Below are 72,089 nucleotides of genomic sequence, written 5' to 3' on the forward strand. Positions count from 1 at the left end.
TTTTTATCATGATGTTGGACTTGTCAGTACCACTGTGTTTTGAACCAACTAAATATTTCTCCAAATCTTTATCCATTACAGAATTTGTTTAAATAAAAAGATGCAATTTCAGTCATTACTAGGATATTTTCATTATGCTGCAGTGGTGCAGTGGTTGGCATTGTCACCTCACAGCAAAAGGCTCTCCCATTTGATTCTCAGCTGGAGCGTCTTCTGTGTGGAGTCTGCATGTCCTCCCTGCAGTCAAGTGATGCTAAAGACATGCAGGTAGGTGCGAGCGTGAATAAGTCTGCCTTTGTTGAAGGTTGGGCGTCGGTTTGGCAACTCAGCACCATAAAAATCCACTGCCAATCATGAGCGGACCAGGGTTCTGCTGCAGTGACCCCTAACCAGGAAAAGCTGAAAGACTTTATGTATTGAAAGGGTACTTAGAACTGTCAACAGATGACCTTTTAATGGCATAACCTTTTTCAGACTTTGTTTTACATTAAGCTGTCAGTCATAAATTAATAAACATAATAAGGCTATAGGCTAATGGTGTAATAGAAATGCTTATATGTTGAGCAATTCAGTAAGAGTAGTAAATGAAGATAGAAGTCATTGTCAGCAGCATAACCAGACTTTCCTGAGAGAGTACACAACACTACCACATCCCAATAAATGACAGTCACCAGTACAGACACTGCTGAATTCTGTTTTACATCTTATGAGTCCATCCTCTGAAAATAATAAAGTTTTACAATAAATCTTTTGGAAGACACAGTAATATGAAAGAAATCAGGATGACAAATTATGTGGAAAATAAAAGACATTCCACTCAACACAATTTATAGCAGGATATATGTTCTTGTAAAAATGATTGAGATCTACTTTAAGTACCGCTTCCTTTTCAAATTGTCCTAGCAGAATTAATATAAACAGATTTCTGATTACAGTGAACAAAGTTAGCATATAATAACTAGACATAGCTATGCAAATTCTTTACAAATTATAACAATGTTCAAACCATTAAATTTTGAAACGTAGTAAAATTATGAAATGTAAGTCACTGACAGCAACAGTAGAGTTAAAATAAAGTTTGTAAATTTAAAGAATGTATCTGGTACAAATTGGCATAAATATTAAATTCTTAACAGTCAAAGAATTGGAGTTTAAAAAAAGTGATTCTTCTTGATAATCCAGACGATGATAGCTATTTGAAATGTATAGAGTACTACATAACAAGTTTTTGCTGATTTAAAAGTTTGTAATGGACTTTATGAATGCATAAGTGAAAGTTGAAAGGGCCACATCAGAGACTCTGATAATCAGCAAGTTTAAGGCATGAAAATGTTTTCTTCTGAAAAAAAAAAATAGAGTAAATGTGGTGTTTGAACCACTGTCAAAATAATGAACCCTCCAGCAAAAGGTCACCAGAAGATAATGCTAAAATGTAGTAGGTCTGAAGAGACCAGCTTCAGCAGAGACAAATGCTGATTGGTTGACAGTCTAGTGACTTCTACTCTCATTTATCCTAGCAAAATTATATAATAATGAATTGAAAATCCCTTTAATAGTGAGTGAGTCCTACATTTTATCCTTGGTTAAGTGAGTAGTGACTGGCTACAGGCTTCAGTGTTGTGTTATAAAAATAATTTGGAAATAGTTTGAAAATCTTCTCCTTGTTGACATTTGCATCTGAAAGTGCTGTTAACATACATAGATGCTAGCAGTTACAGTCTGTTTTGACAATTTAAGATCTGCCGCTAAAAGTACAACCAAATGATATTTAGTTTCAAAGTTGTAGTCATTTTAACACAGTGTCCTATCTTACTTTGTCACCTTCTTGTATCTCATCTCAGCTTGCCTTAGTATTTTAAGTAAGATATATCAAGCTGAGAACAGGTTGTTGCAATATGGTAAATATAAAATAAAAGATAATATAATTTAAAGAAAGTGGGTTGTGTCAGTGGAATTACATTCTATGAAACGTTTAATTAGTAAACAAACCTCTGAGTGAGTGAATATTTTAATACTGGATTAGAATCAATATGGGTGTGATCTGAGGAAATAAAAACCTCTGACAAAGTTTATATTTATGTGCCAAACAGTATATAGACTTCTTGGAAAAAAAAGTGGGTGAATGTTACTTTAAAAGACTTGTGCCTACTAACTCTATCATCTATAGGTAGATAAACAGGCAAATATATAGACAGACAGATAGGGAGACAGGTAGATTTATAGATAAATAGAGAGATATAAAAACATGATTATATGACTGCATTAATATGTTAGATCATCATCCATTAACAATGCAAATCTGTAATCATGCTTTTTATAACACGCCATCCACCTAGAGACAATCGCTTGCCAAACAAGATAGTTACAAAAACATTGAAAATAAATATTAAAACAAGCAATTCAGATGTAAAGCATCATTAAATACATACAAGGATAATTTATCAAATCTTAGAATAAACTAAGGTTCTATCTAATGAATCAACCGAGTTATTGATTTCCTCTCTTCTGAGTGTCAATTTCCATGAACTAGAGCATGTTTGTTCTCTGGTCACTTATTTATTTATTTTTTTTTAAATGGCAGCCAATTGGATACATTTTAATGACTGTACAGGATCAAATGGTAAAATCATACGGCCAGCTCTGAAATTTAAAATAATAATTCCTCAAAGTATATATCAGTTACCATCTGTCTAAAAGGAATTACCACTGGCAAGCAATTAGAAATCCCACATGCCATTATTTCATTTAGAAAACATCAATCATCATTTTCTTTCTCAGCATCTCTTGTCTCATGCAAATGATACTTGAGCAACTAGCTGTTGTCCACCTGTAATTATACCACAGATTAGATATTATTAGCATTTGCAGGAGCCCTAATTTGAACAAGGATGACCCCAGTATATTTCTGTCTTAATGAGTTATTTATTAAAAGTGCTTCCATTTTAGTTTGTGGCTTAAACAATCTAAATATATGTTGGAAAGCATTGTTTTCCTAACCACACTATCACTATTCAGTTTGCCAATGCACTAAAGGCAGACTACTATTAAGTCTTAGATGAATCAACCATGCAATCGAGAGACAAAGTCAATTACACTTTAATTAACATTAAACTTTTTGAATGTAACTTGCAAATCTTATTAGCAGGATTAGATACCCTACAGACTTTGGATCTTTTAATCATCAAACTAAATGACGCTAATGAGAATATGTACACATCTACAAAATGCTGCTATGTAAAAACTGACCCAAGTCTGGTTGGTAGAACCTTTCCATTTGTAAACTTGACTCATGTCAAAAGTAAGAAAATGAGTATAGAATGGAGCCGAGGCCTTATGTTATACACAACAGTTTTTCCTGTTGTATGCAACACTGGAATTGATTTTCCATCAGTGAATATTATTGGTTCAACAGTATGCTCAATCAGAATCTTATTTTTAGTTCAGGATGTAGAAGGGTTAGATGATTTAAATAGATATTTTTTAGTAAAATGAGGGCTGCACTAGGGCATACCGAGCATATTTGTTTCAGTCCCACCTAACAAATGCTTTTTTTTTTTGTAGAAATTTGGGCAGAAACTGTTGTGACTCTAATCTCTAAAGAATGGAACAGTGCTGATATTAATAATCATGAGGTAATCAGCCGAACTTGTAATATAGACACATGCTTAGAAAGAGTTATTTTGTCATTACTGACCATTTGCATTATTGTAAATCTGGATATTAATAAGCAAAGATTAAGCCCTACATGCGTGTTTATGACAAATCTTGTTCATTTTTACAATAATGCAGTTCTGGCTTTAGATAACAGCAAACTGATTGGCTAAAAAAACATTCAATTCCATTCTATAACATCAGTGATCCTATTTTATGGTTCTCAAAAATGAAAATGCTTTCCTTTTTAGATGAAATCCAGAAATTATGCATTTGGTTTTAAATGTAATTGTTGGTCAATACTATGATTTGATTATAATCTAGTAGTGCATCTATACATATGCAAAAGTATAACAGATTCTATGTACCTAAAATCAATATGAAAAGAAATACAGGTTGTGGAGAATGAATACTCTGGCCTACAATAAGATACCAGATTCTGAGAAATTCCTGTTTTCTATAATATTGAGATAGTCCAAATTTATGATTTATTGTTACGTAATCATAGGTAAATACTAGGCAATCAGTCCTCAGACCATTATATGCCTAGCCAATAATCAGACAGTGACCAAAGTTAAGACTCAAACTCTGTGCCTTGTGTCTATGAGGTAAACTTCTCAAACATAACGGCAACCCTCAAACTCTGCTGGCATTTTTCCCAGAAAAATATGGAGAACCATTGTTTAGCACATCAACCAGTTGTACACATTGAACATCTGTTGTAATAGCTATGCATATATTTGAATGAAGAGATGAAACATAATGAAATGATTCCAAGTTATGATAAGGATTTTTTCTAGGCAAAAAAAAAAAAAAAAAGAAAACTGTGTGTGTTGGGAGAAGGGGTCATCCCACATGGTTCTGTACTGCACCCAATTCTTTATTATGTTTGTAAGTCTACTCTGCCATCCTCAAAGTGTTTAGACAACCAAATCCAACATAAAAGTTGAAGGCGGAGACTAATTTGTCTCATGAGCTGAATTTATACCAATATATGGACTCATTGTATACTTGGACAATGTCAATGACAATGTTCTTTAGATATTCACAGAAACACTAAATTTTCTCTGTTAACAACCAAATTCTGCCACATATATTAGGGAGAACAGGAATAATGATGGATAGTCATTTGACCTTTGATATCAATATGTACACCATCATTAGACTTAGTTATTTGGCATTATTTGGACATACTGCAGTTAAATAATACTCGGCTCCCTTATGTTCTAATTACTTTGTGTAAAACCGTAGTTATTCCCTTTATGGATTACTATCCCTACTTTCATCTGTACAGTACTAAACAAATCTGGAAACTTGAAAGTGTGCAAAAATTCTTCACAGAAAGAAAACAATATCTGGTACTAAAAAGTGTAGATTACCTTCAAATATTATACTACCTTTAAATGTGTATGGTAAAGAAAAAATCCTTGGGGGTGATGTGCTGCCATTATGTGAATAATGAACTGACAAACGCCCTGGGTATTTTCTTTTTTAACAGTACTTACCCCTTAAGGAATAGTAACTTGCTGGCTGAGACTGTAGTATAAAATCAGCCTCAAAATATATACTTTTACTATTCAGGTTGCAAGACTAGAAAGTACAGTTGTGTACACTTACCATAAATATAGATGTTTGAGTGTATTCACTAAATGTAGATGTTCGAGTGTATTCACTGTTGCAGTCCTGACTTATGGGATTTCCTGTTTCAGGAGCCTTTGGAAGGCCCGACTACCAGAGTAAAAAAATTTCTCCTCCCTCAACTTGCAGATGCCCTACCCTGACATCAGGATGGTTGGGTATAAAGAGAGATAGCCAATGTCACATCAGTTTTTTCTTGCCCTAGAAGGTAGGAGCCCCATAGATGAATCTTAAGCAAGGGACCTGATAAGAGGAAGGGGACCAGTAGGGCATCCCTGTAGAGGGTCTTCTGGAAGAGTATGACAGAAGAAAAGTTGTTATTGTAAGGAGAATAAGGGGTATGGAGGGAGGGAAATAAGACTGCAACAGTGAATATGCACAAACATCTACATTTATGGTAAGTGTATACAACTGTACAATGTTCTTTGTCCTTCACTGTTACAGTCCTGACTTATGGGATGATTCCCAAAGCTGAGATGAGGGTGGAAGGTGCCTTAATGCAAAGAGAGGATGCCCTGCAAGATGGAGGAGGCAAACCTTGCCATGGACTTGGAGAAGGCTGACAGGTGGTAGTGCTTGGTAAACATATGCACCAATGACCATGTAGCTGCTTCCAGAATGTCTTTGTAGGCACTCCCCCAGGAAAGCAGTGGAGGCAGATGTTGCCCTAGTTGAATGGATCCTAACAGAGTCAGGGGGATTTTTGTTATGGTAGGCATAACAAAATGAAATAAAGTGGCAGATCTACTTGGAGATGTTTTTCCTTCAGATCCCAAAGCAAAGGAAACAAAAAGTTGTTCAGATTTTCTGAAAGTTTTAGTCCTGTCACGGTACTAGCGAAGTTGCCTGTATATATCCAAGGAGTGAAGAATCCCTTCCATTGGATCTATGACTTAGGGATAAAGGTAGGCAAGTGTATGACTTGGTTCAGGGAAGTGTCCTTTACCACCTTGAGCATAAAAGAAGAACTACTTCTGACTAAAACTCTGTCTAGGTGGAAGATGAGAAAGGGTTCCCACTGCCATGAGGGCTTGCAACTCAGAGACCCTTCTAGCTGAGGCGATAGCCAGTAAAAGGACAGCCTTTCAGATCAATAATTTTAAATCAGCTGACACAACTGGTTCAAAGTGGGGGTAACGTAAATTTTTCTAGAATAAAGTTGATCTCCCAAGGAGATGTGGGCTGCCTCCTAGGAAGTCTGACATGCAGCACTCCCCTAAATAACTGTTTCATTAGGGGGTGGGAAAAGATAGGAGGAATAGTAGGGATGTGGGCTAAAATGGCAGAAGTGTGAATCTTAATAGATGAGAAGGCTAGGCCTTTGTCCACCAAGATAGCCAGGCAATCCATAATGGCTGAAATGTTGGTAGAGACAGGGTTGAGGCCTTGCTGATGACACCAAACAGAGAATATTTTCCACTTGGGAGAGTATGTTTTCTGAGTACTGGGGTCTTCTAGATTATTTTAGGATAATAAGCACCTGACTACTCAGGAATTGTTCAGGGTAGAATTTTGATGAATCGTCCAAGCACAGAGTTTGAGAGTCTGCAGGTTGGGATTCACAAACTTTCCATTTGCCTGAGTCAGCAGATCCATTCGCTGGGGTAACTGCCAAGGTTTTTCTTTGGCCAAACTCAGTAGCAAGGTATACCAGTGCTACCTGAGCCAGTTTGGAGCTATCAGGATGACCCTTGGTCCTTCTTCCCTGATTTTTAGGAAGAACCTTGGAAGGATAGGCAGGGGAAGAAATGCATAAAGAAACAGATGGCTCCAGAGGAGGTAGAAGACATCTGTTCTACAGGTTGTGTGAAGTTTGTTGCTGGAACAGAATATTTTTAACTGAATGTTTTCATCATTGGCAAAAAGGTCTATTTGAGGGGATCCTGATTTCTGGACTGTGCTGAGAAATGTTTCCTGATATAGCTGCCACTTGTAGTGATCCAGTAAATGTCTGTTGAAGTGGCCAACTAGAGTATTCTGAGCCCCAGGAAGGTACTGAGCCATCAGGTGCAACCCCATAGCATTGACTGTCTCCCAGATCTGCATTGCCAGCTGGCAAACAGGGTATGAGTGGGTGCTCCATTGTTTGTTGATGTACCACATGACTCTTGTGTTGTCTGTTTTGATAAGTGGAACCCCTGGTTTCCAGTGATCCTTGAAGGCCACCATGCCCTTCTTTACTGCAATCAATTCCTTTCAATTTATATGTATATGCTTGAACTGCTCTTCCCATTTGTGTTGGGACAGGTGACTGCTTAGACAAGATTTCAGCACTATGCCAGATAGTGCTAGTATTGAAAAGGGCTCACAGATGGCAATTTGGGACGTTGTGGTTTGGGCCTAAACAAGTGACACACAAAGTATGAAAGTATCTGTGTGGGATTTGTTTACTACAACAGAGAAATTTGTTAACTTTATCTGACATGAGTCACAAGTAAGAAAGAGAGTTCCCCAATGAGTACTTAGCTTTGGAAGAATTTCTCACTCTGTTGTGGACCAACCAATGCATTCACAACTGCTTTGGACTCCAACATAAAAAAAGACTGGTGTCATGGCATCTTCTGGCTCCCTTTATACCCTGCCATCCTGATGTCAGGGTAGGGTGTCCACCAACTCAGGGAAGAGGGAGTTTTTTATTCTGGTAGTCAGTCCAACAAACAGGTTCCAAAGCAGGAAATCCCATAAGTCAGGACTGCAACAGTGAAGCATGATGAACATCCTATTTTCTTTGACTGTCATACATATAAGTCTCATCTTCTTCACCCAAGAATGAGGGGCAAAACCAAAACTAATGGGGGGAGGCAAAGGCCCAAAACTGGGGACTTGTTTATATATTATTCTAATTCACTTGACAGATTAATAGACCAACAGCTTTTTGTAATAATATGTATTTTATCAAGAATAAGACATATGAAACTCTGATATCTAGCCTTAAAGACTGGATGTAGACCTTTTTGATTAACCAGAAAATGAAAATTTGTATGAAGTTCAGGGCAAAAATATGAGACAAAATCAAGGACAGTTGAGAGGTATGGTTAGACAGGCTAAGTTTGCATTAAAATTTAAAAGCCTTCTCCATCTATGATCTGCAGATATATACCTGGTGTATTATCATGCTATTGGCTGGATACAGTCTCCTTCATAACCCAAATCAAGCCCTTAGATTGCTAACCCCATTACATTTTAGCACTTGAAACCTATACATACTTCAAGTACCACTGCACTAAAAGTATATAGATTGTCATCGGTTATATGTTATTTGGGAAACATTATGGGTTACTGGACAGTATGGAGGAATATACAAAGAAATAATTAAGTAAAGCCTGATGTATCAATGATGCTCCCAAACAGATTGTTGCTGAAATGATTGCCAATAGTTTGACCCCTTTCACCAGACATATGCAGTCAGTTGGTTCTGCCTCCTCAAAATTTAATGACTAGTTTAGCTGCATTCTGACCCCTCACACCACCAAGTAGTGGCTAATATTCCATTTTAGTAGGGATCCTCTATTTATGACTGATACCTGTGGCCTCTCTTCCAGTAAGCACAGAATGTCTGATTAAAAATTGTGCCTCTCCAGTGCTCTGATAATACCTAGAGCCTTTTGCCTCACCTTCTGTTTGCCCTATCAGTAATTTGAGCCCTCAGCTTGCCATGACCCAGTGTCTGTCCTCAGCCTCCTTATCAATGATCAGCATAGCCTAATACCCTTCCACTCCTCATACTGGAGACTGGTGAAAGTCACTGCCGCTAAATTCCTGTGGCTTAGAATCAGAAAAGCATGCTACCTTCAATGTGCCTAAATTTTGTGTTAGTGACCTCTCCAGACCCTATGCTATCTCTCCACAGGCAACAGTAACTCACACTAGAAATGTAATGCCCAAGATACTGTATTACCCTGTCAATGAAAGTGAGGTATACAATGACTGTGTTCATGAATCTTGACATTTACACAGCACAGGACTCCCAGTTTGATCTATGATGCTACATATTCTCCGCACTACTGCTACTCATTAGATACCTTATAAATTACTTCAGCTCCATCTTCTTCCTCCTCAAGTCTTGTTACAAATCAGAACCAGGCTTTGTCATGCAGCAAGCAAAGCTTTGTGAATATCACACACACAATCTACCACCCAGTGCAACAGAAAGAATTATGAGGGTGAAATCTGCCAAATCTGTACCTACATTGCCCTCATTCAGAGCAAAAACACTTACCTAGCTAATTAGACAGGACTGAAATTCCTCTAACATTCATTTTTATTTTTTGCATCTCACAATCCACACTTTGTTTATTATTTAGTCTTCTGCTCTTTTGTCAACACCACCGCCATGTAGAGCCTTCTGAACCCTGTATCATTATGTATATTTCCAGTATACTAAATGCTTAGCACTTGCCTGTTATGTCTACTAATACTAAATTAAAACATAACATTCACATTTTAGTATGTTTCTAAAAGTACAGCATAACTGAGCTTTCATTTATAACATTTACTAGGATTAATGCCTAGCTTTGTCCACTCTAATGGAATTGCCACAGACCTATAATTACCAATGTTATTTTTTTTGTGTTCAGTAATAAAACTGATTACTGGCAGTTTTTCATGGGTATCAAATTATATGTTAAATATGTGAATTATGCAATTACAAAACAACCTCTACAGATAACTATAAAACATTTAAAGAGAAAAACGAAAAACTGCAGGCAAGGTCTGCTTCAAAAGCATACAGTTAATAAAATGTCAACAGCTGGGTGAACAGTGTTGAAAAAACGAGTTAAGTACAAGAAAACATGCTTTATAGGGCAAGTAATGCAGTTCTTCTCTGTGATGTGAATGCTAAATTTTGATTAAGGATTCTGAGTGACTGAGCCAGGTGTGTGAAGTTCAAGTGTGCCAACATGTCCAGCACTTAATGAGCAATTTATAATGAATTCATCTGTAACGCTGCAACTTTTAAACATCAAACATGTTTACATGCAGCATTATTAAAATGTAGGAAGATATGCTTTATGTATATGCATTTAAATACCTATATATCCCGGTGCATGTTTGTCATCTAAACTAACAGTAGTAATGGATTACTTGTAGAACAAAAATGAATAATTGACATATGAGCAGCTAATTGAATATGAGTATGTCTTACCAATACTGTTTTATTTATATCTATTGTGTGTGTGTGTGTGTGTGTGTGTGTGTGTGTGTGTGTGTGTGTGTGTGTGTGTGTGTGTGTGTACCTATTATTATAAGAGTGTGTGTGTGTGTATACCTGTATACCTACTGGTATGAGTGTGTGTGATGATGAAAATGTCTGTATGTCTGAGCTAATGTTAAATCTACGTCTACTGGCATTCAATACCTTATTTTCTTACTTCACAATCTTCTGTATTGTAGCTGTTGGCATTTATGATTTAGAAAAAAAAATTAAAATGAAAATGCAAGTGAATTGGAAACAAGCTGGCAGATGATCAAAGTGAACTGAGAACTATCAGTGGCAGTACTAATACAGATTTCCATACGTTACAGTTGCTGGAGACACATTTTGAAACTTCACATATTATTGGGTTATGGATTTTGACATTTATGGGATAAAGAGAATGGAAAATATACAGTATCGGACTACAATGCCGCAAAACAAAATCATCACTTGCATTATGTATGGATGCATATGCACATAACAATATACAGTTATCAACTGTATTCCAAGGCACATGGAACTTAACACATCAGTTCTCATCTACATTTCTCCTATGCTAATACTCCAAGCAATCTCATTAACACTGCTAGAAGGGTAAGTTCCTGTACCAGACACTCCCCATACTCTGGAATAGACTGCCCATACATGTCAAGCAGAGTGCCTCTTTGGCCCTCTTCAAAAGGAACCTTGATGATTGGATGGGAGATAGGAAATTCTCCCCGGGGATCACATCAGTCGCCCTGCTAGACAGGGGACCAGGGAAGTAAATATTCTGGGAAGAAATAGCCAGGGAACTGTTATGGCTAGGCTTGTATAGGCCCTAGGGCCGATAGCCTAGTACCAACCTATGGACCTATGGACATTATTTATTTATTTATTTTATTTTTTTATTTTATTTTACATTTGTTGACCGGGCTAGTCTAGCTGGATATATGCCCATTTTCAGTAGAGGCCTGGGGAGAAAAGCTCCACACATAACATAAGCAAGACAGATTGACAAATTGTTAATATAGACTTACACATACAAATATACATTTAAATCAACTATGTAGTCAAAATCAGCATACATTTAAGGAACTAAAAAATTTAAATTCATACACAATGTACTGTAGAATTAAAGGCAAGTTTACCTAAAACAAATGGTTATGCAGTAAGGCAACAGCCAAGAAGATGACAGTAAAAGCTAGAAGGGAAGGGAAGTGGAAGGAGTATGAAGGAAGAAGAGATAGGCACAACAAGGCCAGAATCATAAGTAAGAGAGGAGAAGAAAAAGACAGTCAAGATGAGGTGGGAGAGATAGTAGATGTAGGTCAGAGCATAAGAGGACAGGGGAAGGAAGCAGGGTAGATGTTTGGTTTCAGGCAGAAGGAAGGGTAAAGGTAAGGAGAGTAAGGAGAGGGAAGTTAGCCTGGAGTACTACAAGAACAGAGCCAGTGGTTATGGTAATGTTGTTTGATTTGTTGTTTGAAGAGAGGTAGGGATGAGATTAGTGTTAACTCTGTAGGGCAAATTCCATACTCTGCCTACAGTATTGGTGAAAAGAGAGTCACCAGCTAAGTTGTGGGCCTTTATGGGTTTGGTCATAAGTTTACAGGAGGGAGATTGTTATAATGGAGTAGTAGTTGTGAAAGTATAGGGGTGTTACTAGGTTGGTACAGTAGTTTGTGGGCAATTGTAAGTTGTGAAATATTAAGATAGTTTTAGTTCCAGCCAGCCTAACTGTTTCAAATTGAGGCAGTGGTGTGTTCTAAAAGGGTTACTAGTGGCGGAAGCCACGCAATATTATAGCAAGTTGCTAGTTTGTTTAGGTTAGTTTTTAAGGTTGGTGAAGATAGGAGGCATAGAAGAGAGTTGATATAAGATGTGAGCAATAGTAGCTCTAGTTGATTGGGTAAGAAAAGGTTTTATACGGTATAATGATCAATTTTTCTGTTAACAGTTTTGATAGTGTTGTTGATGTGTTGGTCAAAAAGAGATTGTTATCAATGGTAATACCAAGTAGTTTTGTTATAGAGTCAGGAGAGATGATAGTTTTGTTGTTTGAGTAGAGTTTGGTTTTGGCATTGAGAAGTAGATACCTTCTAGTAAACCATGTTTCTACAGTGTTGAATGTATTTTGAGTTAGAGTGGTTAGATCAGAGGAGGTGGATGCTGAACAAATGATAGTAGAGTCGTCTGCATATTGAATGCAGGTAGCTTGAGGAATTACAGAGTGGAGATCATTAATATAGAGGGAGAACAGGAGAGGACCAAGGATAGAGCCTTGAGGGACACCAATTGCAATGGGAAGTACGGAGGAGATATGGTTTTCCCAAAGAACGGCTTGTTGTCTGTTACTGAGGTAAGATGTAAACCAGTTAATGGCAAGGCTGTCAAATGAGAGGGAGTTGAGAATGCTAATTAGAGAAGAGTGGTTGACCATGTCAAAAGCTTTAGAGAGGTCAATGAATAGGGCAGAAGAGAGTAGGTTCTTGTTGCGATTGCTGTTAATGGTATCTGCAAAGGAAAGGAGGGCAGTGGTAGTACTATGGTGGGGTCTAAAGCCATGCTGACAGTGAGCTAAAATATTGTGAATAGATAGGTACTGTACCAGTTGCAGATGTATACATTTCTCCATAATTTTTGCTAATGGAGAGAGAAGAGCAATAGGTCTAAAGTTGGAATAATCAATAGAGTTACCACCTTTATGTAGTGGGATAATATGAGAAATTTTCCAGATATGAGGGATGGTTCCTTCTTGGATGGTTCTATTTATGAGTAAAGAAATTGGGTAAGCAATTTCTTTGGCTGCTTCTGTAAGAATAGGGAGGAGCTTGTCAGCAGAGGAGTACACGGTTTGAGTTTGAGAAGTAGTTTGAAGATGGTAGAAGTAGAGATGGGTTGTAAAGAGAAGCTACAGTTAGAGTTTAAGTGATTGTTAGGAGGATAAAAGTTATTAGTATTTAATTGTCTAGCGAGAGACTGAATAGTATCAGAGAAGAATGAGTTAAAAGTATTTGCAGTTTGAAGAGGGGTGTCAGGGTTGGCATTTAGTGGGGAGGGTTTAGCAGTACCAGGAGTAAGGAGTCTATTAATAGAAGACCAGAATTGTCTGGGTTTATTTAGGTTAGTTTCTTGTAGGTTGCAGTAGAACTTTCTTTTATCTGTGAGGATGGCTTTTGGTAAGATTTCTAAGTTGGCGAAAGTGATGAAAAAAGGCTGATTCTATGGGACCTCCATTTGTTCCAGAGCTTGTTTTTGGAGAGTATTAGTTTTCTAGTTTCATTTGAGAGCCAAGGGGCTGTACTAGATTTCATTCTAATCTTGTCTAGAATAGAAAGGAAAGTAGAATTAAAGAATAATACTGCTTCATTAAGTGGAAGAGTTTTTAAAGGGTTCCAGTTGCAAGTTCTGAGTTCGTCTGAAAAGGTCGGTTTTGAATTTTCTTATATTAAGGGGAAGATAATCAGACTTTTCTCTTGCAATGTATGTTAAACAGTGATCACTGAGGTCATCAGGCAGGGTCCCAACATTATAAGTGATATTAAGTTTGTTTATAAGAATCCAGTCTAATATAGTCTGTTTTTGTTTAACTTATTTACTCTTGTTGTGGATGTAATGGTTTGGGTGGTTAATGTGGGAGATGGGATTATCGTTATTAATAGCATTCCAGTCAATATTTAAGTCACCAAGAATGATGGTTTCTTGGGGTAGGAAACCCAATTGAGAAAGTCTTCTGCAACTGGTATGTTGTTTCCTGGAGGTATGTAAATGCAGATGATGTAAAGGGCTTTTGGCATTAAGTTGAAGTTTTGATATGATGGCTTCCACTTTACTATCTTGGGTTGATAGGCTGGTAGGGTAGAGATATTAAGATGGTTCTTAAACAGTATTGCTACACCACCACCCTTTTGTTTCGGTCAAGCCTGAGTATATTATAGCCTTGTGGTATAATTTCAGTATCTTTAGTGGCTGGCTTTAGTCAGGTTTCAGAGAGACAGAGAATGTCAAAGCTGTGTATATCTAGGAGGGTGTGAAGGTAGGGTACTTTGTTATTTACACTGTATGTTAAGGTGTCCTATGAGGAGTGTAGTATTGGGGCCATGTTTGGGTGTTTGTGTAGAAGGATGTATGGGGCCAGGGTTAGGATGAATGTCACCGTCTTGTAAGGTAGTATTGATAGGTTTAGATGTGATTTTGATACTAAGAAGGGTTAGAGGTCTTACTTTTTGTTAGAGAGTGTAGGAGATGGGAGTACCTGTGGTATTTGGGTAGGAGGTATCTTGGGGTAGTATTGGTATTGGAGAAAGAATTCAGAGAAGTATAGAAGGAAGAAGTGTGTGGCTGTGAGTTTGTTTGCTGAAGGAGAATTGGATACCGGAAAAGGTCGAAAAGGTAAGGAGGTAGGAGTAGTAGTAGAGAGAGTAAGAGTAGAGTAAAATAGTGTGGATATATTAATACTCATGTTAGAGAGTAGTGAGAGTAGGTTGTAGGAAAAAGTTGCAGATTAGGTGTGTGGGATATAAAGAAGTGAGACAGGAGGTATGGTAGTGGTATGAAATGTGAGGTAGGGAGAGGGGAAATGAGTGTGGAAATATAGAAAGAGAGGTAATAGTGGTAGAAGAGAGTAGGTGAGAGTAGTGTAAGGAAGGCTAGTATGTAAAAGAGAAAATGAGGGAGGAGGATATGGAGAGTGTGTTGACAAAAGGATTGGTTGGCAAGTCTAGGGGAGGGACTAGAGAAGTATAAGGTTAGGACCCCTGTCTTTTCAAAATCTTTAAAAGCTATTAAAAATAGAAATTAAGTATCTAGACACATTCTTAATAATCCTTATAAATTATCTAAACAGATGATGTTTTTAAGGTGTTAGGTTTTGATATCAGATGTATCCCACATCACCAAACCATCAAAAACATCATCATAAAGAAATCTGAAGTTGCTCTGCTTCTGCCAAAACGTCATGTGGAAATGCTCTCCAGGAGGGAAAACATAGCACCTCTTTTGTTCCACAAGTTGGCAGAGTGCTTCACTTTCCAAACAACATCTCCTGACAGATTATCTGTCTAAGTTACTAAGATAATGCTATACTTTCTCTAATACCATAATCATATCTGTACCAAAACTGAATGAAGAGCTGACTGAAAAATCCAGTAGTTATTAGAAGTGGCCATTGTTTAGGAGAGTTTGGACTGGAACTTGTCCTTCCTTTATCAAGGTTTTTACTTTAGATTATTTGTTCACATCTTTCATTTATGAATGCAAAAAATGTAGTAATATGCTGCTGCAACATCTAGTCTTTCTAATTCCTTGTCCTCACCCATAAAATGAAAGATTTAAACAATGTTAAAGAACGCTATGTCATCTGATGTGAAGATTTTCCTCTCTGCCATATGCTGGGTAATGTGGTAATCTAAATTCTCTCACAACCTGACAAGTCATCTAGCACCAGTCATATGCATTATTTAATCCTCTCAACTTTTTATCGCACAGCCTCATCAAAAAGCCTGCATGCTTTCAACACTTTCTGTATGATGGTTACTCACATAATCCCCTTAGTTATATTGCACACATCTTGTTCTTATTTCTACATATCCATTTTAAGACACTATTAGTTCACTTAAAGTATTTAAAACGTATTTCATGTTCATTGTCCCTATTTTCCTCAAAGATATACAAATTTATTTTCAGTAAAATTCCTTTATTCATATAGGAACCAAGCCATCTGTCATATCATTAATTATAGAGCCATCTGAAACATCACTTCTGAAGTCTACATGTTTAGTGAAAGAACAGTGTGAGGTGTGCCGCAGCAACACCACCTAGATTTGTACAGCTCTACCTTTCACTGACACAAATTCCATGCTGTTATTATTCTTCTTTGAGGACCCTAGCAGTCTAAGTGATTTATGATGTCCAAGGAGAGGATTGCTCAGAAAATCACATCTAGTAAGTTGTGCCCATGTTAGAAAGGGGAAGTTAGTTTGCCAGAACAGTTGCACAGGCATCCTTGGGCTGGGTGGTACAAAATGTATGTGGCAAGAAATCATTATACACTTCAACCACTGCTTACATAAAAAACACTAATATAAAATATTATAATAAAATAACTATTATAGAGATGTTTCTAAAGTCATCATTAGTTCTGAGTAATTTGGGCACTGTTTTACATAAATTCACTTTTTTCTGGTCAGTGTCTCATCTGTATTGTCTTTGGATTGGCTCAACTGTGTTGTACACATTGTTTTCAGACCAAAGAAATTAAAAATATAGCATTATTTTAAGGTTAATATCAGGAAACCTCCCATAGTCAATTTAACGTTTTTCTGGAACAAACCAAAATGAATCAGTTTTTCTTTTTTTTTTTCTTTCTTTCTTTTTATAGTTTATCCTACAAAATCCACTAGTTTTAACCTCTAGGGATTCATTTAGGTATGTGGCTTACAAACAATTCTGCTGGCAGACGTAAAACAATGCACACTAAATTGCTTTAATGAAGTTATACTTTAATGATCATTCATTGTGAACGGCTAACATCAATACATAACAATTGTTTTTAATGTTAGTAACCTGTGTCTACATCAGGTATCATGCTGTATTAGCTATCCCCTGCTTTGCATGCATATATGCAGCTGATCTTATTTTAGTCTCAGGTTTCTGCTGGCGTTGATTTACTGCTTTAACAAAAATTATTTCATTGCAAAAATAATGAGATGTTTCTTTATGGCTAGATAAAGCTGCTGCTGATTTCATTTTTGTACTAAATATTCTGGCAATAATGTTTGCTACATTTTTTTTGAGAATGTTTTCTGGATAACATCAAACATATTCCAGCAAGCTATGCAGTGACTAATGGGAGAGATAATGGATACTTCTCATCATGGAAGCAGAAATGCTGGCCTCGACTGAGGACACTTTCAAGGGTTAGAAGGTACAGTCTGAGGAACTTCTGAAACCAGTGCACATGTATTAGTATATGAGAGAATACAATCGGTTTGGGTAGATAAGGTCAAAGAGGCAATTATGCATTTCTCTATAGCAAAGCCGTGGTACTGAGATCCAGCTTCTGAAAATGCTGAAGACATTGACATTACAGCTGTGATATTGAGAAAAGATAAGTGTTTATTCTCATTTTTTGTCTGCATTTTGATTTAATATCTCTGTAATCTTTGCAACTGTACTTATTCTTTTTCTTGTTTGTCCCAACCCTCCCTCTCTGTTCTTGTTTTGGTGTTAGTGTTGGTGGCTCTGGAATTGCTCGCCCCTCCTGTAAGTCTGTATTTGAACACTCCTCCTGAGTCCATCTCATTTGATCACTTAACCGAATACAGTGAGATCATATTCCGAGTCTAATGTTCACTCTACATAATACAGAGAGAAGATTTGAGAAGGCCAACCCACTTAGGTTCTTCCTTACTCCCTCCTTGCACTTTACTAACAAAAAAAAAAATCATCTGCTTTTACTGTATTTGTGTTTCCTCCTACGTTATTTTGCTTTTGCCTCTTCTTAAAAGTATTCAATTTTATTTATTCTGCTGCACTTATTGCTGCTTTTTAGTAGCCTGATTAAATTGTAAATGTTATTCTAAGTCTTTTGGTTTAAGCACTTGGGCTTCATACATTAAGAAGATTTGAGGTCTGCAGTGTTGTGGCAGGACAGGTAGCTTACATCCTTCTAAGCTGGGAATTGCTGATTGAAAGCTCAATGTCTGCTATTTGGTACTTGCATATTATCACAACCAGATTTTTTACATCCTGTAATTCATAACGTTTTCGAGAAATGAGTTCAGCTGTAAGTACAATGACTGTGCATACTCCAAATTACTATTTTACCACATCGCTTTGGAAACAGGAGCAGGAACAAGACACGCCAGTCGAAGGTTATCAACCAACTGCTAGCGGACAGAATTTCTCAGTCAACACGCTTTTAAAACAACGGAGCCTACAACTGTTCTGTATACTATTACACTGACCAGAAAAGCAGGAGAAGTGTGAACCTGTGTTTTACTTCTCTCTACTACTGCTGAAAAGCACTTCCTACATCAACACTGCTTTTTTGTAGTACTAACTGCAGTTAACAAGTGCCATCTTAACTTTGCATGTTTGAGACACCCTTTCAATACAGCACTGCCATGACCATGGACTTTTTATCCATCGCTCAAGTCCAGTTTAGAAATTAGATTCAATATAGAACTGCCATGACCATAGACTTTTTATCCATCACTCAAGTCCAATTTTGAAATTAGATTTGCAGTGTTGCATTTAGCTAGGTATTGCTGTTTATAGCAGGTGTTTAGATTTTAGATATTCAGGACTAGTTGGTCATTATCACCATTGGGAATACAGCCGGAGATTTGAATGCGTTGTTTGATGGATGTTATCATTGATGCCTGCGACGTGTGTTCCAAAGGCAAATCAACTAACTGCTTTACTTAACCTGCAAAATAAATAAAGAGTAAAAAACGCATTTGGGAAACAGAAGGGATATGGGAAATCAGATCACGAGTAGTGAGGGCCACCGCACAGAACTAATGATACAACTTCTGCCATTTTTTACTGAAAATATGCAGGATTACAGGATGTAAAAAATATGGTTGCGATAATACGTAAGTACCTGCTATTCTAAAAGTGTATTAGTTCTGGTTTAAGCACTTGGGATTCAGGCCAGTTATTCTTCATTAAGAAGGTTTGTGGTCTGCACTCTTGTGGGAGGAGAGGCTGGATTCTGCCCTTCTGAGCTGGGAATTTCTGGTCACAGGCTTACTGTGCCTGCTTATTCGAACTGTTTCTTTCTGAAATTGGTGCACCTTGTTGCTGTAGCATAGGAACAGATTCAGGCCTGCTGAATCTAGCTTTGTTTGTATAACTTGAGCACTGATCCAGGCCATCTTTTTTGGAGATGGTTCCACTGCACCCTAGTAGCAGTAGTGTGCAGTTAGAACTTGTCTGATTGAAGACTGCTAGAACAGGAGTTTTTTTCTGGTTAATTGGGTAACTTGTTTAAATCAGATTGTTCGTTTTCTATTGCTTTTTATATATATATATATATATAAAACTGCACTTTATTCATCTACTTTTACTGTATTTGTGTTTCTTCCTTCTTTATTACTAGGGGCATTGACTACAACTCTGAACTGAGATATACAAGAATAAGCATCTTTTTATGCGCATTTAAAGTGTTTTTTTTTATTGTAGCTGATTTATTTTATGAAAAAATATATATACTTGTTTCCCACCTTTCTAAGCTAGTATAGGCCAGTTTTCAGGTTAGTGCTGAATTCAGGGCTGTGTTACAAATCTCTGTGTTTGCCCATACCTTACTTGGATAGAAGGAAGTTTCTCTGTTCTCCTGTGAGAGAGGGGAGCTTTGAGCAGCCCATCTGTCCCTGGAGGAGTGGCTTCAGTCCAGAAAGTAGTAGTTTATAGGCCATTTGGGCTAATTTCTATCTCTTTCATTTCCCTGCTATAAAAACCGCATTTGCCCGGTTTTGCGTGCCGGACAGCACCGGTTAGCTAGGGTATAACTATTCTCGGCTCCACAAAGTCTCCTCTTCAATTTTTGTCTTGGAACTAGACAAACTTTCACCTTAAGCACTCAAGCCATTCATTTCTCAGCCCGGCACTTGCTCAAAACTCATAGCAAGCACTTTTAAACCCCAGCACTACAGAAGGACAAGGCTCTCTATTCGACCTTACCAGCCATTCAGTAAAACAGTTTACTGTACCTATCCAGGCATATCCAAAGGGCAGTTTCAGGTTTACTCTCCAGTCCAACTGGTGAATCTGGGCATTTTGAGGCAATGTTGCAACTGCTTCATGTACACAGACAACCCTCTCCTCCCACCACCAAACACTAATACATGCGAGAGATGCAATTATACAGCCAAACTGGAGGCTAAGCCCCCTCAACCCAAGACTGGATCAGACAGTCAAGAGGAGAAGGAAAATACTGGCATCACACTACCAGTCTCACACAGACCCATTGCACTGGCAAAAAACACATGTAAATACATGAAAACATACTCAGAGGCTCTAAATAAAAATCTGCAAAAGCAACAGAGCCCTCCAAAGCAGACATCCAAGAACCTCCATCCCCAAACACAAACCATGAAACACATACTTCACAAAACCAGTGTGCCACACAATCACAGCCCTCAAGGCAAAATAATATACCCAACATACTAGTAATAGGTGACTCTATAGTCAGGCACACTGATGTCCTACTCACTAGGCTGAATAAGGAGAAGGTTACTGTTAGCTGTCTGTCAGGTGCCAGGATCTGCCACATAACACAAGCACTCAGGTCACTCCAGAACAAGTACAAATACGACTCTGTCATTGTCCATGTTGGTGTGAATTACCTGAGCCGTACCTCTCTGGACTACATGAAGAGACATGGAAGAGCTCTCTGATCACATAGCCAAGGCTGGTATGACCCTGACCCTGAGTAGCATCCTGCCCTCACCAAGAATGATACCACGGTATAAAGAAAAAATTACCAATTTCAACAACTGGCTAAGTTTCTGGTGTCATTCAAAGGGGATCCAGTGTCTGTCTGTTTGGGATAACATGTTCGACAAGCCACACTGCTTCACTAACACCTGTCACCCTTAGGCTTTCAAATACTGGCCAAGGCTCTTGCCACCCCCATAGTGCCTTTTTTAGGCAAGGCTCAAAAGACAAACCCACCACCATAAATAGCACAAGTAACAAAAATCTGAGGGTAATACTACTCAATGCCAGAAGTCTAAACCTCAAAATGCACACACTCAAGGCACTCTTCAGTATGGAGAAAATCGATATATGTGCGGTAACAGAAACCTGGTTTAAGGCACCAGAGAGCACCCAAGCACTACCAGGCTACAACTCATACCATACATTTCGGCCACAGAACCCGGACCGAAATACAAAAGGTGGGGGAGTATCCATATTCATCAAGGATACCCACACCTCCAGGTTAGTGGCACAGCACGATGCTCCAGAGATTATCCATGTGCAACTAACAATGGGCAAAACTGCAATTCAAATTGTAGCTTGTTACAGATCATTCACCATGTCCCAGGGCTCCCATTCTGCATTTCTGGAAACACCAGGTAATATAAAGGTCCTAGCAAACACCCTAATATTGGGTGATTTCAACTACCCAAACATTAACTGAGAAAACTACTCAAGCACTAACTCCCTTGCCCAACATTTCCTAGAATTTATAAACTCAAACTCCCTGGAACAACTGGTTAACACTCCCACCAGAGGTGATAACATATTGGACCTGGTTGTCACCAACATGGGCGACCAGTGTTCCACACCAGAGGTCAACCTCTCGCTGGTTAGATCTGACCATAAACAAATCACTTTGGATATCCACATTCTGCCCCCACCCCTGGACAAAGAAACCACTGTGAAAAACTTTTCAAAAGCAAACTTCACTTTACTTAAGAAGGAGGTGGAAAGTTTCAAAGCTCCCATGCTAAAGGATAACGCTGTCCAAGCTGCAAAATCCTTTACTAATGCATTCTATGGGAACCTACAAGAATGCATGGATCATGCTATCCCAAGCAAAACCAAGACTAACTCCAAGAAAAGGAAACCAGTCTGTTGGACCCCTGCCATAAACAAGCTATACAATAGAAGGTGGAAACTAGTACAGAAGAGAGTAAAATCCCAAGAAGGGAAGACGTCCCTGATCAGTATCAGCAAGAAACTACGATCCCTCATAAAATCGTCCAAGACTAGCTTTGAAAGAAAACTTGCCAAGGACTCCAAAGATAACCACAAGGCATTCTTTAGCTATGTCAAGAATCTAATTGACAATGCTCAGATCTGCTCGGAGTTAGTGCAGAATGGCACAAAATACACTGAACCAACCGGTATTGCCAACATCCTGGCAGAGAAGTACAGTGCAAGCTTTACCCCCCTCTCACTCCCAAAAGGGTTCATAACCATACTAGAAGAATGTAGAGCCCCTGAAATCACAGACACTCAGGTTAAAATAGCCCTTTCCAAAGCCAAAAACACAGCATCAATGGGACCAGACAATGTCCCAGGCTGCGTCCTACACAAGCTCAAAGATGAACTAACCCCTCACCTCAATACACTGTTTAAACTCAGCCTCTTCACAGGCTACGTACCCATAGCACAGCAACGGTTATTCATCTCCACAAAGGTGGAGCCACAACAGACCATGGGAACTATCGCCCTATAAGCCTGACAAGCTTGGTCTGCAAGGCTATGGAGCACTCTAAACCGGTTACAAGTGCTGTTCCCCAGGGCTCAGTCCTAGGACCCCTCCTGTTCGGCATATACTTCTCAGAGGTACAGACAAGCACAGGAGGACTATGGCTGACCAAGTTTGCAGATGACTGCAAACTAGGGGCTATAATTGACTCACCGGCTGACACAGACATCCTCCAAAAGGGTCTCACTGAGACGGATACCTGGTGTCAAAATCATGGCCTCAAGCTAAATGCCAAAAAGTGCATAGTTATTCCCTCTGGAAATAACAAAGTATCCACAAACTATCACATAGGTGGTAGTCCCCTAAATACAGAAAACGTAATAGGGGATCTGGGGACCCAAGTAGATAGTAATCTCTCCTTTGATAATCACATTGCCAAAGTGGTTAGAAAATCCTTCTATGTGGCCCACCTAATCACAAAAGGGTTTGCATCCAGATCAAAAGAGGTCACTGTGCCCCTCTACTCATCACTCATCAGACCCATCATAGAGTACAACGCGCCATTTCGGATGTACCTTACAGAACACCTGCAACAGCTGGAAAGACCACAGATGTACCTCCAAGAGGATCACTGGCCTCATACAGATGCCCTATGCAGCTTGACCGAAGAAACTCCAGCTGTACACGGTTGCATACCATCTGCTCAGAGGTGAGCTCTGCCTGACATACAAGGCCATGTCCAACCCAGAATTGATGGACATGTTCCACCTAAAGAAAACCTTATCCCCTTGAGCCAGACGCTCTAGGGATCTAAACCTCACCACAGCAATAAATAGGATGTGCTGTAGGTATAGATTCCTGTCCCAGAGACTTCCCATGCTTTGAAACAAGATTCCAATTGACATTAGGCAGAGCTCCTCACTAGCACTCTTCAAGAGAAACCTTGACAAGTGGATGAGAAGCAAAGTTTGCCCTGGGGATCACTTCCATGGTTCTGCTGGACAGAGGCACAGGGAAATAATCTAAGGGGGTGGTGAAAGCCAACACATTCTGGCTAGGCTTATAAATGCCTTCAGGCAGATAGCCTAGTACCTACCTATGAACTAGTGTGTTGCAGGTAACCCACCTTTTCAGTGATACATAAGAGGCTATGAAAGTGCCCCTGGACTGGCAAACTGGGGTTAGCAGTCTCCATTTTCAAAAAGAAGACAAGAAGGTGTGTTCAGGTTTATAAATGCAAAGGATAAGGCCTTTGCAAGTAAATATGTATTTTTATTAGGTTTTAGTAAGTAAAAATGTATTTCTTTCCAAGTAAAACATAATTGGTGAATCTCTCTCTATTATTTTCAATATAAAAGTGTACCTTGTGAAACAAATGCACAAAAATAGAAATACAATAAAAAGAAAAATATTTTTTACTTCATAGTCAACATATTACATCCCAATATTCTCTGTTAGCACCATCACTCTTGCATACTATTCTTTGTATGGAATTAATCAGTACGACTGTGTAGAACTAATATAAAATAATACACCAGCATGTTTTTCTGTGTCTTGCATTTGATCAGTTTGGTGTGATACTGGTACTTTACAAAATGTGAAAGAGAGCATTAAAAACAACAGAGTTATAAAATAAATTAATGAAATAAATGAATAAATACTCAAGTGCATGAAATTTTAAGAGATTCTATTAACTCTTACAAAAGATCTTTGATTTTTGGGATTTCCTAAAGCAGGCTTTAAGAGCTGTATACTAGAAGCTGTTGTTATAATTAGTTTTACAAGGCAAGAGATGTGCTAGATGAATGAGCACCTACAAGTTTCAGGCATCATTTTATAAATGACTAACAATGTCCTGAGTGGAAGTGGTGAATGGGTAGTGAGGTACCCACAGAGCTTTCAGGCAGCTGAAACCCATGCACTGTAGGATATCATAAGTAAAATGTATTACCATATATGAGCACCTTGTTGCTAAAGGCAACCATAAAGTTCCCACATTAAATGTTCATACTGAGCTGCTGAGTTCATCACCATGGCTACAGGCTTCTAGTTGTGGTTAAAGTAGTCAAGGTCAGTATTACATAACTTGAGGATGAAGGTGAGGTGATTTTGGAAGTCCAGAAGAATGACCAATGCATGAACTACCATAGGTCACAAGTGGAAAGCAAGTGCCTGACTGAAGACATACACCTAAGATGGAATTTGGAAAATGTTTCTGTTCCTTAATCATCAGCATGTCACCAAGATTACACACCCATAGAAAGAGCACCAGAGTCCCAAAGCAATTGTGCTGCTTAGGCCTAGAGATCTGGAAAGACCAGATAAAACAGAAATAAATAGGCTGCCAGCTATGATACATACGTGAATGAATTAATGAAATGAAAATGGAGTATGAGAGAACTGGAATAATAGACAATCTGCTCGCTGGATTTTAAATGGGTCTATATTATATTATCGCACGCTTACAAAAGCAAACGATAATTAATCTACCCCATGTAAACATCGAAACCTCAGAACAGCAATTTTTTTTCCAAGGGAAAAAAAAATCACTGTTACAAAATCAAAAAAAAACTTTAAAACATTACTTAACCCCCCACGCCCCCCCCCCCACACTTAAATATACCAACTCCCTGATCGCACTACAGTGCTGCAAATGGCAAAGTAATGAAAGCGGTCAAGTGAATTCTTTCCCAGGGAATCAATTTGTTGAAAAGCCACTTTGATATTCTGCCTTTTTGTTCTTTTTGGTTCTATCAAGATGCATTCAACAAACTGCATCTGCGATTTCATAATACGGAACCTTTTAAACTGCCCCAGAATACAAGCAGCTGGCTCCAAAATGTTCATAAAGCTGATGGTGGTAGCTGAATGTTTAGGCCTCCAGAAAGAAATAATAAGAGGCTGGCAACAAGAGGTGAAAAACTGGGAAAGAAAATCCAAGTTCTGGAGGAAGACAAGGCTGCCCTACAAACAGAGATTCACTGCAGGAAGCTAATGTAGGTGGATATAGTGTTAAGATGTCATTGTTACAAACTGGATGATCTCAAAATAGATTCAGATGCTACAAAATCTGGATCCTGGCAATACAGCAAAATGTGACTGAAAGAAAGCTGGAAATCTCCAGGTAGGAGCTGCTATAACAATATATTCATCTGCCTAGGGTTCAGCATTCACTGTTTGAAAGGATCCCCTAGTTGGGAAGGAAAAAACAGGTTAGTTTGAACTTCTCCAAAGAATTATAGCTGATTTGCATACATACATACATAAATAAATATGAAATATTAAGACAAGCGAAACTGTTAAAAATTGCACCATTCAACTGGATGTTTAGTAAAATCATTGAAGATTTATCACAACCTGTGAATGAACAATGAAAAACAGTGGTCTTAACTAGCTGCTGTTTAAGCTCTGTGAATTGCAACATGGATGAACTACCTTTCAATGTTAAGAGTTGACTGGGGGAGTGAAACTGAGTTCCAGAATGAAATTAACAAGATACAACGTAGAGATCTTGCAAGGCAGAACCTCCAGAAGTAAAGAAATAAAGGAAGATCAGTCTCCCACCTGAAATGAATTAGCAAGTTAATTTGCAAGGGACAAGATAACGGTCAGAGCGAAAAAGTAAACAAACGGCATCAGATGCTGCGGTGCCTGCTGGAAAGGAAACCCAAGTTAAAATGCTGAATCCGGAGAAAGATATAACACAAAGACGGTGGAATATGTGAAGAATATCAAGGAACCTCAAAACACAGTAAAGATATTTGATGCAGAAGAACATGAGCATGGAAAGCCTGGACAGAACATATACAAATGATCCAAAAAGTGGTCAAATGAGATTCAAGGAAGTTTAAGTGAGATGCCATCAGAGAGAAGAAAAAGAGGTGAGAAGAGAGAAGCTGAGGTTGAGAAGGCAGCCATACAGGGTCACAGACACTCACTGTTGGGTGGCTGCAGGTTTTGGGAAGTCAGAACAGCAGAGGAGAAGAGGAGGCATGAAAAATGCAGGAGTACATGTAGGAACCCATAGAAGACTCGAAAAAAAGGGAGGTGATCCAGAAGTGGAGATACTGAACCAGTAAAGGGTGGTGATGGGAGAAGCAGCTAGTCAGATAATGAACTGCGTGAGAATCCATAGTCTGGCAATGCTTTCCAGATGCCACAAAGGGATACAGATTGAGAGGAAAATAGTCTGAAATGAGTTTAAGATGAATGTGGAACTGTGCAGCATCCAGCAAATTAAAGGCACTATTTTGACATAGACATACAGATAGATAGATAGATAGATAGATAGATAGATAGATAGATAGATAGATAGATAGATAGATAGATAGATAGATAGATAGATACAAAAAATGATATAAAGCATGACAGAAAAAGAAGCCATCTCCTCATACAAATAATGTTGAACTGCAAGGTGTAAGAACCATGAAGAAAGAAAAGCAATTTCATCAAATAATAAAAAGTGGAGGCTAAAAAAATGTTAACTGAAATTACGTATGTGAGTTGTACTTAAATGTGTACAAAACAAACTAACTACCAGTACTGTGCTGTGTTGTCATCCATTAGACTACAGCATGGGAGCAGACAAAGGACAATAAGCATGCAACACGGAACAGTCAGATCATGGCAAAGGGAGCCGAGAAAACAACAGGAAGAGAAAAGTAAAGGGAATGTGGTCATGTGGTAGGGAACAAAGTGGACAGGTCAACAACAGTATCCAGAGTCAATGCAGCTGTACACTGGGGAATGAGGTATCATGTGCCAAGGACAGGAAGAGAGGGAACAGTGTGAAGGGAGCCACCAAACAGCTGCTGGCAGTGGCAGGACCCAGGGAAGGGGAGTCATCTAAAGGACCCTAAGAAGGGGAATCATCTAAGGGCACCTAGAGGAAGGGAGAAGGAATAAGGAAGATGAGAACAGCAAAGTAGTCAAGGGCTCAAATACCATAAAACCACATCTATGCATATGTATATATATAAATATATTGGGTTGGGTTGGGAGGGTGGCCTAATGGTTAAGGTGTTTGCCTTACAAACACAAGGTGCAGGGTTCAAGTCTCACAAGGGATAATTGGCTATGCTTAAAATGGTAGCTTAGTACTAATCTAAAAAAAAAAAAAATCTAAATATATATATATACACACACACACACACACACACACACACACACACACACACACACACACACACACACACACACACACACACACACAGCACTAAGTAGTCTGATAAAGATGTAGTACTATTACAGGAAACAACATTAAAAAGTCAGGGAGGGGGTGAAAATTCTGAGCCTGTAGTACCTCCAAAAGGAAGTTTGACAGCAAGGTGGGTGAGGGAAAAGTGGAGTACAGACACTGTTCAGGAAAGTGGTGCATACAGTAATAAAGAGAAAGTAAAGAAAAGTGGGGAAGCCAGATGGGTAATCTGGCAAGGAAGAATCAGCTGACAAAACCCATGAAAGGAGAGACTTTATGACAAAATAAAAAAAAAAACATACTCACAATACTCGTTACAAGGAAATTAACTGAAGGCATGACAGAGGCCATATGGGTGGAACGAATTGCACAGAATATAACAGTTACCTTTCCAAGGTTCAAGTAAACCAGTTGACTAGACAAAATATTAGGTATAGGAGACATCCTTCCTAGAATAGGTAAAGCTGAAATTCTGGAAAGGCACACATTGGATGTACTATCAACTACTCAACTCTCAATCTCATCAGTAAAGTACAAAAATGTCCAACCATTGTCAATCTCTTTCAGCTGTACATCCTGACCAGATCCCTCAGATCTCCCTATAAATTTTATCTGCAAGTCACCAAAACAAACTACATAGCTGGTGACTCTTTCTACGTCTCCAAAATCTGGAATGGCATTTCACTGTCCCTTAGGCATGGACACTGCAGACTCTCCTTGCAATCTAGTCTAAAATCCTATTTAACTAAGAAAACAATACGTCAATGCTCCTGTCCTGGCTACCACATAATTATAAAGTACAGTTGATAAAATTATTAATGTAATCACTAACTCCTTTCCTTTTCCCATGTCAGGGTATCTGCCCTAACATGAATACCATATTAATAACGCATTCCCTCCTTCCTTACCATCTTTCACCTCTTCCATATCCCTGAATAACATACTTACCCTTCCAGTAGCTCGCTAACATTTACTCTCTCCAACCTTCTAAGCAATTTTTCTCTAGGACAACTGATTTCTTTTTCATAATCCATTACAGATGTTCATATATAATTAGTCTTCCTCTTCTTTTTTACTACTTCACTACATAGTTTGCCTTTCCTTCCCCTCTCTATTACTTCTTTCTTCTGTTTTTCCAGTTCAATACTACTTTCTCCTCTTTATCTCTCCTTATGTTTTAATCTTTTAACAAGTTCCTGACTCCTGTTTTTCAGCAACTCTTACCAATAATCATTTATAAAATCTCTTAAATATTTACTGTTAGTGTATTTTTTCATGCCTAATTTGTATTGCTGTGAAATTCTATTTGTATATTGTTTTTAGTTTGTATTTTCACTGACTTGTACTGCCTTTTAAATACTCTGTGTTCAGTTTCACGCTATTGTAAATTTTAATATCCAACACTTGTTTTGTCTAAACTTCTGTGTAGACTTTTTTCTCCCTGACCCTCCACTGAAATGGGGTCTTTCATGCACCGAGCAGAAATTGCCAGTACTCAAAGGCAATAAATAAACAAACTCATATTAAAGATGCAAGGATAGGATAAAGGAGGATTTGGGGGAGATAAGAAAGCCATGAATGCAGAGAACCAGTGGTAGACCACAGACTGAAAAACACGATACAGGAGACAATGAGACATAGATGCAAGAATGAAAAAATAGAAGACCAGTGGCAGTCAGGATAAAAACAGCAGTAAGAGGGAAACTAGTGATACTGAAAATATGTAGGAGGAGGTAGAAAAGAGAGAAACAGCAGACTAAAAGGAAGAATAGCACAGATCCAGAAAGAAATGTGGGAAGCCATTTTGATTGCAGAGTAACTCAAGGTACAGAGACTGTGATATGAGCAACTCTGGAAAGTCAAACAACAAAAGCAGTAGAAATTGTGTAATGATACTGGAAGGAATTTTTGGTCATAGTATGTGATGAAATAACACAATGAGGAAACACAAAGTCAAGAAAAGGAACTGATGAATCACCAGTCTTAAGGGGACAGAAAGGAGAAATGATAAAAGTAAAGACAAGTAAATTAGGGGAAAAAAGTCAGGGAATACTTCCAAAAGATTTATGAGAAACAAATGAGGAAGTTAGACATAGAATGGAGAATGGGAATGGAAAACAATTAAATACGAAGAACACAGACACAGGGTGAAGGTTAATGTGTATACCTCCAACACATGAAAATAAGGAACTCCATGAAATGAAAAAGGCAGTCTGATGTGCCAGTTAATTTTACAATAGACATCTAGAAATGGAGAAGGGAGAACACAAGGAAAACTGAGTGAGGAATAAAGCATAATATAGCAAACAAGACAAATATCAAACATGATGGGGAATGAAATTGTAGCATTAATCCCAAAGAAAAGGTGAGGCTGGACAGAAACAGATAACTATAGATAACTATAGACCAGCTTCACTAATAAACAAGGATATTAAGATTTTAGTTGAAATCTTAGGAAGAACATTTTGACATGATTTTGCTACAAATAAGGTGGAAAGGACAGTATGGATTCATAAGAGGAGGAACAGCTGAAGAAAAAGTGAATTCTGACAGAATTTATGCCTAAAACTGAGAGGTAAAAAACTGAAAAGTAATGAGAGTTCCTGTTCAATTTGTGAAAAAGCATTAACTACAGTGAAGTGGGACTAATATGGAAGGTACTGGAAAGAGCAAAAGATGGAAGCAAAACATTAAAATGGATCAAAGCAATCTAAAATGAACCAGAGATTTTTTTTTAAAGTAAACAGACAGTTCTTAAGCCTGGTGGAAGGGTATAAGACAAAGCCATTCTGTTTTACAAGGACTTTTTATATGGGTGGTAAAGAAATTAGAAATAGAAATCAGTGACCAAGTATCAATGCTAGAGGGATGAAAATAGGTGCACTCACAACTCCTTCTATTCACTGATGACTGCATGCTGGTGTCAAGAAATGTGGAAGTCATCCTGGGACAGATCTCACTAATATTTGAAGTATGTGAGATAATTTTCGACCTGAGATGTAATGCAAAGAATATATCCATGGTTAAAGTAAACAGGAGGACAGAAAAACAGGAGGACAGAAAAAGGCAGAGTGCAGGATGTCAAAGAGGTGAAGTACTATTGCGTGTCTAAGGCTATTGGTAAGGACCATACAAGAGAGCATGATACAAAAAAATAATAATAATTTGAGCAGATGAAGATAAAACAGGTAATATAATGAAAATGGGAGAAAAACTATGCAGAGCTATGGACAGTAAACACAATAACAATGATGATACACTAAGTCATGTCATACCTGCTAAGGAATCTTGAAATTAAACCCAGACAAGGGAATATACAGAAAGAGAATAAGAGCTAGAGGGAAGAAGACAAAAGGAATAAAATGGTGAGAAACAAGTTCTGTTTCAGTATGAAGAAACAGAGAAAAGGTGGTGCCACATATACTCACCTATGTACTTTGTTACAATGATGGATAGAAGGAGGGTGCAAAACTGAAGGGCGAGAGAGGGAGGAAGAGGACTGGAAGATGAATGTCAAAAAACAAGAAAAAGTAATGAAAGAATGGTTGCTTTAATTCTTTCCAGAATTATTTGTGTTTATCTGTGGTTGCTATTTATGTGTTATGTAAGTAGAGTATTTTGGCAGAATTAGTAGCTAATCTAGATTTTTTTCCAGTCTATCCAGGCATTAAGCCTCTTCATGAGATATATTATGCCATTTGTTTGTCACTGACATTTCTAGCTTCTAATTCTTCTCTTAGATGTAGAGAACATTGAGTACTGAAGTAAGAACAAAGTATTTGTAAACTACATTAGTGATGTTATTGGTTTATTTATAAGGTACAGGTCATTGCCTGTGTGAGGGCTGCATATTCTCTCTTTTTCTGCATGAATGTGATATATTTTGTTTTCACCCTTGAGTTTATGGCCCAGGGCATGGCTGAAAGTAGTCCATGGACTAACCCAATACTTTTTTAGCTAATAATAAACCAAGCAAACAACTAAATAAAGAAACAAAGGAAGCAAGTTAAAGGTTAGCAATGTGGTATACAAGGGAGGTTAAAAGTTTTGATGCCATATGTTGACCACCAATGATCAAACATGCAGAGTTTGTGTGATAGGACTATACATGTTAAACTGCATCATGAATAAATACTGGAATGAATGCTGTGGTGTATGCTCAGTAAAGATGGAAATAAAGAACAAACTATAAACTGTATATAGGTTCATAGGTTCATAGGTTTATACTAGGCTATCTGCCCGAGGGCATTTACAAGCCTAGCCCATCGTTTTGTGGCTTACGCCACCCCTTTAGTATGGGGAACTATACCCATTATTTTGCTGTGCCTCTGTCGAGCAGTGACACTGAGGTAATCCCTGGGGTATATCTGCGATCTCCCATCCATTGGTCAAGATTTCTCTTGAACAAGGCCAGCGAGGTGCTCTGCCTCACATGTACCGGGATTTTGTTCCACAGCATAGGGAGTCTTTGGGTAATGAATCTATCCTCCAGCACGTCCTATTAATAGCCGTGTCGAGGTTTAAGTCTTCCGCCCTTGTGGCTCTGATGGATCTAGATTTTTTGAGGTGAAGCATATTCATCAAATCTGGGTTTGACATGGCCTTGTATGTTAGGCAAAGGTCACCTCTGAGCAAGCGGTAAGCGACTGAATAGAGCTGGAGTTCTTTCAGTCGGGCAGCATAGGACAGATTTTTGAGACCCTTTATCCTTTTGGTGAGGAACTTTTGTGGCCTCTCCAGCTGCTGCAGGTGTCGGGTCAGATACATCCCAAATGGGGCATTGTACTCAATCATTGGTCTGATGAGTGATGAGTAAAGGGAGACTATGACCTCCCTTGATCTAGATGAGAATCCCTTCATGATAAGGTGGGCAATGTAGAAAGTCTTCCTAACTACTTTAGCTACATGGGTGTCGAATGACAGACTACTATCAACCTGGGTCCCCAGGTCCCTGATAACTTCTTCTGTGCTCAGTGGATTGCCACCTATTTGGTAGCTAGGGGTAACCTTGTTTTTCCCAAAGGGTATGACTATGCATTTTTGACATTTAACTTCAGGCCGTGGCTCTGGCACCAGTTATCCGTTTCTGTGAGACCCTTCTGAAGGATATCTGTGTCAGATGTGTTTTCTACTATGGCATTGCAGTCATCTGCAAACTTTGTCAGCCATAACCCTCCTGTGTTTGCTTGTACTTCGGAAAAGTAGATGCCAAACAAGAGTGGGCCCAGGACTGAGCCCTGTGGGACACCACTTGTGACAGGTTTTGAGTCTGACATGGCGCCAGCAACTCTGACCCTGTGGGTTCTGTCACTCAGCCAGTTTGCAACCCATCTTGTGATGTATGGGTTAACATTTAAGCTGATGAGTTTTTCAATGATACCCGAGTGGGGTATTGTATCGAAGGCCTTAGCCAGATCGAGGTAGGCTGTATGGACTGCCTTTCCTCGCCAATGGCTTTGGTGACTGTTTCAAGAAGTCAACCAAGTTTAAAAGGCATGATCTGCCTTTGACAAAGCCAAACTGGGTTGGATCCAAAGTCTGCAAATTCCTATGTCTTTATTTATGAGGTCCATTATGATCCTCTCCATGGCTTTGCAGATAAGGCTTGTCAGGCTAATGGGCGGTAATTTCCAGGGTCGGTGGAGGCACCGCCTTTGTGAAGTGGGACCACAGTTGCAGTGCGCCACTCCTGGAGTGTATCCAGAGGTAAGACTTTGATTAAACAGCTGTCCTAGCTGTGGGTTTAATTCCTCATTGAGTTCGTGGAGCACACAGCCGGGGACACCATCAGGTCCCATGGATGCTGTGTTTTTGCTTTGGAGAGAGCAGTTCTCACTTGGGCGCTGGAGATATTTGGGGCTGCAATCGTTTGGTATAGATATCTCTCCTTTGGGGAGGGGGAGAAGTTTGCACTGAACCTGTCAGCCAGTATGTTGGCAATGTCTGTAGGATCAGTAATCTTCACATCATTTTGAACTAGTTCTGAGCATATCTGGGAGTTTCCTCCTAGGTGTCTAACATAGCTAAAGAAGGCCTTATGATTGTCTTTTGAGTCTTTAGCTATTTTTCTCTCGAAATTTGCTTTGGATGATTTTATGAGAGCTCTTAGTTTTTACTTATAGTGATCAAGGGTGTCTTACCTTTTAAGGATTTTGCTGTATCTTGTAGTAGCTTCCTCCTTTTATTGTAGAGTTTGTTTATGGCTGGGGTCCACCAGACTGGACGCTTGCCTTTGGTACTAAGAGTCTTTGTTTTGTTTGGGATTGCCTTATCCATGCAGTCCTGCAGGTGCTGGTAGAAGGCGTCTGTAAGTGATTCAGCGGCTTGAGTACTGTTTTCCACCAGCTCGGGGGCCTTATGCCTTAATAAGCTGCACTTAAAGAACTAAATAAATTAGGTTAAGGTAGTGAAAGAAAATTAACAAACTGCCGATTCCAGCAGTTACAGCAGGAATACTGCAAAAAATCAATATATTCATTCACTTCATTTAGCAGTCCGTGTTAGTTGATGAATAATGCAAAAAATGCACTAAACAAATCCTTTTTTGTCTCTGAAGAACCTAAGTTTTGAAATGCCAGCTTATACAAAATTTCTGATCTTCATGTCAAAGAGCCAAGCTACAGCATATGAAAATGCATATCACTTTAAAGTTCTTTTTCTTGGGGGGGGTATTGCTTGTGTTCAAATGGCAGCCAAAATAAGGTATCTCAACCATTACCACAGCTACAGCCGGCAAACAAGTACAATTCAATTTCAATGTGCATTTTAAACATGCCATTCTTAGTGTTGAATCACATGTACTGCAAGCATAGTCTTCCATTATTATTTTGTTAAAACTTAGATGCAATGATCATTAGTAATTAAAATATAAAAAAGGCAAAGCACTTTAAATGCTATCAAGATTCAATGCCATTTTACACTATATTTTGTAGACTTCAGCTATGCCCCTGTATCAGTTGCTAGATGAAAATTTCAGAAAACATCAGTAGTACAGTCTTATCTACAGGAGTTCAGCAATACCATCCTGTGTTTTTATTTAACATAATCTCAGCCTTTACTTAGGCTACTGCTAAATAAAATGCACACAAAACACCCTCATCCCACCACATCCTCAAATGCACAGTTCCAAGTGTGACTTCCATCAGCACTATTTGTTTCTCAGCCAGTAAATACACATATACACAGACAAATGCACACACAAACACAAAGACAGATGCACCCACACATTAGCTCCAAGTGTCACTTCCAGTGACATTGTTTCAGACTTAGCTAGAAACATGCATTAGCAGCAAGATGAAAAATGGCACAGTCACTTCAATTGCTAGTGTGTATTTGGAGATGAATAGCACTTCAATAACTATGTTGCGACGTAGAGATAGAAAAAGCCCTGACTACAACCCAGCCAACCCAGGTTTGATTAGTGGCTTGTGTGACTGGCAGAGCAGCAGGGAAGAGATGGACATGCCGATCTTGGGTGGGACAGCAGTTGTTGATAAGTTCTGTAAGGAGACGCATGGTCCAAAGGGAATTGCTCTTCGGCACAACCAACGAACATGACGTTGGTGAGGAAAGGAAGTGGGTAGGATATAAACAACAACAACAAAAAACTAGATAGAAGCAGAGCCACGACCTCAGGACACACTTAGAATCCACAACCGGTCCCAGCAATTTATGGCTGGTAGACCTGAGGTGGAAGAGTGATGCTGCTGGACAGAGCCAGTAAAAATGAGGTCTAAGGGGAACAAAAAAAAATTAAGAACAGTGCTTAACCCCAAACAAGAAATATACACAGATATATATACAGTACATATTACACTTTACAGATATTAAAAAAAAACTTCACAGATATTATCATTTCTTAGAATTGCCACCTTTTCAGATCCACAAAGTGCAGCATTGCTTTATGGAAATAAGATTTTGCAGAATAAACCATACCCATGACGAGGATAAAGGAATGGACATATCCTTTTGTTGCTAAAATAATAGCTCGCCCTTGCAGATTTTGACTTCTAATGTCACCCCAAAGATTTTGTCTTATTCCTTTGATGAGAACGAGATGGAGAGAAGGGCACATGCATAGTGGAGTCTAGTAAGACTTAAAGAAGTGACAAACAGCTGCAAAGCATTCCTGTAATTAAAAATGTATTACATTTGTAAACAAAAAAAAAATAAAAAAATTATAAAAGGAAATTGGCTGGTATTTCAGCTCAGAAGTAAAACTTAGCTCATTTCATACATTTGGCTACAGTTCACATATCAACAATAAACTGACAAACGCATAAAAACTGGTGTACCTTGAGTGCAGAAAAGCAAATGCATGTTACAAGAGGTCAAATATCTTTTATGCACTAATGATGCTAAGTACCAATTATTGGTAATTTAAGACATCAGCTCAAATGCTTGCATAGTTGACATGCACATTTTGTCCACCTCCTTATAGTTTTGGCTTGAGTGATTTTTGAATATAGAACGAGAGCTTAGATATGTACTTCATCTGAGTATGGAGTGCCAGTACTGCGCTATTAGAAGACCATAGTCAGCCTGACAACAGCTCACCTGCTGTGCTACGTGAAAAGAATGTTGCATAGACTGACATAAAATTGCACATCAGACATGTTCACTGATTAATACTAGGCTAATTGCCCAAGCCTAGCCAACTACCCTATGTGAGCATCAAACCCCGAACCTTCTGACTGTAAGGTAAACACTTAGCCATTATGCCAACTTCCCACCAAAGTTAAACACACATTCAGTTCAGATAACATAAAGGGATAGAATGACTTGCTTAGGCTGACATGCAACATTATGCTTTGGACTTGTCACAAAAGCAACATCTATGTGTGATCATGCAACATGTGTGCATTATGGGACAGGACCCATGTTCTCAGAGCATCAGGCTGAAAAGCTTTGGAGTGCATCAGTGTTTTTTGTAGCCAGATTATAATACTGATTGTGGTTACCAAAGTGAAATTTAAAATCTTCATTAAGGAATACAAAGCAGTGCATCGTTGGTTAATCATGAAAGTGAGGGGGTGCTGATACTTTTTTTAGCTATGGAACATGTCACAAAGCAACTAGACTACAATCAGTATAATGTGAGCAATAACATAAAACACAACCATATGTAATTATCTACAGGTAATATCTGATTATTTAAATGCATAAAACAATAAAGATACTGCATAACCTAAACTGTGAACTTTTTATAGATAATGGCAAACAGAACATTATCAACATGCTTCAGGCAATAAGAAAATAGTGGGAATGGATAAGTGGAAATCACTTATTTATAGCAATCATGGATTATCCATATAGGACTAATATTTCTAGTTGTCAGATACTTACTCATTTTTGATTTAAGTGTTGAATGATTTTGTTAATTTCTAATGCATACAGGAAAGCTATTCTAAGTAGCTACTGACAGCTCTATGAAGTCCATCTTCACTGCTCTCAAGGTGAAAATAGGGTTGTCTTAAGGATAAGGCTCCTTGGCCTGCAGACCTCATTGCAAAATGGTGGGCAGAAATACCAAATACCCACCATACATAGTAGCAGTAGCAGCATTCTAAATTTAACAAGTGGCCTTAGATAAGTTCATAGGTTCGTACTAAGCTATCTGCCCTAGGGCATTTATAAGCCTAGCCAGAGTGTATGTGGCTTACACCACCCCTTAGGATGAGAATACTACACCCTTTTAGGGTTTAGTTTACTATGCCTCTGTCTAGTAGTGACACAGAGATGACCCCAGGGTAAACCTACGATCTCCCATCCACTCGTCGAGATTTCTCTTGAATAGAGTCAGTGAGGGGCTCTGCCTAACATGGACTGGGATTCTGTTCCAGAGTGTAGGGAGCCTCTGGGTTATGAATCTGTCCCTCCAGCACGTTCATTTATTTCTGTGTTGAGGTTTAAGTCACTTGTTCTCGTGGCTTTGATGGATTTGGATTTTCTGAGGTGGAGCATGTCCATTAATTCAGGATTGGACATGGCCTTGTACGTCAGGCACAGGTCACCTCTGAGTAGGCGGTATGCGACTGAATAGAGCTGGAGTTTTTTCAGTCGGGCAGCATATGACATATGTTTAAGACCCTTTATCCTCTTCGTGAGGAACTTTTGGGGTCTTTCCAACTGCTGCAGGTGTCTGGTGAGATACATCCCAAATGGGGCATTGTACTCAATCATTGGCCTGATAAGAGAAGAGTACAGGGCACAATGACCTCTCTTGATCTAGATGTGAAACCCTTCATGATAAGGTGGGCAATATAGAAGGTCTTCCTAACCACTTTGGCAATGTGAGTGTCAAATGAGAGGTTACTGTCAACCTGGGTCCCTAGGTCCCTGATTACCTCTTCCGTACTTAATGGATTACCGCCTATGTGGTAATTTGTCGGTACCTTGTTTTTCCCAAAGGGTATGACTATACATTTTTTGGCGTTAAGCTTAAGGCCATGGCTCTGGCACCAATTATCCATTTCTATGAGGCCTCTCTGAAGGATGTTTGTGTCTGCTGGAGTATCAATTATGGCGCCCAGTTTGCAGTCATCTGCGAACTTTGTCAGCCACAATCCTCCTATGTTTGCCTGTACCTCAGAAAAATAAATGCCGAACAAGAAGGGTCCCAGGACTGAGCCCTGTGGGACACCGCTTGTGGCTGGCTTAGAGTCTGACATAGCTCCAGCAACTCTGACCCTGTGGGTTCTCTCCTTGAGCCAGTTTGCAACCCATCTTGTGACATATGGGTTTACATTTAAGCTGGTGAATTTGTCTATGATGCCCGAGTGGGGTATTGTGTCAAAGGCTTTTGCAAGGTCAAGGTAGGCTGTGTGAACTGCCTTACCCTCATCAATGGCCTTAGTGACTGTTTCAAAAAAGTCGACCAAGTTCAAAAGGCAGGATCTGCCCTTGACAAAGCCAAATTGGGTAGGATCCAATGTCTGTAGGTTACAGGAAGCTACTTGTCATGTCTTTTTTTCTCTTTCTAAGCCTCCTTGCAGTCTCACACCCCTATCTGCTCTCCCCCTGAACTCCTGTAACTTTTTTCTGGATGCCATCATTAAGTGGAGCCCCAGAGTCTCAGGGAATAGGTCTATGCAGAAAGTGTCTGTATGGCGAGGAGTAGACATGAAGATGACAGACGTTATACTACAATGGCCACTCGACATGTTCATCATAATGATCACTGATGCAGTAGCCTTAGCTTTATGGGGTATATCCTGCCAAGGATACAACAGCCAACCAGCCAGCTTCCAAAGCTTCTGGGCACCTTCCACACACCCAAATTGTCAAGCAGCTCAAGCTGAGCTCACTAAAAGACAATTCTGGGTGTGAAGCCCTTCAATGTTTTACTGCCACCAAAGTGTGAGCTCCTCTGAGTCTTTCAAAGATAATTGCTTTGCTTGTTCTTTCCTTTACTGGGGAGATAAGTTCTCTTTGGGGAAAAAAACACCCAGTTTCTTCATTTAGTAGATGTTTTATTACTTTCCTCTTCAGTAAAGTTATTTTAAAGCTAGGAGTGTTGTATTTTAATTGCCTGTCTTGAGACTGTAACATACTTTTAAATGGAACACTGTTTTTTCTGTCAGTTTAAAAGTAGTATAAAGTAATGCAAAGTAACTGAAAATATTCCTTGCAGTCTTTCCCAATAGCCAGAGGTGATCAAGTTATTTATGATGTATCGGCTTGTATGGCATTCCAAGGAGTTCGGCAACACCCTTGCCTCCACTAGTATGGTTTGATACATGTCACAGCTTCTATTTCTAGTAACTGGGAAAAGTAAGACCAATTTCTCATGATGTCTGTATATAGGGCTTTGCTACCATGCAGGGCTCTGAATGACCGTAGGACAAATGCAAGACCCATCTTATTCCATCTGCTTACTTGTTGCATGGCAATATAAAATGTCAATGCTAGTAATACATAAAATACTTTAGAATATAACTAATTTTAACAGTCATGATCTTTTATTCCACTAGGAGATTAAGTTGTCTCCATCTCTTTAATATACTATAAGTGTTATCCTGTAGAACTTTGACTTCCAGATCCCTTTCCTGTCCTGAACTGAGGGCAAACCCTGCACACAGATAATGAAAATTGAGTGCATTCTGCTTAAAGGCAAACTTAGCTCTGATCTTTCTTAATTTCTGCTACATCTCTCCTCCTTGTGTTTTTTTTTTTAAATATCTGCTTTCTGTAAATAAACAGAAGGTGTTATTTATTTTAGGTGGAATCCATGAAGTGCCTTTAAGCCAGGTTCTGTTAAAGCTATTTAGGATTATTCTGAGATTTCCAGCTTTCTAAAAAAAGTTCACTCATTGGTTATACTGCATATTTTCATGTATTCAGTGGAGAGTATTTTCAGTGTGACATGAGATGAAGGATGAAGTTTAACATGAACGTTCCCTTAAATTAATAGTAGTAATAGTTAGGAGTAGTGTTAGTTTGAGTCGTATTATGTTCTAAAAAGAGACAGTCTTGTTGAGCAACTTGAATGATGCTAGAAAGCCCCTTTGTTGAAATGAGGACAGGCAGTTAGGAAGTCAGTCAAGCAAGAGGATGGTTCAATTTAATTGTATTAAGAGCCGGGAGGAGACTGTATTCGTATGCTTCAATACACTCTTCATTTTGTCGTATTGTAGTTAACAAAAATACAAATTATGTACTATTTGTTAACTGCTTTGGACAGATAAAAAGTATTCAGTATATATATATATATATATATATATATATATATATATATATATATATATATATATATATATATATATATATATAGAGAGAGAGAGAGACACACACACACACACACACACACACATATATATATCCTGTATAGATATTGACATAGATAGTGTTCAGAAAGTAATTAGTTGAAGTGCATTACTAGATTAGGTTATACTATTGTTTCTGTTATTATGAGGATAGTTGTATACAGTTTAAGATACTGTATCTTTAAGAGGGTGGAGAGTAGTAGCTAAATATGGGCATGGACCAGTGAATATAAATGAGGGGAGGAGCGTGAGAATAAAGTTGATAAAAGTGACGTAGGTCTATCTCCAGGAATTTCTTCCAAATCAATGGAAGTCCGTACCTCCTTGTACTCTGCACTGATTAACCCAACAAAGAGCATTATACCACCTTTGGGATACTATTAAACACTCTTTGGGACATTTTGCGAAATCAGGGACAGTTGAAAGATTAAAAAAAAAAAAAAAAAAATGGCATGGATTAAATACAAACACTGGCTTCTGCCTGTTAACATCTATGTGGTGCATGGATCATGGTTATTACAGCCTGATATTTGAAAAAAATCAATGAAATGCTACTATTGAGCAACTCTTGTTAAGGTGGGGTCTCACAGTAACCAGTCAAATCTGCGAGTACTGGTAAGCAAAGACAGCATAAGAATATTAAAAAATAAATAAATAAAAATAAATAAAAAAAACAAAAAAAAAACAATTCTACCTGCTGTCCATGCTGTTAACATGTCCCTGACTTCCTGTTACAAATTTAGGAAGCAGCTAGAATAACATGATATTTGTTCAGCTGCCTTTTTTGAAGAATATGAAGTCTGAAACTCAAGCCCACATCATTATCTAGTGATTTACTCTAAAGTTGAATTTCTTAGCATCCATGTCTCGAACACATAATAAGCAGGCTATGGTCATCAAGCCAGTCATAATCCTTTATGTTATCATCTCCATATTCTTTTCTTGAGTTAAAATCAGAAGGGTATTTTCGAGTCCGCTTTTAAAATTTGAAAAGAAATGTGAACTGAAGAAAAGTACATTTTGGTTAGCCCACAAGAATTTTTCTGTTATTCAGTTAATGTGAAAAGAATAGTTCAAATAGGTCAGTGGGCATTTTCACACCTACACCTCTCACAATGGTTAATATAATTAAAATCCAATGCATTTAGCAACCTTCTACTGTAAATAGATTAAAATAAACTGATGGAAAATATAGTAGAATAAAGATTAGACTGAAGGCATTTCTTATGTAACCAACTTGATGACTTACTGATACATTATATCACTGCAATAACACTCACTGAAATGACTTCCTTGTTTATAGCACAGTTATAAGCACAGTTATAAATATCCTGGCATACAAAATAAATTCTTCAGAGAGCAGAAGCTGTAAGCAACATGAACACTGAGTAGAAATTATCTAAAATAGTTTAATCTACCTCTGTGAGGTTTAATAAAACAAATATACAGGTACACAACATTAGAATATCTAGAAGTCAGCAATGCATTGACAAATGAGGTAGGCTGTAAAGAAAATAATGTATTCACAAATTACATGAGTTCTCAAATACAGAAAATGAATACAATACATATTCAGTAGGATTCAATAAACTCTGTGTAAGCTTCATGCAGAGTCTATACCGAATTTACGTGTTTGAGGAGTGAGCAGCAGTGGTCATTACTTAGTCGTGCTGCACACTGAGTTTAAATGGACACAAGTGTGGTTTCATAGATGGCAAAAGTGTTGCTGGCCGGGAAACCATGTAAAGCAACATGGATAGCAAACTTGTTTACCTTAGAGGAAACTAGGTTAGTGGGATTGCACAGAATGCCACAATTACCAGGGTATATCATATAGCAATGTATATGGTCCAAACACAATACAGGATAGTGTATACAGTACAGAGTATTGTGGAATCCCATTCCAGGCATTTTATACAAAAGTTGTGTAAATGATCTGTAAGGGTAGCTGGACTGCCATTTAAAATAAACAGTCGGAGGAAGTGTCTGTATCAAACAGGGACACACAGATAAATTGTAGGAATGAAGACAGTGGAAGAGGACAGATGAAACATCTTAGTCCTCTTCATGTACAGCAGATGAGGGAATGTGAATGGAACACAAGTAGTAGGAACACTGATCACATAGCAACATGGTACAGCATGGACTGCACAGTGAAAATGCATATTTTGTGACTGTCACACAAGGCTACATAACAATGGAGAAGATGTCTTTATGACAATGACAAATGAAAATTTTTATATTTATGTATATCCTGACAAACAATGGAGAGGACATCTATCAGGGATGTTATATACAATCGAGGTTACGTGCATATTGTGAAGCTGTGCAAACTGATTGGGCTGAATATGACTGTAATGTCAGCAGAGGTCTCCAACAAGTGGGACACAGTTACAGGCTCATGGGCAACAGTAAAAGAAGCAAGCACAATCATGAACAATATCAGAACAACACCAGAAATCCCATGTCTCTGAGACAACATATGTGATTCTGAGTGACCATAGATGGTTCTGCATGAACACACTTATACAACTATTGTGACATGTCAGCCAATCTTGGAGGGTAATCAACACACTATCCTGACACTGCTGGAGGTGTTAGGAGGGACACAACTAAACCTGCATGTGACATATTGATCAATACAGGCTAGTTGACTGGTGTGCATGGCATATATATATATGGGTCTACTTCGTAACAACGAAAGACCAGAAGACCAAAACCCAGAACAGCGAGACGAAAACAATGAAACCCCAGAACACCAAAAAGTGCGAAATTCAAAATCCCGATGTTACAGGTGTTTGAATTAACACTTTTGGTGTTTTGCTGTAGGTAAGTGTTTATGTGTGAGCATATTTGTGAGGAGAATTGCTGTGTGTAGGTGTGTGTTGTGACTGTGGTGTGTGAGGGACTGTACTGTGTGGGTGTGAGTTTGCTTTGTGTGTCTGTGTGATCTCGCAGTTAGAATATTAACCCCCAACATATGGGGTGCAGGGGGGCTTGCCCCCTGCCTATAACTAGTGTAGGGTGTTGAGTTTGGTAGTGTGGGGCAGTTGTGTGTGTGTTTTTGTGTGTTATGTGTGTGTCGTAAGGTTACGTGGTTTTCAGTGTTCTGGGGTTTCGTTGTTTTCATCTCTGTGTTCTGGGTTTCGGTCTTCTGGTCTTTCGTTGTTACGAAGTAGACCTATAAATATATATATATATATATATATATATATATATATATATATATATATATATATATATATATATATATATATATATATATATATATATATATATATATATACATAGCACGATCCACAGTCATACTTTCGTGAATGTAGCCCATGCCATCAATGCTGTCAAACAGCTATGTATGTAATGTATATACTGCGTGAATCACTTGAAAAAAGTATCACACGTGCATCATGTATAACACCTTGATGGGGGTTCCACACCATCAGGCAGTAATGTTTATGCAATAAAAAGAAGTCCACTAAGATGTGTGGCAGCTCAATGTGACAAAGGTGGTACTCTTCAGTTACACATCACTAGAAGATCTGTAGGGAGGTACATGAAGAAGGGTGCATTGTATTCAGTTATTGGTGTGATAAAGGCTGTGACCTATAGAGGTCTTATGGCCTTTTGTATGGATTTCCTGCACATACTCAGTAGTTGTGTTACATAAAACGGAGTAGTAACCAGTGTGGCCACATGCTGGTGGATATTCCACATACCATCTAACACAGGACACAGGTCACATACCAATTGCACAAAATGACACAAATAAAATGAGCTGAGCTGTTCAGTCTGCTCTCTTTAATACCAAGTGTATCTGTCACCTCAGCTATTTGCCTTCTCAGGATAAAACACATACACAAAGCAGATCTTTTTATACAACCCAGTTAATTAATTAAACAATTAAAATAATTAAACAAATGATCACCCTGAAAAACTTCACATACCCAAAGTATAACAAGTATAAATAATAAATTTTTTTAACTAATTATTAAACACATTCTTGCAAAATGTTTTCATTCTTGCAAAATGTTTTTTCAGTAAATAATATAAACTACATTTCTTACAAAATGTTAAATGCAATAATGTGTTAAAATTCATTAAAATCCCTAAAACTTCAAATTAACTTCCAAGTTTAAAGCCCAGAGACATAAGGTCATAAAATTGAGAATCAAACTACTTTCTACGTCAGTTAACTTGATAGCAAAATCACACCCTCTAAACAACTGAGGTCGGGCTAAAATGCTGAAGAAAAAAAAAACAACATCTGAGCCAGAATGAACCCAGGATGCAGGTCTCATACAAACTGGTTTGCTTATAGGTTGTGATGTCTACATTATCCTTGGGTTGTGCATTTGTTTTCATAATGTAACAAATCCCCCCATGTTTTTGTTTCATCTCATATGTTGTCACGGCTGTGGCAGCAATATTTGGTGTTTGTTGATATTGGCTGGATTATACTAATATCATAGTTGGAGTCAATGACTGCCCACTGTCTGTATTCCTCCAGACAGCTGTTTGGCCACAGGATGTGCATGTCATTCTTGATGCCTGTGACTTAAATAATGGACATGAAAGGCCTAGCACACAGCCCATATGTACTGACCTGAGATATAGGTCACTTCAGAAATTTCAATATATTTAAAAGCCACGTATGTGATCCAGAGGCCTACCCACTTGGTGATATAGGTGTTTATGGCAACAGATGTAACAGACATGGATGTAGCATTAACAACACATAGCCAGGATATTACTATTGTCCATTTATAAAAGGTCCATGATGAAATATTGGTCTACCTCACAAATGAGGTGAGTCAGGATGCATCTATACATGCTTGCATCATGTGCTGTCCACCCCCTAACTCAGATGGATGCATGTTGATGTACACCCTTCTGCAGGAACATAATCCATTTGGAGGGTGTGTTGAAATCTGTATTCAACTATGTCAGGTAGGTGTAAGTTCTAAGTCATGCTATAGGTGATCAATGATGTCACAGTCCACTGATTCATGTGTGATAGGCCTGGATGAAGGTAAGATAGTGCATACTACCTATCTTGATCTGGCCTATGGTTTGGGCAAAATACCCCTCTCAGGTATCATTCAGAAACTCTTCCAGCTGGGGATTAAGCCTTACATCAGTAGATGGTTAACAACTGGCTCATGGACAGAACACATACTGTGAATTAACGTTGGTGAATCAGCCTCTAACAGTAGAGCTGTCACCATTGGTGTACCCTAAGGATCTGTGCTGTATATGGCCTCTGGCTTCTCAAGTTAGCTGATTCTTGCAAATTGGGTGCAATCATTGAGCCCGCAATTGATGTTAACATACTACAGGAGGGGCTAACACAGACAAATGATTGGTGCCAAAGGCACACAGTCTACAAATAAACCCAAAAATGTGTCATTATTTTGGCAAATTCTATTCTGCAAATTGGAATTCCCCACTAATTACAGGATTAACAACACTCCTCCTATGCTGAAACCCACTTGTGCAAGACTTGGGAACACATGTAGATAGCAATTTTAACTTCAACCACCAAGTGTCCATAGTTGTGGGGAAAGACTACATTGTTGTTGTTGTTGTTGGTCTTTTGGCTTTTTCCCGGTAAGGGCTCACCACAGCGGAACTCCAGTTCGCTAATGATTGGCAGTAAATTTTTACGAAACGCTGAGGTGCCAGCTCGATGCTCAACCTTCAACGAAGGCACGCCCATTTATGCACGCATGTCTTTCGAACGCTACCCAACCGCGGGGAGGATATGCAGACTCCACACAGAAGGCACTCCCAAGCCCAGCCGAGAATCGAACGGGAGAACCTCTTGCTGTGATGTAACAATGCTACCGCTGTACCACCGCGGCACTTCATAAATTAGGCCATCATATCCAGATCTGAGGATGATGTAACACGCAAAGTACTTGAAACTCATCAGAACACAAATAGAGTATAATGCTTCCTTTTGCATGTACTTCACTAGACACCTGCAACAGCTGGAGAGACCACAAGGGCTTCTCCCAAAGAAAATATAAGGCCTACAAGCCATGCCATGATGTATGTGGATAGACTGAAAGCCTGGTCACTGTAATCTGTATCATATAAGATGAGGTGTCTTGTTCCTGGCCTACAGACCCATCTCTGATCCTGCCTTGATGGGAATACTGCACATCCAGAAATCTGCTATAGATGATGACATCAGCAGAGTCTGGTGAGAGGAAGATCATAATAGCAGCATCCCACATGCTGGTGTAAAATGCTCTCTATAATGTCATGCAAGTGCACTAACACACACACATATGCACACACCCCAGTTGAATGCATTGAGAACAGAACTCCTACCAATCTAAGAACACTGACTACACAACTCTGTGTTTAAGGCAAGCACTACAGCTCAAGTCTGACTTGATGAGTGTCAAACAACACTTTATAGGTGATGACATCAGCAATGTCTGGTGATGAGAAAATGGTAATAATAGTGTCCCACATGCTGGTGTAAAATACTTTCACTAAAGTCAACAAGTGCACAAGTGCATGGACACACACAGACCCCAGCTGACTGTAGTGATTTCAAAACTACTACCTATCTAAGTTCACAGACTACAGAACTCTGTATCTTATGCAATCACCACAGCACAAGTCTGACTTTTGCAAGGCTGGAGGACAACTTATAATAAATGACATCAGCACTGGATGTTGAAGAGAAGATGCTGGGAGGCCTGCATGAAATGGATGTGTTGGCATGCACAAGTGTCACAATGCTAGCAATCCATGGGATTAGAGTGGTAGCTGTAGGATAGACCCTTATACTCCTCTAACTAGATAGACACACACACACACCTCCCAAATGACTGCAGTGAAAACAGAGCCCCCACCTTAGTGACTAGACTACAGAACAAAGTACTTTACATAAGTGCCACAGCACAAGTCTGACTTTTATAAGGCAGCAGGACAACTTATAGTGTACGACATCAACACTGGATGTTGGAGAGAAGATGTTCAGAAGCCCACATGAAATGGATAGCTAGCCATGTTCAACTGTCAAGATATTAAAGTTCTGCATGTTACCAGACTGATGGCTGTGCAATGTGTAGTATTTAGTGGTTGTGTTCCAATGTGCAGGTATACTTTTAAGAGATAGCTTTGCAAACTATATACAAACAGGTGTTCACATTACTACATGTTTTAGAAAATCTAAATATGCATTGTCATTATAACGCTGTGCATGGTATATAAGACATTTGTTATTAATTTAATTTAGTGTAGTTGATATATTTGTGAACAAGTACTGAGAAACGAAGGTTGCAGTGCATAGGGGGAGGTAACAGATGGCTGCATTGTAAATATGTGATATCTTCTTAGGGCCTTCATTTTTTCTGTTTCCACATGTAGTTTCCTTTTGCAAACACTAAATGGACAGCAAAAGTAATACACGCTATTATCAACTTTCCATAGAGCACCAGCAGGTTTGCACAATGGTTGGCAAAGTGTACATGCGAGATACACTTTTCTATTGCTTTCCCTGTTTGCATGTACATTAGCAGCAAATGTGAGCCTCAATGCTAAAATTCTAAGAGTTCTCAGTACTGAGGGTATAAAACACACCTGCTGCTTTGATGACTCTGTGGCAGCAGATGTAAATGCATTGACACATTTCTTTTTGCACCCAGATGATATATGGTTCGAATCCAGGTGTATGTAATAATTTTAGTAAGCGGTGATAATGCAAAGAAATAAATCTTTATACTACATTCACCACGTGTTACTATGTGTTGACAAAATTCAGCATATTTAAGAGGCATTGTGCAGAGGTAACCACATCACTGAAGAGTCATTCATTGATGCCTGACACTGGTGCATGATGCCAAACTCCATGCAAAAATAGAGGCCAAAAAGGGAAGAGCTCCATTGTTTTTGTTACTTATGTGTGTTGTGTGTGATTTTATATTTTGACTAGATTACAGGTGTTAAAATGAGGTAAATACGAAAGTGGTGAAATGGGGGGCAAACACAGGGAAAGGACAAAGGGAAAGTGGTATATAAATGTGTAGGAGGGAGGTAGGAAAGAACCATAGCTATTCACTTCTTCAACAGTATAAAATGAAAACGTTTATAGAATATTAGCTGAATTTGTACTGTAACCTCCACATAGGGGTAACAACAATGCAATCATGTTGTATAGCCAATTGGGGCAAATCAAGTGTATCAAGAAGACACATGTGCGAAATGGAGAGCTTTGAACAGGATGATATTTTTTTTTTTGGTGGAACAGGTGCCCTTCTTTTAACTTCAGTAAGAGAGGAATGCTGGGTAAGGGACATTGGTATTTCTGGGTCAGGTAAGTTAGGTAGGTGAGGAAGCAAATGCAAGCAAACAGAACAAGAAGACAAGACACAGAGATGGTAAGGGACTCAAAAGCTTGGGGGACACAATGATTGGGGGGGCAACAAAAGCCAATGCCCTTCAAACATGGAGACAGTAAAAATCTAGTCCTCACCTCCAGGACTGTCACTAACATCCTATTACTCTACTAACTGCTGGAGTGGTTGACATCTTCTCTTCCTATGGATCATGAGGGAGAGTAGCCTCTCCATCCAGTGGAGGTGCATACCAATGGTGCCCTGCAGAATCCTATTCACTAACCCTGACATCTCCTGGCAGGTGATGAAATCCCCACCTCTGCAAGTACTCCCAGATGCTTACCACAGCATCAGCTGCCAGGGTATTGCTACCTGAAGGCACAGGCAGTGCAGGGGCAGCAGAGGCAGTACTGCCAGGTTGGGTGCCAGATGTGCTGTGCATTGGTGCTGTAACTGGTAGAGCAGGGGCAGGTTGAGCCACTAGGGCTGGCTTAACTCGCTGTGCTGTGAAGAATTTAGTGATTTGTTACAGATGGATAACATGGAGACATTTTGACAACACATAATAGAAAATAAAAAAATAAGAGATAAGGACTGGGGTGAGAAAAAAAAGATAAAATTAGTATATGACATACAATGCATTATAATAATACAACTATTTTTATCAGAAGTTTTGCATTTAAATATACTTCCTAACTAATTATGGATTGCTCAGAGTAATCCTTGCAATGTGAATATATTGCGCATATGCTCTGTCCAGCTATACAGATTACATTTAACAGCATGGCATTTATGCCACTTGTACAGAATTTAATTTATGTGATATCAAATAATTGCAGTATTGTATTATTGTTACTCGTGGTACAGTATTTGACCCCACAGCCTCTGGCTACAGTCTTACATTTGACTCCTAAAGTTGGTCTGTTGTACAAATTTATGCATGCATACTTGCTTTTGCAGTTAGAATATGCATATTTACTTTGCTACTACTGTATAAAAAAAAAACATTTTTTTGTAACTTTTAAAGCTGCAACACTACTTATCTTGTGCTGCATACATAGCACTTGCTTACATCAGTCTGTCCAGACAGTCAGCATGGGCTTGACTATTCACCACCATTTCATGATTAGCTGTGAGAAGAAACAAAGAGAACAGAAGAGCATTAAGCATACCAGTCTTGCCTATATTTAACTGTGTATGTATTATAAATTATCTTTATTAGCATACTTACACAACTGTGGGATGTTCCTAGTTTGAAACTCATCCAAACACTGGCTGAGGGCATCCCTCTTGTGCTTTTTTAGGTCAATGAAGTGGTGCCTACACTGTTCTCCAGTATGTGGGATGCCAGTCGCAAGGGATACAGCCCTGGCCAGACTATTCCAAGCCTCAGACTTGTACTGGGAGCCAAAATAGTTCCCATGCAGAAGCCTTTGGCTGTGGCACTTTACCAGGAGACAAATAAATATTCTGAGCTCCTGAACACCCCACCTGTGCAACCTAAATTGGGCACTTACCCCTAACACCAGACATGTCTAATACAAAAGCAGTGCAATAGCAAATAATGATTTCCCATCAATTCCTGTCATCACATTTACTGGCAGTACACAAACCCAAGTGGCGATGCCAACCCCATTTGGTCAATGTTAAGAGGAGAGCAACAGTGCCAAACAGAGAGGAAAGCCATTTTTTAAATTGGAAGGTTTGTCTGACACTTGACATTAGTTTGAGGGGTGTCTGTTGCTGTAAGTATTATGTAATTTAATTATGATGTCATGCACTGGAGGCATAAATGTCTGACCCTTTGCATAAGGGAAAAAACATTTTCTTCCACACTGGTGATTTTTTTTATCTTTGCCACAGAAGAAGTGCTTCTCAGAAATAGTCATGAATCATTTATAAATACAGATGACAGATTGAGGTGTTAACCATGTATGTGTGTTACCTGACAATGTCCTTGTATATACATCAATTTGTGTGTGTGTTTTATTTAAGTGTGAAGGCCATCCAAGTACAGATCACATAATTATACTTACAGAAACACTGTAGACAGTATACCCTCAGTCATACATCTGAACCTTCAAAACACAATAAGGGAGTCTTATCTCTCATACATATAATTCATATCAGCTCCACTATTTATAATTATGCATAAAGTGTTATCAGTGATGCTTCATATAATGTGAAATGGAACAGCAGTAAAAATGTCTGGAATTTCCTGTTTTAGAATCCAGGACCCATTGTATAGCAGCCCTACAATTATACATGTTGGTGCAGAAATATTGAAGTAACACTTGAATATTTTCCTGCTCATTATTGTAAACTGAACTGTCATATCAGTGAAATTATGTTGCACTTCCTGCATTAGAACCAAGGACCATATGTATTACACCCTTGCACTTACACCTGCTGCCACAGGAACAGTTAAATAACAGTTGTGTATTTCTGTATTCATTTTTAACTTCTGTGTGTTAACTGCCATGCAACTCCACTTAGTGTGTTTGTGCAGTGCCCGACAAAATGAACGGAATGTATCCGTTTTGAAATTATTCACTGTATGCTTCCTGTATGCAGGTGTTCAATGGCTGCAGTTATTGGGAAAGCTTGCAATGTTGCTTAGCAATGTTGCGAGATGGAAAGCAAAAACTGCAACAATGCATCCGTTTTGACCTTTACACTGACTATACCATCTGTAGGTGTTCTGTCTGCTTTGTGTGTTGGCCACTAATCCAGTTTTGCACATTGCTAAGCATTGCACAAATGAGATAAGCAAAACTAAACATGGCATGTATTCTATTTCTCCATTTCCCTTGTTTGAGCTAAGTCATGCACTGATGAAACACTTCCATTAAAAAAGGAGAATTATGAGAAAGAAGAAAAAGAAATCTATTAAACAAACAATGCTACAAAAATTTATGGTGGCACACATGAAATATTTTCACACAGGTCTGGATTTGAACTCTCACTCCAATATACCTTCAAAACACAGTAAGGATGTCTTATCCCTCTTTGCCACAGTAACAACTTTGCAGTAGAGAATGAAAATCATTGTGCATACAACCAACTGCAACATCATTCACAGTATTGACAAAACATATGACAGTTTATAATTGTATTCATTTCAGATGTAGGGCACTGAGTGATCACACAACCATTTAGGACTATTGCTTGTATACATGCAGCTCTGTCTTATCTCACTGTGTTTGTTGCTCATTCTTGTCTTATCTGATCAGTAATCTGAGATATGCAGTCTGCAAGGCATTCTGTATACACAATCACTTTTCCCCATGTTTGCACAACGAGTCAGAATGTTGATTCAACAGTGGCAATCTTGTCCTTAAAATGTATGAGGATATTAAATGGCAGAAGAGGAGGCTGGATGTTACTAAAAAGAAACTGAAATGTGTGCTGCTTACTCACATTTAAAACCTTGATACAAATACTCCTGTACTTTGTAAGTCTAACCTGGCTAACATACCCACAGGAATTAAGGGAGTCTGAATTGCTATTGTGTTTTCTTTCTCCCTACCAGTATAACTTTACAGATACAATCCAAAATTAACAAACACTGAGCAAGTGCCTGCAGTACGTTTACATCTGATACACAGAGCCAAGTATTTGGGATTTAGCAATTCTAATTAGATCACACCTCATTTGTATCTTCACTGTGCTCACAGCCCTGAATCTACACTATAAAAAGGGAACTGTGTAGCTAGGGAACCTGAAGGTGAGAAGACTTGTTTATGTGGATAACACAGAAGAATATATTACTTTGGGATTTATCTGCACAGAAGACTACTGGTCTTGATAAGGTATGCTTGCATTTTTCAGCTATATACTAGATATGCTGAAATGTATTATTTAACAATTAAATGGGAATGTCCGATTTGGAACAAAGCCAATTTTCAGTGGAGGCTTGTGGAGAAATGCTCCAGATGCATGTCTTTGTAACCTTGGAGGAAACTGGAGCACCCAGAGGAAATCCACACAAATGCAGGGAGGATATGCAGACTCCACACAGAAGGCACCCCAGCCGAGAATCGAACCAGAGATCCTCTTGCTGTGAGGCAACAATGCTACCGCTGCACCATGCACCAACCAAATTTCACTAAGAAAAATCTATTACTATATATATATATATATATATATATATATATATATATATATATATAAAGAGAGAGAGAGAGATTGATAGCTATACATTAATAAATGCTAATTTTACATGTATTCCTTTCTTAGAAATATATTGATGGCAAAGGGAGGTTTGTAAGGGCATTATATTTCTCATATGTACAGCCTTATTAACTGTCATCACAAGTGCTAATGTTACAACTGTTTTTATCTTTATACTCTTCTATTGTTATTTCCATGAAATGTAAATGTCCTATACTGTCGATGACACAGGGGTGTTAGCCTTAAAGGATGGCACATACACACCTCTGGGGGAGTGCTGACCACAGGTTGACGTGCCTGGCAACTGCATAAAATTTAATGTTCTGTGGTAAATGGGTACACATGTTTCAGGGGCAGTTTATTTAATAGCACATTTAGCAGTTTACTGATGGTTTGTTAGCAAAATGTATAAGTTGCCTGTTGTTTTGGGGGTGGGAAAGTCAAGTTCTATTTCTGTGTTGGGACAAACAAAATTTGCTATTGTTACCCTCCTTGTTTTGGATCCAACCTTTCTTTGTGTGTAATTGTAATATGTTACAACCACATAATTCCTCTTTTTATATTTGAATATCTTGCCTGTTTTATGTTTCTCCAGTGGGTAACAATGAAATACTAGATTTTGTGTGTTGTATCTAAGCAGGACTTTTATTTATGTGACACTCATGTGTATTATCCTTTTTTTGTATTTTAAGTTACTTAGGACTATGGCACCCAGGTGTCCCAATCCCCATACCCCCCCTTCCAGTGACCCTGAGAATGAAGTCATTGTGAAATCATTTAGGCAACATGGTGCCTTTCTGCTTGACAGGAAATGTGGGGATACATCTGGCAGAATGTAAATTTGTCAGCAGACAGTGGCTGATGTGAATGCAGTAGGTGGGAAGAGCAGAACATATTATCAGATGCACCATGAGGCCAGTGACATGATTTCATTGGCTCAGAGGAGTGCAGCTACAGTGGCCTGTGAAAGGATAGCTAAGGCCCTGCTACAGAGCCACCACTGACACCAAAGAGCACTGGGAGATGCACAACAGCATGTCATTGATGTTGGTGCTGCTGTTCCAGGGATAACAAGTATGTCCCAGGAGGAGCTGCCAGATAGACTTACCTATCTCAATTGTTAAATACTTCTTGTGTAGTAAAATATTGACAGCAATACTTAAGTTCTGTTTAACTTTATTTTTTTTTCAGAGGGGTAGTTATAGACTGATACAGTTACCAAGACATTCTGGTTGATCACACATGGGCTTGGGGTGGATGTGTCATCCAAGTTCTTGTTAAATGTATGGTTACTGGACGTATAAAGAGCAAAACATTTTAACCCCCTGGTGTTACTATTCATTGTGATGATGGTGTACTTATCTTTTGCTTAACTTTTTCCAGGACCATCCACCCTAGGGAGCCTACAATCATCTGCACATGGTTAGCCAAACATTTTTTTGTCAGTACTGATGAGCAGTTCAAGGAAATATTTATTTTGTGATGTGCGTGTCAGGACTACTGTGTTTGTATTTCTGTACTGTCTGTAATAGTGGCACCAATGTTAGTTTTTAGCATATATCGGACTATAGTAGTGTAGGTATTATTTTTTTCCTGTGTTTGTTGCTTATTATCACTGGTAATCCTGACAGTGGAAGTGTGGGACTCCTACCACCTGATGTCAGAGTATTAGCAGACTCTGATGATGATGGTGGCCAAACAGAGGCACAGTCGGGGGGTGCAGAGGTTGAATCTGACACTGAGGTTGACATTCAGCCACCCCCTGTAATTCCATCAGACACAGCCTGTAGGCCAACACCAACCCATTCCAGTGAGCTCTCAGATATTAGACAGGTGGAGGGTGAGACACTCGATCAGGGTAGTGTGGTTACTGTGGCTTCAGTACCTGTTGACTCTGGCCATAGCTAAATTTTGGGCAAGGTGTCAAGCAGGAGCATTGTTAGTGGTGCTTGGAGGAGGCCTGCTGTCCATCCTGCACCTGATCTAGGTGTGTCTTCCCATGCCACTCAACATAAGTTTAGGACCATCATGGAGGTACAGGTATGTTCCAATTGGTCCTCCAGAGAAATGCTTAGGATTGTAGATGTGCCACAGACTGACATGCAAGACTGCCTCCACTGTAGAGCAGATTCAATCGATCAGATGAATGACACATTGGAACAGGTGGTTTCTGTGATGGAATGTCTGCTGGAAGGGGGGGAAGCATCCACACGAGTGTAGGTTAGCAACATCATCTGATGTTAGCCAACATGGCTGTGCCCAATCATGATCTCAAAGTGGAACTACTTCCAATCCTCCATCAGTAGTTGAGGTGTTCACACCCAGACATTGTAGGCCATGGGGTTGTGGTCCTGGGTATCCTCGTGAGGACAGCTCATCCAGGAGACATCAGTCATGTTCAGGTATCAGCAGTGCATTTGACCATGGATGTGGACATGCCAGTGCAACTCCTGGCAAAGCCAATTCTCTTGGTCGGGTACAACAGCAATGAACTGCCACCCCTACCATGCACAGCTCACACCTGTCCAACATACCAAGATTTAGAGCTAGCACAGAGCTTGGCTGTGTTCTTGCAGACATACACACACACACACCAATTTCACCTGGAGGGCCAGAGAGACACACACACAGTTACATGGTTCAGCCATGAAGCTTAAAGCTCATTCTTTCTCAGTGGCCATTTGTTACTTTATCCAAATGTTTGTCTGTTTCTCTGTCTTACTCACATGCACTCACTCACCTTTTGTGTCAGCCTAGGCTTCTTGACACCCCCCCCCCCCCAACACCCTGTGCAAGTGATGATAACTCTGCCATATCCTTGTTTTCTATCTTTTGGATTCAGGCATACATAAACGTATCTGATGCTCAGGGTGCATAGTTGACTTAGTGCTTAGTATATCTGCATTTGTGATGATGTTTTGCTAATTGTACTTTTGGCATATTTTGATCTTAGAAAATACAAATACTAAAACTGTTGAAACAACTTAACGAAGCACCCAAAGGACGACACTTAAAGGATAAAACCAAATGCAAAATTTATGAAGCGCTTTTCATCAGGTTCACTGATCCAACTCCCTCAGATAACCAAGTAATGCATACAAAATTAAAAATACATTCAAGAATCATGTGATTAATTTGATCATGAGCTTTTTGAGGCTTTAATTGTATTAGGAATGGCTTTAATTCTATTTAAAGTATTGAATATTTATTTAAAGTAGTGAATGTTTATTTTTTACTTATTTTTACTTGTTTTTGTTTAACACCTTTTATTAGTTAGGATACTACTTTAAAAGCAAGGTAGCTTAAAGAATGTAATGAGACACTATGTAGCTAATTGCTAGCAATTTATTATGTAAATGATTTTATCACATGATTCTTGAATGTATTTTGAATGTATTTAAATTTTGTATGCATTACTTGGTTGTTATCTGAGGAAGTTGGGTCAGTGAACTTGACGAAAAGGGCTTCATAAATTTTGCATTTGGTTTTATCCTTCTTGTATCATCCTTTGGGTGCTTCATTAAGTTGTTTCAACAGTTTTAGCATTTGTATTTTCTACAGTTTGCTTTGTAATGGCATCCGAGGAAATCGAGCTGTTGGAAGATACACTAATGCAATCAACTCAAACTGAAGCAGGAACTTTTACCCTGCTTCTGGGCTTAATGTCCAAAAGATTAGACGACCTTGCAGCATGAGTGGAAACACTATCACAACCGCAGCCAGTCATGGTGAATGAAGAACCAGATGGAACTGTAAGACTAAACAGAACTAGCGTTTCTAGTCCACAAACACTAGTCCCTATAACTACAACAAATGAACAAAGAACAAGCCATTCAAATCAACGTAACTCATTGCTGCTAGTACAAGGGAGTGGTCAAAATGTAGTAAGCAATAATCCTGTTATATCACCACCTAACACAAATTCATCCTTGGGGCTTATTGGAACACCAGAGATTTCAGCCTGGTTGAAGGACGCACCGCTTGTGCTTAAACCAGGTACAGGAACCTTTGCTGTGTTATCGGCCAAAGGAAATGAAACTTTATTGGTGAATAAGTTAAAACTACTTGATGTCAAACTGTTAAAATATAAAAAACTTCAATTAGAGATTAGTTATTTTAATGAATGCTGCAATGCTGCAATACTAATATAGTCCCAAAAGGACTTAGATCCTGGCAATTTCCTACAGGTCTTGAAGTTGGGATTATTTTTTATAAAGAACTAATATAGCTATTTAATAGGCAAGGCATTGAACTGATGGAGCTTATGAGTAAACATTACAAATGCAATCTTGAATTACTAGCTAAGGAAATTGAACAATTGAATGTTGACATAAAAAAACACTCTGATTACTCACGCTATTACTATGACCATAATATAATTTTTATGAGTATAAGCCAACAAATTGAAAAACTGAAAGATGTTAAAATTAAGAAGCTGGAAAGAGACCAAACAGACTATGCCAAGGGTATTGCCTATCCCAACCCACCCCCATCGCAGACGTGGAACTCAGCAAGTAATTTGCATATAACGCCAGCTAGCCATAATAATGTAAACCAAGCTTCAAATAATGAGGATTTTGCTTATATGCCATCTACCAGCAGAAATAATACTGAAATTAGTGTCAATAAACAAGAAAAAGAAATTAATAGAGGCAAGGAACTTTCACATAGCAATGCAGATACTAACACATATGCAGTGGCAGTACAATCAAACCGACAAAATTTTCACTCCGTGAAGAACAAGAAGTACAGCTCGACAATGAACAACCAATTCAACCCTTATAATACACGAGGGGAAGTGAAGCAGAAAAGGTAGAAGAACCTGATGCTGACTTACTTTGTTCCCCTTGCAAAGTTATGCTTAATAAATTAGGTAACTTTAAACTTTACAATTATTCAGATATTGAGATCAGTGGAGATGTTGTTGAATTATTTTCAAAAGGTTACACATTTGTACCAACACCATGCCTTGATATAGCGAGGCTGTTACTAGACTTTAAAAGTTTTGTGAGAAAATTGAATTTGGCGGTTGTATGTGGTAGTGATAAAATTACAACTAATGACTTATAAATTCCTAGCATGTTCAATCCGCCATTACATCCATCTCTATTTGTTTTTGATGAAATACGTGAATTAGATTTCAGAACATTATTAAGTGACAGGAATTATGATAATAAGAACTTAACTAAACAAGAATATTCACTGTTAAATGAAATAAAAAACAACCATTTAGATGTATAAAACCAGATAAAGGAGGTGGTTTGGCTATGATGAATCACATCAATTATGTAACCAAGATGAATAAAGTTTTAAGTACTAAAACATATATAAACGTTAGTAGAAATGAATTAAATACAGCATATCGAAATATTAATATATACCTTAATGACTTGTTCATGGAAGATATAATAGATATACATACTTTGAATTATTTAACTATATCCTTTCCAAAGATCGCATGTATCTTTGGAGTGCCAAAAGTCCACAAAAACATAGCTGACCCACCTATGAGAGCACTAGTAAATGCTAGGCAGTCAGTCACCTATGCTAGTGCAAAAGTCGTGGAAATAAACTTTGAAAAAATATGTCAACAATGAAAAACACATTAGTAGTGACTCTTGGTTATTTCTATCAGATATAGATAAATTGTTTTTTCACAGAGAATATCATTTTTTAACAATAGATGTTTGCGATTTGTATAGCTCTATACTCCATGGGGAGGGGATTCAAGCAGTATTAACAATGATGAGGAAATATAAAGCTCCTCAGATAGACATTAGATTGGTAGAATAACTTATTTCTATTATATTGTACAATAATTATATCATATTTGAAAAAGAAATTTATTTACAACTAATAGGTGTGGCAATGGGCTCACCGATGGGATCTAGCTATGCAAACCTAGTCCTAGCCCATTGGGAACACAAAACTATTTTTTCAAGTATTAATATAATGAACTGTATTCATTATTACACACGCTTTTTGGATATTTTTATCGTCCTAAAAGGCGATGAAATTATAGCTAAAAATTTAATGGAACATCTTAATAACAACAGTTCTTATTTAAAGTTTACAAATAATTTTAGTACTGAAAAAATTGCATATTTAGATGTACTCCTCAGGAAGGACAGAGAAGGTTATAGAGCATCTATTTTTCGTAAAGAAATGTACTCTTAACTTGTTTCTCCACTTCACCAGTTCACATCCTTACTCTCAGAAAAGATCAATAGTTAAAGGCCAACTAGTGCGGGCAGCTAGAATGGTAACTGTTGAAGTGGAATTTCATAAAGAATGTGAGCAATTACTACAGATGTTCACACAAAGAAGGTACCCAGTAACACTTCTTTCAGACTTGGTATCTGAAGTAACCTATAAAAGATCTAATGGAATATATGAACCAATTTTAAAACAAAAACATATAGAATCCCATGTAAAAACTACAGTACAAGAGAATATAGATCAATAGACATTATCCACCTAGAGGGAGAATTGAACACAAAATAAATATGTAAAAAATACATGAGCTTTATATTTACCTATAGCCCTGAAACAGTGGAAATAATAAAAAAGTCATTTTTAAGAACTGGAACATTCTTTTAAATGACAAATACATAGTAAGAAAAATAGGAATAAAACCAGAATTTGTGAACAGGAGAGGACATAACTTAAAAAATATCTTGGAAGTACCAAATATAAATTTTGTCCGCACACCAGGAATGTTAAAATGTGAATCATGTAATTATTGTGGTTTTATAGTTACAGGAGAAAAATTTACCATTAGAAATAAGGAATACAGTATTAAGAAGAGGTTCACATGTAACACCAAAATGGTAGTCTATTTAGCCCAATTTAACCTCTGTCCAGCTTTCTATGTTGGTAAAACCAATAGAAAACTGAAAGAAAGAATATATGAACATTTTTACAGTATAAGAAAAAATAAAATTGAGAATGCTTTAGCTAAACATATAAAACATAATTTTACTCATAGTTTTAAATTTAGGGCAATAGACCAGATTATGGAAGACCATAGAGGGGGACCTATCAGTTTTTTATTAGAACTACTGGAGCTCTTATGGCAGTTAAGGTTAGATGCCCACCATCCTCCTGAAATCAATGAAAAGTGTTCAATCTTGCCATATTTGAAACTTAGAAGCTTGATGAGATTGCTGTAAAGAATTGTTTAGTGTGTGTGTGTGTATATATGTATAATAATATATGTATACGCTACTCTAATATAAGGTAACATATATATATATATATTTATGTATGTATGTATATATATATATATATATATATATATATATATATACATACTGCTAAATAATATATAACACACTGACATATATGTGATCATGAGTTTTTTGAGGCTTTAATTGTATTAGGAATGGCTTTAATTCTATTTAAAGTAGTGAATATTTATTTAAAGTAGTGAATGTTTATTTTTTACTTGTTTTTGTTTATCACCTTTTATTAGTTAGGATACTACTTTAAAAGCAAGGTAGCTTAAAGAATGTAATGAGACACTATGTAGTTAATTGCTAGCAATTTATTATGTAAATGATTTTATCATATGATTTTTTAATGTATTTTGAATGTAGTTAAATTTTTTATGCATTACTTGGTTGTTATCTGAGGAAGTTGGGTCAGTGAACCTGACGGAAAGTGCTTTAAATATTTTGCATTTGATTTTATCCTTCTTATGTTGTCCTTTGGGTGCTTCATTAAGTTGTTTCAATATTTTGATCTTAGAAAGTTAGAGTTGATAGAATCAGAGCAGATTTTTGCATCAGTATTTTTAAGAATCTTCTGAGGGTTATGACATCTGAAACTGAAATGTATCTCATTCATTTCTAACTTCTCTCTCTAATGATTTTCCAATACAAAAGTATGAGGCCAAATTGAGGACATTCGGTGATCATAAGTACTTTTGGGAAGTATGAATGTGTGAATATTTGATACCTGAGGCTTATTACTTGATTGAGGACACGTATTTACATAAGTCTCTGCTGTCACATTAAAGTCACTGTTGTATAAAATCACCCACCTTTTACTTACTTACATTACCAAGTAACAACATGCAAGGATATGCCATTCATTTGTATTATTACACAATTCTGTCTCAAGACTCCAGATTCAACACTTACCTTGTAAATCCAGCAGTTGCTACAGTTTCATTTCAGAGTTAAGTCTGTCTGATGCTAGGAGTTCACAGCCATTACATGGGTAAGTAAAGGTTGTGAGCATTGCCTGGCATCAATGTTACTATATGTATGTGCATAGGATGAAGGTTTTAGCCCCCTTAGATGGAGAGTGAGTGTACTATGTGTTGCCTCTTAGCAAATGTGAGGGCATATTGAGCAAGCCTACGTCTGCCTACACCCACAACAGCTGCTGGTTCCCCCTCTGACTCCTCACCTGTGTGTGGCTGTGGTGACCTTGCCACTGGTGGTTGGTTTTGTACCCCTTCCCCTTGTTGATCCTGCAGAAGCTATTTTCTGAGGATGATGATATGAAGCATGGCACATACAGTGAGGATTTCAGTACATGTACATGCACATGCATTGTACTGCAAGGTCCCCCCATATTTATCTAGGCAGTGGATCCATGACTTCAGCAGCCCAAACGCATGCTCTATGGTATTTTTGGTTTGAATGTGTGCATCACTATGACATTCATCGGCAGGTGTGTGTGCATTTCAGACTGGCATCATCAGCCATGGTTCCAGTGCATAACTGGCATCATCCAGTAAATGACCCTGTGAGATATCACCCCTAGTGAATATCTGATACAGTTCAGAGGTATGCCAGATATGTGAGTCATGGTAACTGCCTGCTATGCCAGCACACATATTCAAGATGATTCCCTTAGCCTTACATATGATTTAGCAGTTGAGTGGAAGCTCTTCCTGTTTATGCAGACACTTCCCTGTTACACACGTGGTGTCTTGATTTTTAATATGTGTACAATCTATGGCACCCAGCACTTCAGGGTAGCGTGCTACAGGGTAGAACTCTTCCATATTTGTGGCCCTGTCCTCAAGAGTACAAGGAAAATATATGTGGTCACTGGCATGTTGGAACATAGCAGTCAGGAATTCATGGAGGATCCTGGATGCTGATGTCTGTGGCACCGCCAGCATGTCCCCTGTTTGTCTCTGAAAGGTTCCTGTAACTAAAATTCTAAGCACTACACATACCTTTGTCTCCATCAGTATTGGTTGCCCTCGGTTTGCACTTGGTCTGGGTTGAGGACGATAGAGGTTGCAAAGTTTCTGTAGTGTGTGTCTATCTATGCTGCAGCACTCTACAATTTTCACTTCATACAGATTATGATAAGTTAATCAGGGTCTGAAAACTCTTCTTCTTGGCCACTGTCTATTAGCAGCAGCAGCACAGACTTCAGCCTGTTGCACATACACATAAATTAAAGTAACAGCAGCCCCGAACATTGTTTCTGTGTAGAATCCTTTCTGTGGTTGTATTCCAGTAGGTTTTGGAATTCACAGGGAAAACCAGAACTGAGTCTAGATGGTTGCTTTATAGGTTGTTGAATACTTCCTCGTTCTTGGATTGGTCGATTAGCATACAATAAAGCTGCTTATGTTGTAATTAGCATGCCACAGTGTTTACTGTAGTTTTGCAGTTCTACACACCATGTAGAGCCACTTACTGAATACAAAACTGTGTTCTGCCATGTGCATGTCATACCGCACAGTCTATACAGTCTTGGTGGATCATGTAGGGTTTAATGAATCTGCCTGATTGTGTTTCCAATATGTGCAATACGTGCTAATATGATCCCTGATCTATCTTTCTGCCACTCAAACATTTCCACAATAGGAAAAAACAGGACATTTTCAGTAGTAATTTCAAAATAAAAACAACTTCTGCAGATTAGAACAAATTAATCAATGGTCTACAAATAAGAAGGAAGTTCTGTATGGAATAAACATTAATTCTGATAAAATGTATAAAGTAACTATTGACAACATAGTTAGTTCTTAAATGTTATATGTTATAGACATTATCCTTAAAAGGCTTTTTATCTAAACCTGTACCATAGGGAAAGACTGCTTACCCACAGTTCTCTTTCTCCACACATTACTGCATGATATGAATGTTTGTTCTTATTTATGCTTAGAATTCATTCACAGCTACTGCATTTTCGATTCATGCTATGTATATACCATTATACTTACCACTCCAGACTCATTAAATCCTAAAACAAGAGGGGATAACTTACTTATTAAAATTTATAAATCAAATTTGTATTTTTTTATTTCTCTGCCCATCTGGTTGTAGTTACATTTTTACTATACTATAATAATATGGACCTGTTTTATTAACAGTTTTCAAATATCTACTTAGTTAAGTTAAATGTCACATACTCTGAAACTTTATTTAGTGTTATCCTCTGGAGAGACAGCAAATAATGCAGAAAAAAGCAAACCAGTATTTACACCTTTGTCAGCATTATATTTACATAAAATACATAAAAATTAGTCCGTATACATAACATAACCAGTTTAGCTGATCCATTTAAGATTTTTTCACTGATAAATATATACCAGCAGTAAATCTAATGAAGCTAAATAAATTTGCTAGGAATATTAAGGATAATAAAAAGTTTTTATCTTGAGAAGTAATTTTTATTTACTGATCTGGATGTCAGGTATTCTTCAAAGGCTCAGTCATAGTAATAAACTTGAAGTAAGCATGTAAAAAGAAATGCTTCTTAACATTGCCAATATTTAGTATCTGGTTACATATGATGGGTGTAAAAACACTTTTATATATTATTCAGTATCACATGCAAAAAAGGCTATCCTGGAAATTCATGAAAGGACCGTATGGCTTGCATTGAAATGACCCTGCTCCAATGGCATGTCAGTTATGATTGGGAAAGACCTCATTATCAGCTAATTTGCATGTTTCTGAATCACCATGACTACAGCAACATGCAGAATATAGCTGTTTGTGAAGATAGTGGCAACCCTCCTCACTCACTATCCCACACACAGAAGGTCATGTCCACACACACACACACACACACACACACACACACACACACACACACACACACACACACACACACACACACACCATGGTCCATGTACCTGTCCCTCATGTGCCTGCCCACCCCCTATCTAATGGTTCCATTCACCTCTCATCCCCACTAGATGAAATGCTATTAAATCACAAATGTTTAACATACTCCTTAGTTACTAGTGTTTCCCACCACCCAGATCCCTGTTTAAGTGTTATTATGGCACTAGTGTAGTTTTCCTGGTGGTTGCTATTTCCCCCAACCACTGAATCCCATAAAAGTTTAAGTGCCATTATAGTATGAGCGTAGTTTCCCTGGTGTCTAGTATTTTACCCTCACCCCAATACACATACTGCTCCAAGTGCTGTCATGACACTCAGTTTAGAGTAAGCCCTGATGTCTAGTCCCCCCATCACTGTACTCCTCTTGTGCCCAGTAGATAAGCATGACCTTTTGGCCTTGTTGACAGCACAATGTTGTGGGCACAGCTGTGCTGTTATACATAGATATAGCTGTACAATTTCTTGAATTGCTCAGTATGTAAATCCCTTTCTGGAGGTGGTTCTGTAGGAGAGAGCTTATGGCTCATTAGCATTCAGTATGACCACGGAGCCATCCCTACATGGTGCTGCACAGTGCAGAACCATGTTAGGGCCATTGCTAAATATAAAAAAGTTATCACAAACCATGAAGGTGTACAAGTTACAGTACATTTATAAGTTTCCACCATGGTATGCTAAAACTGTTATTATAATTTTCAGAAAGCAGTGCATCAGGGTCCTTTTGGCCCAAAACATTTAGCTAGCAAAATACAAAACCAAGGTGCAAAATTAATGTTCAAGGATAAGGTCTGCAACAATTTTACTTATGCGTGTTACTCCACATTCACCTGTCTGATGCTGAAGAGAGCTTTTTTCTACAATTCATTAATTAAATTATGGCAGTCACGTTCCTACTATAACTGTCAACTAAGTATATCAGATATGCTTATCCCTTTCTCTGTTTGCTTACTCTACATGGTGTTTGACACTGTTAGCATCTATCATACTGTATTTTCAGGAGCAGGTTGTTACACACTAATAGTGCCACTGAAGGAATACTGAGTGGACCAGATGCATTAATTTAATATCTTACTGTCAAGAGCTACCATTCACTTCATCTTTAATTTCTGAAATTTATTTTCTATACTATGTTGGTGGTTCTGATGTTAAAGATATAGTAGGCAAGCAGGTATATTTTTAACTAAACTACAGCTCTAGTTCAGTTTCTTTTTAGAATGCATTACAGTGCTTCAGTGAGTGTGATGGATTTTCAGTGTACTTGGTCTTTGCCCAAATTTTCGGTAGTGCAGTTAATATATTTAACAAAAAGGATCTGAAGGATGCAATGCAGGTTGTTCCCCTACATGTATAGGTATATATAAGCCAAACCAGAGGGTGAAAAGGTCACAAAGTTGAGGCCCATGGGATATATGTAAAAGACTCTTAAGGACATGCCATACCAGTTTCTCAGCTAGATGACTTTTGAATATCCATGACTTTTTATTTTTAGGCTTTTTAAAGTCTTTAAGCATGAATTCAGACCAATAAGGACAAATACCATTAGCTATACTCATGTCATACTTGCACATCATCCATTTTTCCATTTTCTGAGCTTGTCATTACAGGACACGTATACTGTTTGGCCACATTTTGGAAACAATTCTGATATCCGTTACAATAGGGTGACTTCAAAATTTACAAATAAAATTCCAAACCAAAGGGTAAAAAGACCAAACCAATCAAAAATTACAAGAAAAAAACAGCAAAGCTAGAGTCTTCACTGAGTAATACATTAAACTTTCTGTTGTAGAAGTCCATGGTATATATGCAAATAACAAAACAGCAGCAACAACAGTATGGGAAGGTAGCCATTCCTGCTATGAATAATGCATGCTGAAGTAGCAGAATAAAATAGGAATTATCCCTGTAAAACTAAAATGTTATTGAAATTTAACAAAACCGTGTTTTTTTCTTTGCTAGCCAACTGACCTGGTGCAATCTTTTGATATTTCATGCTGTAAACTAGGAAATAGAGGAAGGAAGGATATGTTTTCTGCATGTGTGTGTGTGTGTGTGTGTGTGTGTGTGTGTGTGTGTGTGTGTGTGTGTGTGTGTGTGTGTGTGTGTGTGTGTGTGTGTGTGTGTGCATGTGTGCATGCACGGGTGTCTTTGTTGGCACACTGACTTTGTGCCATAAGTAGCCAGGCTTGTTTTTAATGAGATTTTTCTGTGTAGCATTGAGTCCATTTGAAACTTATGATATCCAATGGCATTTTTTTTTAAAACCTATTTTGTAAACTAAAATAAGTAGTAATCTGAAGCCTGTTTAATAGATGTATTCACTGACTTCTCATGTTGTACACTATACCAAGCATGATAAGCACTAGAAAATAAGAAACAAATATTCAAGACTCTGAGAAGTGTGCAAGTCATGAACGGTGTGGAATTAGCTTTTCAGCAAAAAGGGAATTAAGAAAAGCTTTATTTCAATTCTGCTTGAATATTTTTGTTGCATATGTAGTGGTTTGTGTGGTGCTGCTGATTTTTGCACCTTTCTGCATTTTTCTGTGTTTTAGTCAAAAAATTATTTGTTTGCATTCTTTAAACTTTTTTCTGGGTCCTTAATCATGTAGCTTCATTTGCAGTTGTGGAAGGATTGTGAATTACTGCAAGAGTGGAGCAGTGTTTATACATTATACTTCACTTTTATATCCAAAAGTAGAATTACTAGTAAATGTTAATTATTCGTATTTTGAACACATTCTCAGCCTTAATCTTGTGATTTCATTTGCAGTCGTGGGACACTTGTGACTTACTGCAGGATCTCAGCCTCATTTGGTCATTTATTACCCATTTTTCCTTAAGCAGAGCTACTGTTTTTTTTCTAAGTGTAGACTGTAATTAGATTACAGTTGTGTCAGTATTGTGATTTATGCTTCTGTGCTTCTGCAGTTGTTTTTATTCCATTTTTGCTGCTAGAATCTTATATTCTGTTTATCACTTGCCTGCTTAAAGTTGCATTCCAGTACCTTTTTGTTTGTTACATTGCTACTGTTTTTCCCCTGTTCTTGTATCTCACACATTACGTCAGCCATCACTGATACATTACGTATTGCTCTCTCTGCTGCTCCATACTGTTTGTAAACTAATTACAATTTTCCCTGCTCCACTGTAAAAGCTAGTTTCTGAAATTATAATCTACCTTGGGTCTGACCTTCATAGGACAACAACTCATCATTAATGGCTCAAATGATGCCTTGTATGCCAGGCTTGTCAGGCTATGTCAGTCTTTTTTTTTCCAAACATCTTTATTAAGTTTACACATATGACAAAGGCAATCTTGTATTTATATAAATGAAAAACATTTTCCGATACTGAAAAAATATTAGCTGCAATAGAAATCTTTGAGAGAATTTCCAATTACAAACTAAATTTTAAAAAATCTAAAATATTCCCATTAAAGACACCCACACCTTTTTCAATGCTACCATTAATAGGACAAGTATTGACGGAAGAAAAGATAAAATATCTGGGAATTGTCTTCTCAACTGAAAATAGAGATTTTTTTATTAACAATGTAAAGTCAACTACAGATCAAATAACATTGGATCTTGAAAGATGGAGTAGATTGAAGTTACCGATGATGCCAAGAGCAGCTATCATAAGAATGAATGTTCTTCCTAGAATGTTATATATTTTTAGAGCTGCACAACTCAGAATTACCAAAACATTCTTCAAACAGCTTCATATAAGATTGGGAAGATTTCTTTGGGAACCTAGGAAGACAAGAATTTCATATGAAAAATTGATGGCTCCAAAAAATAAGGGGGGGGGGGGCTGGAATTACCGGATTTCGAAATGTACTATTTAGTGATTCAGGCCAATAGGATTTTAAAGACGTCTTACTTCGATAGTGATAATAGAAAATGGACACCCAAATGGGTGCTCTTAACGTACAAGCATATAAATGAAGTGGGAGTCAACGCTAAAGCATTACCCTTTTTAAATAATTGGACAATGAGTAAATATAAGCTAATGGAGCACATCAAAAGTTATGTAACGGCAATTCAAACTCTTTTCACTTCCTTAAATTTACTAAAATATATGATGGTTATCCAACCGTTTCATAGGAACCCAAATTTAACAATTGGTGGTCAATTGATTGATCTAAAGAAATTCCCTTTAATCATGGAGTTAACTGTACTCGATTTATATCCTTTTCTAGGAGTACCAGTACAGGATATTTTAAAAGAAATAGAACTCCCTATTTCCTATTTAATTATAGTAAGACAGCTAAAAGACTTGGTTATAAACTATTTTAATAACTTTGAAATGAAAGGGGAAGATTTAATCATTTCTCGTAATCTATGGGAAGCGCTGTTGCAGGATAGAAAATATATAACTGCAGCATATAAATTGATAAAAGAGAGGAAGTATAATAATTATATTCTTTTATCGAGTTACTGGAGAGAGAAATTGATATTCCCAGATGACAATAAGATATTGGAGGCATTTAAATTAACATTAAAGTCCGTATCCCTTCAGAAATTGGTATTTACGCAGCTGATGATATTTAACAATGCATACTATACTGCCTCACTTTGCACAAATTTGATGTGAAGAATTCACCCATATGCCCACATTGCTTTGATCAGACAGTAGATTTGCTTCACATGTTCTGGAGTTGTAAGTGCATTTATAAATTGTGGAATTCATTAAAATTGCAGTTACAAAAATGGGTTACCAAAATTCAACACTCTCTTGGGAGTTTATGATTCTTCATATTCCCCGGAGAATCTAAATAAATCAAAACGATTGTAATTATGAATATTTGCCTATTAATGAAATTATATATAGCCACAAATTGGTTGAACCCAGCCCAGACATCATGGGAAAATTTCAGATTGTTGCCAATAAAACACATCTTAGCGCATAAACTGTTAATTAGTGATCACAAGAAAAATATCAACAACATAAAAATCTGGGAGCAAATTTTTAATATTATTTTGGCTTAAGAGGTTACTATCCACTTTTTCTCGGGAACCAGAATATAGTCTAAATCAACCTTAGATTAGATAGAAAATGTACAGAAAAGACAGATTGTTGGCTTGGATTTGTTAATGCTGAATTTTTTTTTTTTTTTTTTTTTTTTTTATTATTTTCCTTTTGATTGTGAGTGCTGTACCTTTGATCAATACATGAGGTTGATATATATGTGAAATTAACCAATGGAAGCATTTTGTATATATTGTATATAATGTGTGAATTTGTAATATGGTTGTGAAAAATAATAAAAAATGATTATTGAAAAAAAAAAAAGAAAAACATACAAAATGATATCACTGTAGTTGCAATCAGTTTACATCACAGACTCCATTGAAACAATGGATCTCACTTTAGCTAGTCTGCTATAACCAACACAGAGCTATGCCTACTCAAGATCTTTTATTCTAGATTCTGATAAGCATAGGCAGTCTTGAACTATGAGAAACAAGCTTTTCATCAAAAAGGGAAGAAAAAATCTGTTCCTATTGTAATTGTTCTATAGTGGGTAATCTGAGCAAGAGTTTTTCCCCCTAAGAAACTTCTAACCTAAATTGCACCAAGTGCAAATAAACACGCTGAAGCAGTACCCTCCTGACCAAATTAATAGGCATTAACACACTTCTTAGTAGTAAGTGCACCCAAGTAAAACTAAACAATCTGAACTCCAAGCAGCTAGAGCTACTTCTGCCCCCCCCCACACACACAGCCATTCTTGTTGAAACCATGGACCAGCACTTTCCCACACCACAACTTCTGTATCTAACCTGATTCAGATATGTATCACAAAACAGTGTAAGAATTGTCTCATTCTGTCTAATGATCATCTTCTACTCAAACAGCACAACACAGTATGTGAGAAATGTACATATACCATGTCATTGGAGGTAACAATTTCACTCAGTAAACTCAGACACCGAAAGTGTCAGAAGCACACCACACACCATACCTGATCTAGGCCATCACAATATAATCCATTGTAGGATGAGGTTCTAAAGATTAGCTTAAGATTAACACAGACCTTAAACATGTAACAGAGGCACAAAGCACACTCACCAGTTTAAGTCTACCACTTCACATAAGACAAGGAGCCCCAAAGTCACAGATGCTGTGAACGTAAGGAAGGCATCCATCCAACCAAACATTCTAGTTATAGGCAACTGCACCGTAAGACAAAAAGATGTACCTCTTACCAGGCTAAACAAGAAAAGAGTCATAGTTAACAACGGTTAGTTGCTTGTCTAGTCCCTGGATCTGTCAGATCACACATGCTTCCAAGTCCTTGAACAGCAAGTACTGATATGCCTCTGTCATAGTACACCTGGGTGTCAGTGACTTGAGATGTACCAGATTGTACTATAAAGGTTCATAGGTAAGCAGGAGAATAGCTTCCCTTGTTAGACATTTTAAGACTATCCAATGTCCCTTTTAGGGCTCAGATTACCTTTTCCCATTTGGCTAGAGATTGGCTTTAGCCATCCCATGGTTAATAATTATATATTCCCCTAATATGAATAACTGTGATCATACCACAGATAAATTGAGAGCATCCATGCATGGGATAAAGCATTTAGGATCTATCTCTGTCCATTGGTAGTACATGGGGCATTCCTGTGATAATTTTTCTGTTTCTCATCCATAGATCCAAGTTTCACTTGAATATGGACCTGGATAAACTTTGTTTTATATGGCTAGGGAGTCTGTTCCAGAGCAGCAGTATCCTTGGGGAGATATACCAATCCCTTCAAACCATTCTGTTGGTTTACATAAGTTTAGATCTGTAGACCAAGTATCTCTGATGCATTTTGACTTGCTGATGTGCAGTAAATCCATCAGTACCAGGTCAACGTATGCCTTGCATACCACAAGCAGGTCACCTCTTAGCATTCTATAGGATACTGAGCATGTTGGCAGGGCTTTGAGTAGGTCCATTTAGGACTTGTTCTTTAGGCCTTCAATCTTTTTGTAAGGTATCCTTTCGATATTCCAGTTCTTGCAGGTATCTGGAAAGATACATACAAAAGGTGGTATTATACTCAATACTGTCCCATCTATACTCACTAACTCTCCCCTAGGCTAAGTTAAAATGATTTCCCTTAAAATGTCAATGAACCTCATATGAACTTGTCTATACTCTCCTCCTTTGACAAACTGGCTAGTATTTTTAGTTTTTTTCTTTCTTCTCCTGTCTTTATTACATCTTCCAAGATTATCTGTACTAAACATACTGTATGAACAACAATCATGTTACTACCTGCTATACTTTTAATTGTATGTCTAAACCACTATAAATATGTTATCCGATCATATGTTATCTACTATATTTTATAACTGTATATGTAAACCACAATGCTCATGTAAATATCTTATGTATAATATGTTAGTAATTATTTCTGGAGCTTTTCCCTCCGGGCCTCCACTGAAAATGGACAGCTCTGTCCAGTTGAACCTCCCCAGTAAACAAATGTAAAAACAAATAAATAAATAATGAGAGCTGAGTAAAGAGGGGCAATGACATCCCTAGATCTAGACACAATCCCTTTGTTAAGAAGCTGTGCAATATAGAAGGGTTTTCTTACAACGATGGGCACGTTGGTAGAAAGGTGGGTCATTGCCCACATAAGTTCCCAAAATTCAAACAAATGGGTCAACTCTCATGGGTGTATTGGCAATGTGGTAGGTTCCTGTGGTAGATTTCCCAAAGAATACAAATGGCATTTACTTTCAGCCCATGATTCTGGCACCAGTCCCTTGTTTGGGCCAAACTTTCCTGCAGGATGGTTAAGTCTTTTGGGTGTTCAGTAACTGTTCCTAGCTTGCAACATCTGCAAACA

The sequence above is a fragment of the Protopterus annectens genome, chromosome 17.part0, assembly GCF_019279795.1.
Source record: "Protopterus annectens isolate FY-2018-M chromosome 17.part0, PAN1.0, whole genome shotgun sequence".
NCBI lineage: Eukaryota > Metazoa > Chordata > Ceratodontiformes > Protopteridae > Protopterus > Protopterus annectens.